We start from the raw sequence: 72,089 nt of genomic DNA on the forward strand, positions 1-72,089 counted from the left end.
GCCTGCTTTTCAGTTAGGACGTTTTTATTCATAGGTCACTTAGGGAAAGTCAATGTGTGAGAAATGCCGGTAGCACTTCCCAAGACCAGCCACAGTTAGTACTATGATCATCAAATTCATTTTGAAGAAGAGAAAAATAATATTGATATTTGTACCCGTAGTCAACGATAATAGTTCTATCTCTCTGAAGACAATATATACTAATTTATAAGAACGAACGGAACAGCGTACGAAGACGTAAGAAATGATATTTTCGAATATTTTGAAACCGATATCAGCTTCTTCAGAAAGGTAGCAAAACTATGTGATGGTATAGGTTTGAGTTGGCAGAATAGAGTGTATGGCAACGAAACTTGTTTCCGAAATCGTGGCGATATATATATATATATATAGAGAGAGAGAGAGAGAGAGAGAGAGAGAGAGAGAGAGAGATGGATGATGGACGGAATATATATATAGATAGATACTTAGATAAAGATACTTAGATAAATAGATAAATAAGATAGATAGGTTGGTAAATGGATGGATGGATGGATAGATAGATAGGTAGATAGATAGATAGATAGATAGATAGATAGATAGATGCGTGTGTGTTTGTGCGTGTTATTATCTCTTGCATTTGACTGATGTGTTTGCTATGCACAACATGGTTCATTTGTTTCCTAAAGATGAGTGAAAGCCCAAATATGTGTAAAATGCAACCCTTAGGGTCAGCAAATCATAGCAAAAGAGGACTGATATGAGTCACACACGACTGAAGTAGCTTAACACTGATTTTGTAAAACGAAAATACTAACTGTATGGATGAGAAATGTCTCCTAGTATCTCTAAAACATCCATTGTGAAAATAATGTAATAGTATTTCTTAAATCAAACGTGTCGATAACCATGAGTTGTGTGATTGTACCAACTTCTGCCAGTAAAATATTTGAAACACATTTGTAGGCAGTTGATTGTTGTTCAAGAATTCTGTAAAATAACCGCTTTTTGCAACCGCTCGATAAAGTTAACAACAAATGATGATATAGGAAACGCTTTTATTCTTCGAATATCCATAGTAACGACTAATACATAGTTACATTATCAAAATATTTCAAAATGGAAATAAGGCACTTAACATGTTAAAAGTACAAACATTTCAAAACAAAAGGAACGCACTTAATACAATATAAGATATTTGTTATTATTCTCCATTCCACTATCTCATACTTCGTTATCGTTTTATTATAAGTGGCTGTTACTTTACAAGGAATAGTTGTTAAAACTAGTAAATAATAGTATATTCTAATCTAAACCTGATACAGAATTGTATCATGGATTCTGTATATTGGAGAGGAAACAAATGAAGGAGACAAATGTGTCAATAGTCTCTTAATGAGGGAGAGGGGGAGTGCAATACATATATACACCCATCCAAATATATCAACAAACGTACACATAAATACATACACATGCGTATACGTGGATACACATATAGACATACATATGCAAATAGATAAACTTAAGTACAGATAGCAATACACATTTACGTTTTGCATATATACATGTTATCATTAGATTCAAAATTCACGTTTTATTACTGGTTGTATAAAGTGGCTATTATATTTATATTTACTAATTTGACAATATTTTTGCATTAGTTTATAATTTAAAATTTTAAATGATTATTTTCTTGAATTACCACAGTATCTGAAAAGTACATGTATACATTTGTAGACGAATAGTACTTTAACAATTTTCTCTATTAACACCTTTACAATTACTTTAAAGATGTGAATAAACACTTAATTTTCATATATTATATGCCCAAGACAATCATAAAATAAATGAGGCCGTACAAATATCGATGCAAAAATTTACATACGGACATATCTGAGCTTACGTAAAATTGTAGTTATGATTTGCAAACGCCGTGCGAAACATTGAAACTTATATTTGCAGACTGGCTGTCATCAAACGTGTTTCCATGCGAAATTGATGTATACATAATATTTGTTCTGAAATTCAAGTTTCATAATGGGTTATTTTCAATGTTTCATTGTAAAATCTACATTTGTAGATGTACAATTTCAATTTTAACAAAAGGTGTTTAATCAGTGTATCTTTTTTCTTGTATATTACACCAAAACAAAGTCTCCTTTTGAAACTTGAAAATTGTATACTCACCAATTATGCACCACTACAACTAGTAAGTAATGACGCAGTTTTGGAACAGTTCCTAAAGGTATGAGATAAAGTCTCCTAGGAGTCATAGCATAAGAAGCATATGCTTGCACGATTTGTTCCATTTATTTTTCAAAATTATATCTGCTGGTAAACTTGTATGCATTATTTTTGTTGGAAATCATCTCATTCTAAGACACGTAGTTAAGTTCAAAACAAGATACATTATTCATTCCATTGTTCGAAAAAGACAAGATGACTTTGAGCATGACTTAAAACTCTATAATGTTGACATGCGTGCCAATCTCATAGCAAACATCTCGATTAATCGTTGAACAGCGTTAATTAACTAAATCATATATATATATATATATATATATATATATATATATATATATATATATATATATATATATATAAAATTCCATTTTATGTAGATAACAATAGAATTTCAAAACTTACTATAAACTTTCATATACCAATTTGAAGTTTAATTTACTATGATATTCAATATGTGCTGTGAATGAGTAGGTCAAAGAACGCATTCAACGAATTTCATAGTTTTGTCATAAATTCAGTGCCATAAGTGAAAACCGTGGCTGTATTTAACATGAATGTTGTTGAAATCTCTTTCTACTTAGATTTAAAGGTGACATGTCCTCACACTCAAGTGATTTTCAACAAATGTACTAACTTGTTTATATCTATCACACCTCTTTCAAAATACTTTTTTATAATATTTTCCAGCCTCCCTGGCATATTAATAGAAATGTACTTCTAACTCTTGAAGCCTGGCATGGCTTTAGGTGGGATTTGTAAACTCAGGAACAGGAATGTAATCTTGGATAGGGTCAACTAAAACCGCAATTTTTTCACTGAAGTAAGTGATATTTCCACCACCGTAAAATTGAATATTTATTTTCTCTGTGTTTCAAAATTAGGCATGACCATATAGGCTAACTCTTTTAAGAATGTACTATCTAAATACATAACATAAGCTGTATTCGAATCTAAATGATATTGTCGGCAGTAGCTTGTAAGATTTTAATTTGTACTTCATATATATATATATATATATATATATATATATATATATATATATATATATATATATATATATATATATATATATATATATATAATTCAGAACATTGGTAGATACGGCCTAGAGTTCACTTAAATGACTTCTTAGAGCCATATGCCCGATACTTGGTAATTTAAACAAGCGATGAACTGTGGTTCAATTAAATTGACATTTTCCACTTAGTGAAATGTGAAAACAACCTGTCCTGTCAAAACGTAAAATATACACAACACATATAGCTGAAAACATGCTTTAAATGTGTTTCCGAGCACGATCCAAAAAACGTGTGAAAATGGTGAAAAATGTGGATTGGTAAGTGACTCAAGTTTTGTTGTGACTGGTGTGAGGCGAGAAATCCTTCGCCTGGTAAGAACTGTAGAGTGGAGACCTTTGTTAGAATCTGGCGTCTTCGGTGATAAATGTGTGTTCTTGGTCTTTTGGAACCATCAACCTTTTAAACAGAAATAATTCCTGTATTAAGTTCATACGTGCCTAAATTAGTTGAAGCTTCTATGCGTGTGTCTGTGTGAGTGCTTGTGTACATTTTATCATCTCGTATGATCATATATAAATTGTGTGGAAACTTAATTTCTAAGATAAGATACCATATCATTGATTCATTAATTTATATCTGAGTCTAAATATTTGTTGAAAGTTATGAAATTGAAAACAAAATCTGTATTTAAAGGTTATACAGCTCAAAGGAATTTGCGCATGGTCTGTCTTTTTGCTGCACTCGGTGCGGTCCCATATGTGGAACAGATGAAATTGTCAATTACTGATTTTATATGTAACAGGTATTTGAAAGTAATGGTTACAAATATATTCTAAAAGACTCGAAATGCTAAAAGCAAGCTGTCATTAATATTGATATTACCATCACTATCAGCATTACTGCAAAACACAATACGAACATAATAAATAAATGACAACAACATTATAAACACCACCTTCACAACACTGGTATTAATAATAATAATAATAATAATAATAATAATAATATTATTATTATTATTATTATTATTATTATTATTATTATTATTATTATTATCATTATTATTATTATTATTATTATTTGTATTATTATTATTATCATTATTGTTATTATTATTATTTGTATTATTATTATTATCATTATTGTTATTATTATCATTATCATTATTATCATTATTATTTGTATTATTATTATTATCATTATTATTATTATTATTATTATTATTTGTATTATTATTATTATCATTATTGTTATTATTATTATTATTTGTATTATTATTATTATCATTATTGTTATTATTATTATTATTATTATTATTTGTATTATTATTATTATCATTATTGTTATTATTATTATTATTTGTATTATTATTATTATCATTATTGTTATTATTATTATTATTATTATTATTTGTATTGTTATTATTATCATTATTATTATTATTATTATTATTTGTATTATTATTATTATCATTATTGTTATTATTATTATTATTTGTATTGTTATTATTATACTTTAATAAGAGCTCTGATATTAACTTCTGACTTCCATAAGGAACATATAAATCAATTCACCTATAAGCAAAATCAAAAGCTCTGGTGTGTAAATATATCTCGTATCCTTATATTTGTATGAATATTGTTTATAAAAGATATAGGGAGGAGATTGAGGAACACAAACGAATAAAAAGATAGATGTAGGATTAGGCATTGTGGTAAATTCCTCCCTATCAATTCAACAGCAATTAGGGGTCTGACAATTTACGTGTCAAAAATGGTGCTGGGACTGGAAAAAAGAAAAATCCCTCAAATGCCTTCAAAAAAATTTCTTGCTCTGATTTGGATAGAAAGAAATGTCACTTTCTACAATGAAGGGAAACTTATGTAGGCAAATAAATCGAAACGGAATTATATATAGCAGCAATGAAACTGAGATATAACACTTATTTTCGCTGACTTTTTCCCATGTGTATGTGTGAGAATTATTAATGTTATGTATATTTAATTTGTATTATGTGTTTGTCATGTGTCTGTCATTGAAAGCATGTGTTTGGGTCTACCTAACTAATGCTATGCTATACAAATATGTTTACTTTAATTTGACTTCATTACTTTGTTTATTTTTTTGGAAAATATTTTGTCTACATGATCTTTGTCTTGATGTTTACTTAAATACGTTCATTTGCCGCCCTTGTTTAACAGTGTTCTGTGAGTGGCATTTCTGGTTTACGAATTTGATGGGAAAATGATCCATAGCTTTGGTCTCGCATTGCGTGTTAAGTTTTCATATATGATTCTGATAAACAAAATTATTCATTCTTATTTTCATATCAGTCTAGTCGAATCACTTTTAATTTTGTTCACCTATATTTGAGAGGAAGTATTTCTTTAAATTATTCATTGGAATCTCATAATGATCATTAACACTGATACCTAAACACTGATTTCCGATTTCTGAGGATACACACAAAGACATTTAGGATTATCTCAGTGCGATACATCACATCAACACTATTTGTACAGCACATTCATTTTCTTGGAATTTGGAACATTTTATACTTTTAGGCTTGCGATAAATATATTAAGACTTATTTTGGACTTAATTCACAATATTATACGTTTTTTTTTCTTCAAAGCTTCACTTTGTATCTAAGGAAATAAATTGTTTATTAAAAAACGTTTATCTTCTACTTAGATTATTACAGCAGAGTCGTATCATTCTGAAGTTAAATATCAAAGCTTCAGGAGAACATTTTAGTCATTATGCGTTATAATATGAACCCATTCAAATATTATCTAATATCGTTTTAGAATTCCATGAGATGGAAATTCTGCTTAATTTCAGTTTTATATGTTAATTTTAATGCGTGCTTGAAAGAAAATGGTGTACACATATAGCCAATCCTCCACAAAACAATTATATTATAGTCTACATGTCATTAAGCGTTCTGCACAAACTAATTTGTAACGGTATTACCTGTAGTAGACGGACAATGTGTACCCAAACCAGAATCATGAGATAAGGACCCCACGCCTGAATATAAAAACATATTTGGTGATATTAGCATTATTGTAATTGTATAAATACGAAAGTAGAGAAACATGTAAAAAGGCGTCACTTATCCATTATATCAGTGGTTTTGCATGGGTTTCTTAATTATATAATCGATTTTTGTGCTAATTAAAGAAAATGTGTGTATTTCACATTGTTATTAATGATTTTAAATCTTAATATCAAATTCACAAATACGAAGTGTTTTATTGCCAGTACATATCATACGTTTATTAACATTCCTTATCAAGTGAGTTGGTGGACACGGTAAACGAAGTACCAAAGAAATGCAACCGAGCCATCGACTGGTAAAAACTGTTGAAATGTTATGTAGTGCATGTTATTTTCAATTTCAGGCGACATTATGTCCTTAATAAAGTAAATACGTTCTCGTGAAATAAAGTTAGCGTTGATGAGAATATGGCGTTGATGAATAGGATCAGCTGTCTCGATGCATTCGATTCGTATATATTTTATTTAAATCGTATACATCTGTTTATTGAAAACTTAGTCCTTCCTATGTAAATGTTCCGATTGCTGTTTTTATTCCTGACGTTGTGATATTTTGTTGTATAAATAATGCTATTTTTACAGTTTTAATGCGCTAAATGATGTTTACCAATTCTCTTCTCTTGTTGACATAGTTCTTGATTCATATATTTTCTTTAGTTTTGTTTTGCATCAAACACATGTATTATTTATCGAAGATTAAGTTTTCTTCGGGTACATTAGAACAATAATGTCTTGAACAGGAGAATGGTAGTACCACTTTTTGGCTAAGAATTTTATATGACATCCTCATGATGGTAAACTATTCAGAGGAAGAACTTCAAAACATCACTTTAACTCGACAAATATATTGACTTAAAGTGCATACAACAGCATGTATCGTTTGATATGTAAATGTGATAAAAATATATGATAATACTATATCTGTAAACGTTCTTGTCAAACAAAGTAGTATCCACCAGTATGTGAAACACTCTCCTTGTCAAACCAGGTCATGCAAATACAGCATACCTTATAGCCAAGTCAAAATATACCGACGCATCAGTTCGGACGATTGTTAATATAAAATGTTTTGAACGGACTAAAACATATTTTTGAATTGACATTCTAGTATACATATAATTAACTGTTTGTTCAACAAAGCATGTATTCGTTCTCAAAATGATAACTTAACACAGCATAATGTACGAAGCAGAATTATACAATAGATTTCCTAGAACACTATGAATCATCATTACCACAAAAGACATGCAATTATTATATTTTGGAGTCTCCTCAACGTATCAAATAAAATCAGTGTAAAAACACTTTGCAAGTATATCCCGGTTCTGGAATATAGAATACCAAATGTAATTGACAGTTTTTGTGATCAGGACTAAACCGATTGACTATATAGAAAGATATTGTGTCATCATCTAAATGTAACGAATCTCTGTGAAACTACCAAACTTAACAGCTCCAGTAGAAAATATGTGTTTTCACAACTTTCTAAGAGAACTAATAATAATCGATTATATCTAAATACACGTATGGATTCTCTGTTCTCCTTCAATACACATTGACTCTTTAGGTAATTTTTCGTTCATGACAACCGATATTATGCATGGAGAGGTAAATAGACTGAATAAAGAAAGTTACTGGATTCATAGCCTGGACACTTTTTTCCCAGTGGCGTTTATAATACGATATTACATATAATTGTAGAAAATTTGATGAAAGTAATTGTCTGTATTATTATTTGTCTTTACCTTATGATTTCACAAATCCAGTTTTCAGTTAAGACTGGTGTATATTACTAGCTCCGTTATACATGTCAAATTGTTATGAAACTGGATGTACAAGTTATGACCTTTTGTCAATGACGACATTGTTTTAAAATATGTATAATATGAAGACGCCTTCCGTTTCTATTAAAAGTATTTTTGCCTGAATAAACATAAATGAAATGCGTAACTAGTATCAAAGGCTTATCTGCGTCTGTGTTGTTTTTTAATTCCACACGCACACACTATATATATATATATATATATATATATATATATATATATATATATATATATATATATATATATATATATATATATATTCGTTTTCGATTCGATATAACAAATAGCCTCACTTTACCATTGATGTTATATTTTGGATAGCAAACTTTGAAGTGAGCTAAATAAGCATACATTTTTTTCTAATAACCTGAGCAAGGTAATTCAACCAAGTCGTTGATAAAACGGTTTCGTTAATCTTTAAGACTTCTATAACAAATACTGCTAAATGAGGCACCATAATTTGACCAGTATCAATGTGCATAAAGGACGTGACAAGTTTATAAAGTCGGACTATTATATACAAAGGTGGGTAGGTATTTTCTTCGTATTTTTACATATAGCGTGCAAGCAGTAATACAATGAAATTCATTTGAAATGTTAACGTTAAAAATTTGACACTAAGCATAGTGAGTATATAATACAGAGGGTTATCTCACAACAATTCAAGATATCTTTGACAAGCAAAATCTACTCCCAATGACTTATAGAAGCGCATTCTTTCCATCAGCTTAACTCCATCATGCAGATATTTTCTGGCAATATCTTCACATTGCTGGCTGAACAATCGAATAAGGATACTTTCATCATTTACGCCCTGTGAACACCTAACATTGTCAAATCCAAATATAAATATATGCTATTTAACACTGTTAGCCCAGCAATCACAATTTTTCCCACATATTAACTGAAAGTCATAACATTGTTTAGGATACCTGCCTTTTGGCATGCTTATAATGCTTAGCCAATATTTTAAAATAAGTTTATATCTTATACACTGTATACTAATTCTTTCTAATTCATTATGTACGAATGTATGTGGAGTAGACTTAAAGGTAAAAAGAATATATTTACAATATGACAAATGAGCTTTTTCAATATCATTGACGTCATAATATCCTCAAACCTCAGCTCATTATTAAAGTATGGCAGCTATCTTTGCGTCAAAAACAGAGGAAGCAATCCAGTTACGGGTAATCTGCCAAATTGTGATATATTTTGTTTCAGGATTTGCACAGCCTTCAGGGCCTGCCAATATAGTCTTTTGGTACATATACCAAGAGTTTTCAAGAAGATATACTTCCTACATATTTATACTATTAGTAAATCTATACATAGGTATGCTCATAGAATTATTTTTCGTAACTTCTTGAGAGAACCACCTCTGCGAAATAGAACCACTCTAGCTTATCCCATATTCACCTTAAATTTCACTTAAGGCAATATGATTTTCTTATAATAATAATAATAATGATAATAATTATTATTATTATTATTAGTAGTAGTAGTAGTAGTAGTAGTAGTAGCATAACCATGCCATCCACAATTGAAATGCAACACTTTCAGTCTTAATCTTTTTTAATGTAATGAAAAGAATTTGTAATGTCATTGTTTTGTGTCTCAAAATAAAAAAATAAATAATACTGAGGAGTAACAATAACCGAATAAATACTAAATAAAAGTTGTCACAATTTACTGTGTGATGGGATTCTTTCCTCTGTTGTTAAAGGCATTTCTTCTTCTGAAAACAAGACAAATATAATCACCAGAATTTTCTTTATACTATGTTCGGTAACACTGAAAAAACATTATCTAGACGATGTCGACGAAAATCATAGTTAGGAAACTGTCACAAATTGTACCAAGCAAGAACATTTTAAATGTTCAACCATTCGAAAAGAATATAAACATGAAATACAAATAATATAAACTTTAAAATGTCAAGATTATGTATCTAGATAATATCTATATAGACATAAGTTCCATGAAATGAAACACATGCCCACATTTCTTACATAAGCCGCATAAGTAACACATATTTCCAAATTAAAAATTATACTATGCATATAACTAACCGTTCGTTCAACAGAGCATGTACTCATTCTCAAAAGTATGCCTTAAACACAGAAATGTACGAAGGAGAATTATATAATGCATTTCCTAGAACACTATAAACCACCATTACAACAATAGACATTCATGATTTTTTATGTTGGAGTCTCTTCAAAGTATCAAATAAATTCAGCGTAAAAACACTTTGCAAATATATCCCGGTTCTGGAATATAGAATACCAAATGTAATTAAGAATTTTTGTGATCAGGACTAAACCGACTGAACATAAAGAAAAATATTTTGTCATCATCGAAATGTAATAAATGTCTGTGTAAAGACCTAACTTAACAGCTCCAGTACAAACGACGTGTTTTCACAACTTTCTAAGAGACCTAATAATAATCGATTATATATAAATACACGTATGGATTCTCTGTTCTCCTTAAGTACACTTTAATACAAAATGTTGACTCTTTAGGTAATCTTATGGTCACGACAACCTATATTATGCACGGAGAGGTAAATATACTGAATAAAGAAAGTTAATCGATTCATAGGCTGGACAATTTTTCCCAGTGGCGTTTATAATACAGAACTGCATAAAATTGTTTAAAATTGTATTAAAATAAATATCTGTATGATTATTTTCTTTACGTTATGATTTCACAAATCCAGTTTTCAGTCAAGACTGGTGTAAATTTCTGGCCCAGTTATACATCTAAAATTGTTATGAAACTGGATGCACAAGTTATGATCTTTTGTCAATGACGACATTGTTTTTTTAAAATATAAAGACGCGTTCCATTTCTCTTAAAAGTATCTTTGCCTGAATAAACATTAATAACAAGGGTAACTAGTATTACAGGCTTATCTGCTCAAAATTATCTAGACGATGCCGACGAAAATCATAGTTACGAAATGGTCACAAATTGTACAAAGCAGGAACATTTTAAATGTTCACCGTTTCCAAAAGAACTCAAACATGAAATACAAGTAATATAAACCTTAAAATGTCAAGATTTTTCATCTGTATAAATAGAAATTCCATGAAATGAAACACATGCCCAATTTGTTTACCTAAGCCGCATAATCTAAAACATCTCAATTTATTACTTGGTACATCATATCCATTGTTACACATCCTTACAACGTCTCCATTTAGTTCATGACAAACTACTCTATATGACATGGTAAAAAACAGCACACTCATCACGTATATGTTTCACGGTCAGTGGACACTGGTATGCTATGCACTCTGGTCGAGTTTCACCCCTGTGTAGTTATGCCTGAATGTCGGATAAACAATCGGAATAATATAATCTCATCTCCGCGTTATGTTCTTTACAAAGTGTGCTACTCTCCAAAAAATGTTTGCTGCTCTGAATTTCGTTTTCATTTACCATATTGTGCCAAATTTACCGAACATTGCGGATTTAATCAATGTTTATAATCTGTATATGAAATCTTCCATCGGAAACGTGTCAGCCAGGCTCAGATCTGGCCTCTTACACTAACTTTTTTATCAGAGTGAGTAGTTACCAACAGTTAGTGCTAAATACGAATCCGATATTTTATTAGCACATACTGTTTCTTTAATATCTGCGATGGTAGCCTTTTGTCATTTGTCATGGTTGTTTTCAGCATGGACAGGGAATCAACAAAGATGATGAAAATTATTTTGTATAACTTGCAACTAAATTCAAATCTTTAAGAGTGGGTATATTTTTGGCAGGAGAACATGAGGCTTTATGTGGTAACTTGCTCGAGATGGTAACATGAGATGTTGCGAATTTAGCAATGGTAGCTCCAACTGTTTCTCCATCTCTCAAACAATTGACACTTTTGACATATTTATGCTTAAGTCAGTAACCTGTCATAGACAAAGACATAAATAATGTTGAAGCAATCAACAAACGAAGCCCTTCGTCATTGAACGGTGGCTGCATCTAAAAAAAAAAAACACTTTTTGTTTAGATTTTTGGATATGGATGCAATTCGAATCATATAACGACAATTTCAGCATTATCAACGAATGATCACCTATGGGTATAATATATAGCATACACTACATGTTCACACTGTATACATGTGACAAATTGGTATAAATGCACACTACTCAAACAGTCAATAAAATAAAGAGTTGAAACGTAAATCAAAACAGGAACAGGCACTATTTCGAGCGGAGTAACATAAGCTCATTCAGTTCGTTAACATTTCAACAACACGATTTATATTAGGGCTTTCCTATAAAGTTCAAACGGGTCAGGAAGCGCGCATCTGACTGCAATAGCAGGAACTTGCAAAGACATTGTTGAAAATTGAATTCCCATGAGATTTTAATATGAGTTGAAATGCTAAATATGATCAAATATTTTCAGTATGGTTGTTTCTAAGGTGCTAACAATCAAGGCCAAAAAAATATATGCGTCGATTCTACTATAATGACACACTCACATATATATTCCTGTTATAAGCTTTCTTATAAAGCCTTGTCAAATTCTGATCATAACTACAATCGCTTTAATGGAAACAAGTGAACCGATAAGCTCTCTTAGCATCTCAGTCAATACTATTTCAGAAGTTGTTTTAATCGTAATAGCAGGAATCGTGACCCTATTGGCCTATAAACGGCGCTTGACTAAAGTGTGTATATAAATACAATCGACAAACGTCTAACTATCGGATCCATCACTGTACGAAAATAGTGACCATATAAAAGTTCTCACCAAGTCATCAGAGATGGTAACAAGCATAGTAATGCATGACACAAAATCCACATTCTAAGTGTAATGCGGCGATTTCGTCAGTAGTCAAATATTATTCACATGTGGTTACTTATATTTACCGAGTATGAATTGAGGGCATCAACAATAGCCTCTTTAGCTGTAACACCATAACGCATACCATGTTCTTAGTACGTACACTCTTTCTAATAATCATCCGCCTATTGTTTTGATAATGTTAACCCATTATTCCATACGATTATCATCAAACTGTCCTATGCCAGAGAATCACCCATTATAGAAACCATCCAAGATTATGAAGATACGAGCCTGCTCTCCAAGATTTAAATTTGTCTTGTTTGATCAAAGTTGACAAAGATTAAAACATCCAGAACGGAAGCGTTCAATAGAAAGGCTTCAGAACAACGCGAGATGGATTTCACATATTTCAATTTGTTCGCTCAGCCTTCAGTGAGGTGAGCTAAATGTTTTCCAGTAGAAACAAAAATTATTTTTAAGAAACGAAACAAAATAAAAAATATTACCTGGCTTATGTTTCAGTGTATTCTTCTTCAAACTGTCTGCATGAATAAATGAATAAAATCTTAATTTTCAAACAGTCACTAAATAATACTTTAGGTTTTGTGGCAAACAATTTTAGTAAAACACTCAAACATGGTTTATTTTCTTCTAACTGATAGTAGTAGAAGTGCTTGAGAGGATTTTCAATGCCGCTATCATGCAAATTACTCCTACAGGTCAAATGATGACGAACCTCCTCCACTCACTAAATTCCCTTATCTAGAAAGAAAAGGTAACCCTGGTCAATATAAAGTAAGATGGAGAGACCACGTAAACCTAAGTTATGGAGTAGAAGATGGTCAATGGGATGTCGGCTACATTTTTGGAAGGAATGATTTTTTAATGGGCAAAAAGATGGCATCGGACCTATGTTACAATTTGGAAAGAGAGAAGAAAACGTGAATGGGTAAAATGAGTCTCTTTCTCTCTTTCTCTCTCTCTCTCTCTCAATAAATTATAACAGACACCTTTTAGTGACGAGACTTGAAGAAGCTATAACCTAATTATCCCCAGAACTAATTATTAGTCATGAATGGATTAAATAATTCCCGAATGAACTTTGGTCATCTCTCTTCCCATACCCATTTGAACTAGTTTGCACTTATAAATATTTCTCCTCCACAGTCGTGAGGACAATACATTTTGCCCTGCATCTTTCACATAAATTTAAACTGTTGCTTAAAGGATGTTATCACTATAGTTGTCCTTCTAATGTCTATAATGTAGAGCTCTGTTTACGATAGTGATCTTCAAAGAATTATTTTTAGCCACACCAGCTTCAAAGGAGGTGACAGACCTTTTGATTGAACGTCATTTTTGGAAAAATAAGGCTTACTAAGAAAATGGAAAAATTAAGGTCAATAACGTCAAACCGAAGCCTTGAATTGGGTTAGATTTTTTATAACTTTATTATTGTCGTTAGTGGTTTTCAAAAGTATGCTCCCGTGTTTTCCCACCGTGACGCTTCACTGAGGTACCACCTCCTCTGCTGATATAATTAAATCAGTCTCTCATCCTAAACTTATAGCAGGGCCTATATGATATCCTGATTGAGGATCATGTAAATTTATTGTTATAAATCCGGGATGGGTTGACTGTCCTCGCGAAAAGAAGATTTTTGATGAATACTTCGCAGATAATGTGTATCAACTCATTTAAACACAACTAAAATATTAGATTTATCTCTAATCACTTTTAGACCATCTCATTATCAGATTAAGTAGCAATTGTGTTTTAAACGAACCAGATGGACCTACGATAATTGGTCTGATAGAATTTGGTAGAGCAATTCGATGTTTTACTGGTTCTTGCTTCCGTGTCGCTGATCAGTCAATTACATCCATATACTTATAATATGAATCTATATTGTGTTCGATGCAGAATATCCACCCTTAAAAGTGGATTAACAAAAATAATAACAAGTACTAACTTACGTGCGGTTACAAGCAGATGTTTACATTGTGGTAAAAGTCAGGACATACAATCGGTGGTGATATAGCTACTTCTCTGGGGCAATTACCAGGAGCTCCATGGGCCAAATAACCAGCAGAAAAACATATCCCTGAATATAATTAATGTGGTCCTGGAATCAGACCATATATTCGACTTGATTAGCAAGATCTATCAAACCCCGGTGAATATCCAATAAACGCTATTGATCATGCGTGCCACGTTCATGATGTAGCGTATTAAGATCAAAATCCTAACGAAAAATGGTCTAATGTTGTCAAGTTCGAATCCCGGCCAAGAATCCAAGATGGAAAACCATGATGTATGTTGTAACCTGTAGTTTTGAAGTATACAGGTCCTTCTAGAAACAAGGATTATCACTGCGGCTTCTGATAGCTTAATACTTGTTTATATATAACAACCTGCCCTTGTTCATCACTTTTACATGAGCACACTATTTTCCAGAAAAAATAGCAGAATTAGTGCTTTTGAATCCAAGTAATTTGAAATAATTCCAATCCAAATAAACTGGAATAACTAGAAAAGTCACAACATACATCTTCCCATGTAACAACCCAGCTTCTACTGAGAATAATTCTCCAAAACAGAGCTTATATGGTCTTCTAAAACGTAAACAAGGAGTCACATGGTCATGTTCTCGAAACTCATAGAAATTAAGTACTTGTTAAGGTCACGTTCACCCAGTGTGACCCTGACAAAAACAAATCGTTTAACTCTAAGAAGTAAAAAACTAAAAGAAAAGTTTATATCTTAAACACGAAGTCCCATCATGACCTCGAAAACAACCAATCATTTAAAAAATAGAACTTGTTTACGCGATTGCTACAAATTTTGAAACAAGGTCAGGATTTAAAACAACACCTGGTGTTTATAAATCGAACAGTCAACGTCAACCTATTTTCCGCAAAAGTATCATCTCTAGTGAATACATTTACATACAACATCCTGTAATTAAAAATTAAAACTGACAAACAATAAGTTGAAAGAAATGTATATTAAGTCAGATATAATTAAACTAAGTATACATAACACTTACTCCATAAATAAAAAGAAAGATTTTTATATTAAGCTTTTTTTACCTCAGACTTTTACACAAGAGGCTAAAAATGACTCGTAAAAATTACACGCAGTGTACATGAAATAAAAGGGAAAGTGCGTTTGATATTAAATTATATTTCTGTAATAGCAAACTCCACCTTAGTCGTCTTTGACTTTGGTTTTTCATCTTGCTGATGAATGTAAGGGGATTGTGATAACTATGTACAATACTCGAAGAAGAAGCTGAATTAAGGTAACTTTTTAAATGTAGTGATGCCAATATGTAAGCCTAACATTCCTTCTCGATTGTTAAATAATTTCTTTCGTGCTTTTTTAGTTTCTTAGAATAAAAACTGCTCCAACCTCTAAATCACTTGCGTCAACAGACACTTTAAAGATTTGCTGAAATTTGGAACTGTAAGAACTAGAGCTCTTTTAAGCTTGGCTTTCAACTAGTCAAAAGCTTCATGACATTTTTCAGTCTAAGGGAACGTGTTTTTCTTACTCAATAAATGTGTCAGGGGTTCAGCAAATATAGAAAAATGGGAACAATAGTTTCGGTACTATCCGGCCTTACCCAAAAATCGCATCAGTTGCATTTTATTAACAGGCATGGGAAATTTAGAGATAGCCTTGAACTTATCATATATATGTTTAACGTGTCCATGGCATATGATGTGTCCTAGAATTTTACATGCGCACGGCAGAACTCACTTTTAGACAAATTAATTGTCAAACATGCATCTGGGAGTCTGCTAAAGAATTTTCGAATTGTTGCTAAATGTTCTATCCAGGCTTCGTTGTGGATGATGACATCATCGATATAAGCATCACAATTGTCTAGTCCAGATGTAATCATATTCATGAGACGTTGAAATGTACTTTTGGCGACCCTTTCATCCCAAATGTAATCAATACTTTCTAATTGATCCAAACAAGGAGTGAAAGTGACCTTATCCAATGCCTGACCCTGTCAGTTACGGGAATAGTTTCCTTATCAACATCATTCTCAAGAGCATTTTTGAGATAGCACTGTCAACTGCACAAGCTGGAAATAAATCAGGGAATTATTTTTCAATTGGATCGACATTCGCTTCTTGTGAGGATCAATCAGAAGGTATTGATCAGAGTGATTTTCTTTTAATGACTCTTTCACTTTATTCTAATAAAGGTGATAAACGACAATCACGTTTCGCCGAACAGGAAAAAGATCCTGAGATCTCCTGATTGTTTTAGAAGGCCATTAATGAAACTGACGCTACTGAAGTTCATGCCTGTTATTTCATTAAAAATAGAATTCTAATGAGAAAATGGAGAACTCCCGAGGTACCTGCTGGTGACGAATGGTCAGTGAACTATTGTAGTTCCCAAAATGTACAGACAGGAAATACTTAGTCTGGACCATGAAACTCCATTGGCTGGTCATTTAGGGATCAATACAACTTATCACAAGATCTTAACTAAATTATATTGGCCAAAAGTCAAGAGTGTTGTTGGTAAATACTGTAGATCTTGCAATACCTGTTAAATGGTAGGAAAACAAAATCAGAGAGTTCCTAAGGCTCATCTACAACCTATTCCTGCCTTGGACGAACCATTTAGTAGAATTATGGTAAATTGTGTTGGTCCCTTACCTAAGACCAAGTCAGGTAACCCTTACCTATTGACCATTATGTGTGCGTCAACAAAGTTTGCAGAGGCAATTCCCTTGAGGAATATAAAATCTAAAACAATAGTAAAAGCTTTGATAAAGTTTTTTACTCAGTTTTGGCTTTCGAAGTTCGTACAATCTGATCAAGGCTCAAATTTCATGTCTGAAATTTTACAAAATGTTCTGTATGATTTAAGCATGCAACAATTTAACTCTTCTGCCTATCATCCTGAGAGCCAAGGTTCATTAGAAAGATTCCATCAGACTTTTAAAAAAATATGATTCCATCATACAGTTTTGATACGGGTAAAGATTGGAATGAAGGCGTTCATTTACTATTGTTTGCTGTTAGGAAATCAGTTCAAGAATCGTTAGGTTTCAGTCCCTTTGAAACGGATTTTGGACACACTGTGCGTGGACCACTGACGTTAAAGAAATAAAAACTTCTTTCTGAAATTAATATTCCTGATTAAGTTTCTAATTTTAAATACAACTTGACAAAGTCTTGAGAGGTCGCAAGAGCAAATCTGCACTCAATCCCAAATGAAGTTAAGATATGATAGAAACTCGAAGGAAAGGAGTTTTCGGTTCTGACTCTCTTGCCAATACCATACAATCCACTTCAGGCCAAGTATTATTGACCATACTCCGCTGACATGAAAATAAATATTTAAATTACATCATACGTACTCCTGTGAGGCGTTAACAAAACAACTCTATCACATGAACACGCTAAAACGGGTATACTGAACGAGATAGCCACGTTAAACATTCAATTAATTTAGCTGTACCTGTACCTGTCCCACTCAGTGAAGATTTAAGTGAAGGAATATCATCAGATTATATTGAAATTGGAGTGACAAATTTTCGAAATTCAGAAATTATGAAAGATCTGGACCAGAAACTTTCACATTTGCAAGAGCAAGAAAGAAATTAACTTAAACAATTATTATTTGAATATGAACACTTATTTCCAGCTGTTCCTACAAGGACAAACAAAATTTGCTGTGAGGATGCCATTGTAAATTCCAAACCTGTCAAACAACACCCATACAGGATGAACACTCTCAAACAGGAATATATGAAAAAGGAAGTTCAATATTTGCTTCAGAATGATGTTATAGAGCCCAGTGAAAGTGACTGGATTTCACAATGCATACTTGTTCCAAAACCAGATAAAACTTTCCGTCTGTGTACTGATTATAGGAAGGTGAATAGTGTGACAAAAGCAGATTCATTTTCCCACTACTAATAATTGATGACTGTATTGATAAGATTGCGAATGCTAGGTATGTCACCAAATTTGCCCATCTGGATGGATTTTGGCATATTCCGCTAACGGAAAGAGCAAAGGAAATTTCGGCCCTCGTGACTCCTGATTGGCTTCACCAATATACAGTAATGATGTTTAGGATGAAAGGGTCGCCAAGTACATTTCATCGCCTCGTGAATATGATTACCTCTAGCTTAAACAATTGTGATGCTTAGATTGATGATGTCATAAACTACAACGACACTTGGAAAGAACATTTAGCAACAATTCAGAAATTCTTTGACAGACTCACAGATGCATGTTTGACAATTAATTATCTAAAAGTGAGTTATGTCGCGCTAGTGTAACTTTTCTAGGACATATCCTGAGACATGGAAAAGTTAAACCTATAGATGTAAAGGTCGAGGCTATTTCTGAATTCCCCGTGTATAGAAATGTATCATTTCATGTACACTCTTTATAATTCATAAGAGTACTTCTTATCTTTTTCTTAAAACTCGTGTTTAATTAGTCTGTTGTAAAAAGAAAGCTTGATCATATAAATCTTTCTTTTTATGGGGGAAGGTTTTACGTGTATCTGACTTAATTCATATCAATTTTAATTTGATTGTTTGTCAGTTTTAAATTTTTATTATATTATATGATATTATAATGTAAATGTATTCACCACTAGAGATGATACCTTTTCAGAATATTGTTTGAACTTGACTGTTAGTTTTGTAAACACCATGTTTTGATTTAAATTCTGACCTTGTTTCAGAACATATAGCTACCTTCGTAACAATTTTTTTTATAGAATGATTGGACTGCATGATTTAAGATGTAAACACTTTTATATTTCATGGACTAGAATGATTGGATGTCGTCAGAGTCATTGTTGGTGTACGTGACATAAACATAATCACGTGAATCCCCTTTTCGATTTCGCAATTCCGGTTTTTCCATTACGCGCCTGTGTTAGTTTTAATAGAGATGCTTTGAGATAGATTTCTCAGTTTTGGGCTTTTAACAGCGATGTCAGGTTATTTTGTTGTAGCCAGGTTTATAGTTCTAATTTTATTTAGATCAGTTGGATTTTAAAAGGATTGATTATTTTTCTCTGGAAATATTTTGAGGGGCGCTCACACAGAAATTTTGGAAAGATATTTCTTACAAATTTAATATGGATTTCCAACACCAGGGTGTCATTATTTGTAGTTCTACAAGGAAATGTAGATAAGCACATTACTGACTACAGCATACGTCATCGTCATCCATCGAACTTGAAATTATTAGAACATTTCTTACTAGGACGTTATTCTTAAATTATTTGTTGGATTTGATTCTTGAAACCGTAAGTTCTTCTCCTTTTTACATTTGTACAGAATTTTTCCAGCAAAATAAAGTATGTGTTAAATTTGTTAAAGGTTGTTGTTGTCACTCTTTCTGTGTTACTGTTTATTGGAGCAGGATCTAAAAGTCTAACTCAGCATCATTTATAATTAATATTGTACAATGTCGTTTATGATCATATCAACCTCCTTGGGTAAATTTACCGATTATTTTCTACCAAGATCTTTTGCTTTTTTATTCTCAAAATCAGTCATATCAGGATTTTCATAATCAGAATATTTCTTTAGTGCCGGTTACCAAACTTCTTTCTGGGAACGATATGTTATAATTGCTTCACTTACAATTAACGATATCCGTGTATTTACATCCAGCTTATATCGTAATAAAACTATTTGTACCCAGCTTGTTTCCGAAAAGTGTTTACCAAGTCAAGTCAAGATCTTAAGGTACATTGACCGTGTATACGATGTTATCAATCTGCTTGTATCGAATTTTAATCAAATTAATTGTTTTAACGATATTAGGAATTCTGCTTATAACATCTACTTTTTTCTAATCATTTCAATATCTGATATAGCTGTTTTAATATCACCGAGTTTTGTGTTAAGTACAGGGCGTTTTGCGTCAACCGTCAACGGACTTCCATACATTATCAGCGATTTAATTAAGTTTTTAAGCGTTTCTACGCAGATTTGTAAACATATGAAAATATATATCGTTTCTTCCGGAGCGTCAATAACTCTCATTCTTCCACTAGCACATTCAATTAACATTTCTTTGTCACTGAATATAACAGCGATTGATCTGTAATAAACACCAGCACCTGGATTTACACGATCTCCAAAATGGACATTAACAAAAGACTGTCTACTTTAATCAAGATGTTCCAAAGATAAGTAATAGATCGGATGCCGATTTATAAAATATATCGGTGGTATTTGTAAACCAGTATCAATATTTTCATCACGTCACATAAATGTCATAAAACGATGCTATGCACGCGCTAGAGTATTAATTTTAAACTTTAATCATATATCTTCAGCTGGTTCTTGATGTCGGTTTATTTTTAATAAAATCTAACTAACTCCAAATCGTCGAATATCATATAACTATGATTCTTTGATTTTAATCGCTCAGAATTCATTGTCGGACCAGCTGATCTTGTATAATCATCAGAATATCTTGCTAAACCTAGTATTATTGTAGCATCATTAACGTCTTTCTGAATCGTTTCAATATTTTTCCCATCAATCATACACGTAGCACTTTCAAACATCGCAAAAATACCATTATTGGCAAAACCGATGCTATAATTAGCTTCGTATACAGTAATATATGATTTATACTTTCACCTTCTACCTCAAGAAAACCTCATCGGACAGAAAGAATCTGCTTGTATCGTGAACTTGATATGCAATTTGTCCACGTTGATTAGGTTGCCATACGTTATAAAAATACAATTAATATTCGTCTTTAAGGACTGGTGCGTCCATATCAACCGCTGGATCAGATAAACGATTAAACACCTTTATTATATTTATTATCGTCTAAAACAAAGACGATCTCCCAAAATAAAGCTTGTATTTATTTATTTTACTCTTTCTTTGGTATGGGTATTCACTAGTCATCTCTGCTAGTTTTTGATTTGCGGCTTGAATTCTTTATTTCGCAGCATAAGTTCAGTGCTGGGTAATTTTCCTGGTTGTGGTTTTCGTCGTATTAATCGTGCTAGTCCTTCTTTGATCGGCGAGAACGATTTACCGGCAACATCTCTTATCGCGCTAGGAAATGTTTGACGAACAAAATCAATAGATTTCATTCATAATTGTTTTGCATTCGGTATTGCCTTCTGGGCTATCCTTCTGAATGAACGTTGAACAACATCGCAGAGCCCATTACTGTAAATCGCTTTATCATTCAATCTTGTTTCATTTATTCCTTGGTGTTTACAAAACACCCAATTATTCCACGTTTCACGATATATACCCTTAACATATTCGTTTCTTTAAATATATACGCCTTTGAGAAATCCTAATTCACGTATATCAAGATGTTTATATCTCTTGTATACCGTTCTCAGTAAATTTGCCCCTTAAACCTAACTCGTGTTCTCCCTTTTTAGTGTTCTCTTCGTGTTTTCTTTTCTTCGTCCATACCTTCATTCCCTATAGGTGGTTGAGCAGCAAGTTGAACAGCAGCTATATCAGCAGGAAGATCTATTAAAAGCTACTTTGTTATTTTAGTTCATTTAGCTGTTCTTTTCAGTTGCTTCTGCAACTCTTTGAGTACTTTTTGTTACAGGCTTAAATAATTGTTCTGTGCCTATTGTTAATTCAACTTGAGATTCTTGATGTTCTTGCAGTTTGTGTTGAACAGAATCTTGATTGATTCTAATATCTCTCGAGCTAATCTAGCTGTATAAGACGCCATAGATGGTTGCATTACTGATATGATAATGATTTAATAATAGCAGCGGAAGGTGTGCGACCTCAATGAAGCGTCACGATGGGTAAACACGCGCGCATACTTTTAAAAAGCAATAACGACAACAATAAAATAATAACAACAAAAACTAGCCCAGTTAGAGAAACTATCGGTAGGGTAGAGGCTTCGAATGGACGTTATTGACCTTATTTTTTTCATTTTCGTATAAAGCGTTATGTTCACCTCCTCTGCTGCTACACCTGTTCAAATACGGTAAGACGCTTTAGCTCATGTAATACATTTTACTAAGACATTCAGAAAAGTTAATCTAGTATCTTTAGATAATTAACTTTGATTAAATGTAGAGGATATTCATAATTATGTCGAGTGCTAACACGTGTGAAATAAGTTAGATCGGCACATAACTCAAATACTGAGAAAATTCATTTCACATAGTGGTCATTTAGTTGTTTAATTGACCGATTTACCTGATACCCAGGTGACTAATATTATGAGGCAGGTATGATGTTCTAAATGGAAACCAGATTTTCTGATGGCTACTGAATGGACCTCTTGTATTATGGTAAATCTATTGTATATGTATTTGAATTAATTACTTCCTTATCCTGTAAAGGATTGCACCCACTACTACCATAACGCGATATCCTGATTTGCTCCTCTAGCCACACGTTATCTGGATGAAGTGGTTTAATCATTCGATGAGTTAAATGGAGCATAGAGTTATCAAATGGGATTGAGGATAAAGATGATGTGGTTGTTTTGAAGTCAACTGAAAGGCAAGAATATTTAAAAACGTACGACGTGCTTAAAATCATGATTGCAATATCGCAAGAAAGATAAATCTAACCTAACCTTTAACTCTTTTAAAGCAATTATGTATTCTTCATGCAAAATACGCTTATCATTCATGAATTTTCAGTAATTTATATATTTGTGACTCTCCCTAAATATGCACAGCCATGGAAGGAATTTAAGAAATGAAACACAACACAAAAAGAGGCATTATAGACTTCCCATGCATTATACGATTTACTTACTACATTTCCCTGTCACGGAACTTTCATATTCATTATATTTATGTTTGCCTGTTGGAAATGTTTCAATAAATATCCAACATCGCATTCAAAACTTTGATATTGTGTAGTGTTTGTTTTGGAATGGAACACGTGCTAATTGAATTCTTGCAACAAGGTTTATATTGTGTGCTCTTTCAATTGGAATGTATTTAATTCTAAAGTTGATTAAATAAACTGAAATGCTTCCAGTGAACTAAATCTTAGGTCAATCAGCTAAGATCGCACACATTTTAATTTAAGGCTTTGGATTAACCGATGTATAGACGGACATATATACAAATACATAAATAACTACTGATACGATTTAAGAGTGCACGAAAGCAGTTTAAATCGTAATAACGAATATTCCTAATAATAGACACTGAAGAAACAACTAACCATTTTAAAATAACAATATATTGCACTGATAACTGAATTGTATAAAATCACCACATGTAGACATATGAGTATATATTCCACTGCACATATCAGCGTCTAACAATGTAGGGATTAAAATTCTCGGCATGAGATTTATAGAAGTCTAAACTCGCATGGACAGTATTAAGAAAGACTGCATGTATAACGCACAACAGGTGAAAAACATGACACGACAGTCGAGAACACGATGTGGTACATTCCGTTAATTTTACAGTATTAATTTAACAATATTTCTACTCCTCTACTCCATTTACATGCATACGCTAGTGCTACGCCACAATAACATTATTTACACATATTTGCAAGGAGATATAATTACTACGTACGTACCTGATTGTATATGTATATACCTATGCGACTTCATACAAATATAAATAGATACATATACTTAATTTTCTCAATTAAAATAAACAAATAAAACAAGTAAAACTTACATTTCATGACCTTGAGCCGGATGATGATTATACACAAACCCATAGTAACCAGAAGGATTATAAAAATGTTTATAACTAGTGTAACCGTTGTCATTGTTGATCCTACTGATATATTCGATTGCGTTAAACCTGTAATAAAATAAGAAAGATCAGAGGAATGTATAATTTTGGCCCCTAAATGTGAAATAAATTTAAATGGTTGCAATATCACTTGTTACAGCTATATCACATTGATATAATGTATCCTTATATATATATATATATATATATATATATATATATATATATATATATATATATATATATATATATATATATCTTCGGTGCAGAATATGATTAATAGCCGAAATGGAACAATATATGTCCGTTCTGTCCTGGTCAGACACCATATGAAGACCGGAATAGAGTTATACAAATAATACAAGTTTCGGGTTTATGAAGTTCAAATGTTTTAGTATGAAAATGAATCACCGCATAGAAAAAACAGCGATTGAAGATATAACAAATATGGATAAAATTGAAATTGTTCTTTTCTCCTTCCCTCCAGTTCAGAATAAGGAATCCTCCCTGTCACTTTCTTATGCAAGTCATACTGAAGATATAATGTTAATTGGCAGATAGAGCGACAAACAGAGACACGGACGAATATTATAACTCAATATATCCCGCCCGAAGTGAGGATTTGAAGGTTAACATAAAGACGGCAGTTACTGGTAATGCTCATTGACTATGAGACTTTAGTAGAAAATAAGCGCCATGTTTAATATCGAATATTTATACTTGAGGTTCCAATGTCTTTATTTTCATACCTACATTAACGACATTCGTGTTTATAACGGACTTGCATATCTGCATTAATTTAAAAGCTCATAATTCCCTTTCTCTATCAAAGGTGACGCGTTAAGAAAACTCTACGCACAGTTGTTGTAGGTACTGTAGCTGACGTTGCTTCAAGAATGTGCATATTTGTTAGAAATTATTCAAATTGGTGATACTGCTGGATTAGCGAAATTACCATCTGCCACGATACGGAATACAAAGTGTACAAATGCATAGTAAGTGCCAATGTCGGCACTAATTATAATATCGTGTGCAAGAGAACGCGACAAATTACTTACTATCATCTTCGAAAACGGTACAGTAGTCGGATAACTTTAAGTTTTTTGCACATCTAAATGCAGGACTATCAATACAGGCATATACTGTTCCCGCTCCTTGTCCAGGCAATAACTTTATCACGTTTTGCTGCAAAAGAAAATTATTTTTCATGCATTTTAGTGCTTGTTTCATCCAATATTCCAATTTCTGGAGATATTCGTGTTACGAATTAGTCATTATATGTAAATTAATGTTGAATATTCATAGTTGTGTTAATATCTTTATTTTCTTAAAATCATGGAAAGATCGACGGAAGAATGTACAAGAAAACCCACAAACACATAATGTTATATGTCATTCACATTTTTTACGCCACTCATACAAACACAAAGATGGATGGTGTGTACAATCATCTACAATTTAATATAAGGAAATTTCTTTCTTAGAGTTGGTTGATTCTGTGCAGGTGATCCCTTATCTTCCCAATATACCCACCTAAAAGTATTTCCTTGTTTCTAGGTTTTGTTTCATACTCATTTTGAATTATGCTAACGATCATTGGTTCGCTCTGTACACATGTGCAAGTAAATTGATATGTCGGGGGTAAGCTACAGGAGATTCAAACCTTTTAATCAAATAAACATATCCTTTGTTGATTGTGTCGTTTAGCATAAATAGATTATATCGCATGATAATGTTTCTAGTGAATAATATGGAATTAAAGTACAACATAAGATAAAATATTCGATGCTGAATGGGAACATGGAAGAGGTGATCTTCTGCGTAAAGTAGCCTAAATAATTGTACTAACCTATCCCTTCGCAATGGCTTTTTCAATGTCATCAGAATCAAATTTTACAAAGCAGGGCGTTACTATCGGTCGATACAGAAATATTCGTTTCTCATAAATTCCTTCCATCTATCTTCTGATGAAGCGGGACAAGATATTCATGATCCGGATGTGTACTCCGTTAAAAAAAGCTGTATTGTCACACAAATGTGCAACAGAAATGTTCAATTAATTTTAGAACAACGTATTGGCTGTGCTTGTATCACAATGATTAGTCAATATCAGTCATAATTAGTAGGAAATGTGTATGTAATAGTATTATGTTATCGCAAAAGTTATGATTCTGAGATCAGATACTGTGAGTTAGAAACACGGGGAGCAATGCCATTAATATTAAATAATTAAAACATGAAATGGGATATCTGTTCTTGTCCTTATGATTTTCCTACAATCGTGTTGTTTGATAATATATAGACTACATCGTAAGTAGAAAGGTCTCAAAAAAATAGGCAATTCTACACTATGAGTACATCACATGTGTTGTATCCGTTTGACGTCTATTAAAACCCCCATTAAACAGGTATAATTCTCCTACTCATAATTTCAAGATAATATAATACATGTTCATATTTTTGATAATACATATACATAGATACTATATTGCTTTTATTATTATCATTATTATTATTTTTATTATTAGTAGTAGTAGTATTTTATATCGTGTGTTTAATTTGTATTTAAGATTGTATGTTGTGGCTTAATGATCATTGTTGGCAAAGATCTTGTTTTGGTAGCTAACTATTTTCATGTTTGTAGATTGTACTTTACAATAATGGTAATGTGTCATGATAATTTGACCTTAGAATGTTCCTGAAGCAAATTTAAGTCCCACATTCTGGCCATCTTATTGTTTATTTTTGTCACGAATTGTGTATTCTTATGTTGTTTTTTTTTATTACAACTGAGGTATACTGTGCTGGTGTTTCGTTTCTGCTTATACCATTATCAGGGAGTGGTTTATTTAGTCTTGTAATATTTCAAAACACTTAATTTGGTTCGTCCAATGCTGCTCGAGCAAAGCGTATGCAAGGAGAAACCGATAAAGTTAAGCTTTGTAGCCATGGATTCCACCCGGTCTTTTTTCAAGTAAGCCATTTTATAACCAAACAGATGAATTAAATTCATTTAAATGTTGCATTATTACAATGATGAGAAAATGTTACACTTTTTAAAGTTCAATACGATTCTTCTTATCCGATGGAGACTCACATACGAACATGGTTATTATAATAATGATCTTGTACAGTAGATCCAAAGAAATGATGTATTATGTAATAATGTCCACGTTAGCGCGCGCGTAATGTACATCATTGCATTTGTAAATGACCGGGTCGTATGTACTACTCATATTTAGTCCTTATGTTTTGAAATGTATGTATGTTTGGAGGTGTGACCATCTTTCTTAATTTGAATATGAGATATTGGATGTATGGCTATAGCATGGATGGAGAGACGTATTCGGTGGTTGTTATGAAACCCGTCTGGTGCTCATATTGATGACGTTGGCTCGAAGTAAGATAGTGGTTGTCTCATGTAGAGGGATCAAAGCTTCCGGCCCAATTGGTCTGCTACGAACAATGATTGTTCATGAGGGATCCTAGAGCAGAATTGGAGGGGCAGGGCGTGCGTAATGGCTCCTTGGTCACCCGACAGAATGGACAGGAAACTGTGTTTACGTCTATTTTTTAAACGATTACTACCGCTATTTGAGGGAAATCTTACATGAATTCACTATTACTTTTTGAGTGAGTATGTCGATTGTTTGTACGCAGAGTTTTTAGATTGCTGACCTAGTTTAAACAATTGGAGACATATCGCTACTATATATGTAGTATGTCAGTTTAGTGATGCCTGGCGCTCAGGCATATGGCGCAGACATGCGACATCATGTCCCACCCAGTCACATTATCCTGGCACCTAGCCGATCCATCGTAACACAAACCTCTTAGTGCTGAAAGTAAAAGGAGGCAGATTCAAATACTGTTTAGAAGTCATTTGTCACCAGTTCGGGGTTCAAACCCACCACCTGCTGCAACTGAGGAGGACGCTCTAACCACTAAGGCCACTTTTGTGTGACATCAAATGTATATATATATATATATATATATATATATATATATATATATATATATATATATACATACATACATACATAGAGAGAGATATGTCTGTAAACGTTCAAGCTGTCGATCAAATATTATCCGTTTTTGTACAAATTCCAGACTGTATTTATCCTTTGTGAATAATTATCACATTATATTGCTTGTGTACATTCATGTCTTGGATGCCATTGGTGGTAGGTCCAATTCCGTTCGTTTTGAGTCAGTTCTTATACATGGTGATAGATCCTCAAGTCAATCTTATTTTTGTTTAGAAATTATATTCATTAATTTTCGTATTGCTCAATTTCAGCTTAAATCTCTGTTGCGGTATAAGCTAGACAGTACATCTTCAACATTATAAATGTATAGGGTCCTCAGAATAGATGTATGTTTCTTCCAATAGTACAATTATTTGCCTTAGTGCGCGTGTGTCTCGTTTCTACTATTTTAATGTTACTTTAATGTTTTGGGATTAAGATCATTCCTCTAGTTTAGATTCCCTTTAAACATAGTTTTCTTCCTCCGCAGAAAATAGAGTCAAATCCTGAATGGAAAAAAATACGAGAGCAAATTGCCATATAATCATATATGAACATAACAATCTTGTTTCATGTGGCATCTAGCACTAATATAACTTAGCCAGATGTTTTGATCCTATATAGATATTAAACATTTGCGGCTCCTAATCATAATTTGACTGATGCACGAAAATTGAGTCTTTAACACAAGCAACAGCATGTTGATATATGATAACATAAATGCAACGTGTTATACCTTAATCAAGCCCGTTTGTTAAACTGTGATGATTTCTAATTAAACGAAGTGTTTGATTAATTTTGGGTTTTTTTCTTCATAATTCTGATGCAGTTTTGGTAAATCTATAAAAGCATATCGTTCAATAAAGGTTGTGACGGAATCTATATTTACATGGGGGAAAATATATAAGTCCCGTTAGAGAATGAAGTTTCGGCAAAAACATGATTTGCTCACTTTTACACTCAAAGATAAATATAATGCAGTAAGGAGGCATGTGAAGTTTAATAAGTACAGTGTCCCTCTAAGCACATCGGTGCTTATAAAAATACATTTTTTACATATGTTGGAAGGTTCTGTAAATATAAATTTATCAAAGCATAAGTTTAAATTGAAGATTTGGTTCTAAGTATTCCACGCACTCTAACTCCGTCTATCTCATATATATATATATATATATATATATATATATATATATATATATATATATATAAGAACGAAGCATTTAGAAGCTCAACTTACTTCAGAGATTATTATACTGGTTTTTTGCAGCCAGTACGCTGATGCCGCAGGTTTGCCACAAAGGTCAGGTTCTAGAGACGTTATCAAAGTGTCGACACCTCGTATTATCTTTGGTTTACAACGAGTCTCCGGTGCCACTGAACGATTAAAATATCAACAATCTTAAGTTTAACATTTGTTTTCATTGCATTGAAGTGGATTTATGAATAAAATGTTTGAGGTCGAGTTTCAATTGTTTTTAAAAGAGACAAGTGCAGAAGCAGCAGAGAGGGTAACAGACCACTTTTGGAGCAAGTCTTTTTTGAAAATGAACGAAAATAAAAAATTAAGGCCACAAACGCCAAACCAAAACCTATAACCAACCGAGAGTCTCTCCAAGAGTCCCTCTCCAAGAGTTTCTGTTGGGGGTTATTTTATTGTGTTACTTTATCGGTTATTTTTGTTATGTGTGTTTTATTTACTCGCCGGACTCTCCATCGTGGTCGCGCCCTCTCTGCTGTTATAATTGAACCATTATATTACATCATAATATGGTACATCCAGAATCCAACACAGCTAGATTAGCTCGAGAACGACCAGAAGCAATCAAAACATTTGTTCCTGTCAGAGACGAGTTCAGAAAAAACTTACAGGCGCGGCAGGAAGCACAAGTTAAGTACGCAGAGGGCACGGAACAGTTATTTAAACCAATTGCAAAAGTTAATGAAAAAGCTATATGGGAGATATTAAGGATGAGAAAGAGAAGGAAGGCCTTATTCCAGTATTAAAACAAACCGCTGAACAAACTAAAAAAAATAGCTGCAGCTCAACCTCCACCCGTCGGCGAAGAATTATTTGAAGGTATTGGAAAAATTCGTACTGAAATCGCAGACGTTATAAAAGAACTTGCGGCCAAACCCAAACCGGTAAAAGAAAATATTAAATTGATTGCAAAATTTAAGGAGGATTTTGTCGATGATATTAGAAATACTAAAAGACATGATTTACCTGGAAAAATAATCATTAGTATGTTTAATAAATCTAGTATTTTAAAACCCGGTCATGAAAAAGTGAACGATGATAATCTTATTAAATGGATATATCGTATATATAAAAACAAAAACCAAGCCAGAGATGATGAATTTGAATAAATGGGTCTTTTTGAAGAAGTACAGAGACTTTATAGAGAGCAATGAACCAAATAGAACCACAGCAGGAACCTTCTTATCAACTTCCTCCACCGCAGCAACAGATAGAAAAAGAACGATCTTCTTCACCGCAACAAAAGTTGATGTCAGAACTTAAAAAGGCAAAGGTGGAAAGATCACCATTAAGACTATTTACGAAAAGCAAGGAAACAACAGAAGAAGAATCTGGTGCTTACGGTAGTGGTTTGGGAAATAATTTTGTTTGTCCTGATTATATCCTCAATGATGCACAACGGTTAGAGGTTCTCATAGGAGGGAAACGTGCCGGAAATAACTCATCAGAAATAAAGAATGAAGCAACTGATATTTGTCGGCGATTATTTCAGGGTGGTATTATGGATATTGGCATTTACCGAGGGCTTATTGATGAACTCATTGATGAGTCTCACAGTGACTAGTTGTTAGATAAATAACAAATAAAATAATATGGTCATGTACAATAGGCACTATAGACCCGTACAGGTCAGAGCAGTAAACTCACGATTACCAATCTACAAAACAACTCACGGAGATGGACTTAGTGATGTTGATCAGGGTTTCTTTGCGAGATTATCACCAAAAGCGGGACCTCTTCCAAAACAATTATCGATGAAAGTTATTAATGGTTTGGTGAAAAAGCTCCTGGTACAATCGTCGATGTTGATGGTAAGGCGTTCTCGGCAATCAAAGAAAGCCTAGCACGATTAATAAGACCAAAATCACCACCAGTAAAATTACCAAGGGCTGAAAATATGCCTACAGACATCAGTAAAATAATAAATCAAACTGCAAATAAAAAACTAGCACCCTTGATGGATCAAGGATCTGAACAAATACAAAGAAATATTACTGCAAATTTGATAGCAGGTGGTGGACTTCGTGTCAGACGACGATAATTTAGATCATCATTCGGAAAATAGGCAATGATAATAAAAAGTTCAAACGCATATCCGACACAGCATTTGACATAGATGAAGCGGTCCCCAAAGATAAATCAGTACGTGATTATTAATTTTATTCCTATGGTGCAAACCAACCAAGTCAGCGGAGGTGTATCGAACATCAAGTCATGATACAAGTAAATATTTCTTACCCTTTGAGGCACTTATTGAAGTAGAGGGTGAACCTGTAACAAATGTTGTGGCTAATACGCCATACGATGTCAATTTACGAGTTGGTTTTGTCAACAACGGGATCATGGCATTGTTTTAAAGCGACACATACATGATTGATGGAAGAAATATTGAATCAGTTCAGAAGGATGTCGATGTTGCTACAACAATAATTGGTTTAGCAAGATATTCTGATGATTACACAAGATCAGCTGGTCCATAAATGATGTTTGCTAAAGATATTACCGACAACGCTGATCATATTCAATATACTAAAATACGGGCACACGAAATACTGCATCTGATCCACAACCAGATGGTATTGAACACGCAGCTAGACCAGCTGATGTTAGTGATATTATAGGAAGTGTTAATGCAACTTACAACTTAGCATTTGCAACACGCCGAGCAATGTTGTCAGGAGATAATAAAATTTGTTCATGTGCGATCCGATTGTCTCACATCTTCGGATTTTGCAGAGATGTTAGAAAGGTCATCTTTGGAGCTAGACACACAGTGGTGCTCGTAAGAAAAAGTGATGATAATGGTGCAATCTGGCGAGGTGCTGGTGTTGCTGATGCTGGTAAAGGAAATATAACAAAACTCTCACTGTGGATGGCGGTATTATGAATCAAGGTGGTACATCATTGCTATCATGGTTTACAGTAACCACATACACTATTCAAAGTAGTTTCAGAGATATATTTATTTGGCATATAGCATCACAACAAGGCATTTCTGCGCCACGACATATTTTTATTGCGCTGCAAAAAAACAATCGGTTAAATAGTCAGGAACGTTCACATATGATATTTGACAACCTCGAAGTTACCGAGGTTTCATTGAGAATAAACGGACAACAAGAACTATCCGAATATATATCAAAGTTTCACACATAATCATGTGACACGCGCATATCATCGTTTGACGACATTCCTGGTGCGTAATCTAATATAGATACAGGTTTGCAAATATTACAGTTTGATTTTACAACGCTGTATCCGATTTATTGCTTTCCGCTAGAGCATCTTGATTTATCCAAGCAATCTGTCGTTGATATACATTTTCGAGCTCGTGTTGGTAAACTACCAGTTCTCGTGGCTGGTCCACCAGCTGTTTATTGTCCTTACAGAGTAATCGCAGTTATACTCAGTGACAAAGCAATGTTACTTGAAGGTGGTAGTGGTCGAATGAGAGTCGTTGATGCACCAGTGGAAAACATGTAGACAATTAGATCAATCGCATTAATTATAAAACTGTCATATAGTCACGTTAATGTCGCTCTGACTCCAGGTGAGGTGACAAAATTACAATCGAAAAAAGAAAAACGAATGCGGAGCTAATATATCATTAAAACAAGATCAGATTTATAATGGTGGTTCAAATAAACTATCGTTAACAAAAAAATCAAATTAAACACTTCAATAAAGCACTAAAATCAAAAATCTTTCTCCGATTGTTATCACAGACATGATTAAAACAGGTGGTATATTTCCACTTCTCGCTTCAATATTAGCATTGATCGCTACTGTAGCCCCAGCTGTCGCGAAGGCAGCTGCGTTAGGTGCTGCCGGAACCGTTGCTGGAATGGTGTTCAAGAAAGCAACTGGGAAGGAGCGATTCTAACACTTCTAGGAACTCCACCACCTTGGTACCACAAACTGTTTTAACGCCGATGTCAAATTTTGATTTACTCAATGCTGCTATACAATATAAAATATAAAAAAATTTAGAGGCGTTTTTATGCGAGATCAGTTACCGAGCCAACCGAATATGAAAGAAGCAGGGATTATTAATCTTGACAACAGCGATGGTCCAGGAACTCATTGGGTTGCTTACGCGATTGATCCAAGTGGACTGGATTATTTTGATTCATATGGGTTAGCACCTTCATTTGAATTTCTAGAATATGTCAATAAAGTGCAAAGCACTTCGCGCAAAACACTCCAAGTACTCCAATTTGGTACTCAACGCTACCACCAAAAACATTAAAAGATCCACCCACATGCGGCAGTGAAGTAATTAATGTACTTGACGCGTTATCGAGATCATCCAAACCACCTCACAAAGTCCTGCACGAGCACACCGCAACAATATCAAATCAAGCGCAGCAGGGATATATTCTTTACTCATTTACAAAAAAAGAACCGGATATCTGATTGTACAAGAGCCGATCAATCCGATCCATCTACGATGTCATAATCCACCAATATCAAGAATACATTTCAAACTAAAAGACCAATCCGGGTACGTGCTGGATTTGAGGTATAAGATTATAAATTCTAATTTACTTGTGAAATCTTAAGGATTTCTAATTGTGAAAAAACAGCACACAACAATATAATTCTCCGTTTCCTGATAAAATCAGGTAGAAGTCAACGAGGTGGATTGACAAATACTCTTCAGATTTCACAAATATTATAAGAAATTTTTTTATATACTGAAAATCAGGCTGATTTGTTAATTCTGATGCGGTAATCGGTAATCAAAATGATGTGCATAGGCTGATGTCTCATATTTGAAGGGTATTTAGGTAGTCAAAATCATGTAAATCTAAAATTTCAGTGTAAAACCAAAAAAAATATAATATTTTTGCTGTCCAAAAACGTATTTTTACTGAGATACTATTTTCACGCTGTCAGAGTAAAGAATTCGTGGAAGCCAACACACTTTGAGCTTCTCGAGGATGTACAATCAAATTGTTGTGAATACGGACACGGCGGATTGTGGAATACCAACTATAATTATAATGATATGATATTATTTGATGTGGTTGCGCATTATCCAGGGCGTTTTCTTCGAGTGGGTGAGTGTTCTGGATCATTTAAAAGATTTGGACACCCCACAAACGAAATGACAAGAGTGGCCTTTAATGGACCAATACCCGATTGTAACCTGACCGGATATGCTCGTGTAGTGTCATTCGAATTCGGTCTTCATCCTATTTGTTATGTTTGGTTTGGCAGACACTTTTCAGGAAAACCCTGGGCACCAATAGTTTTATTACGATATATGCTTGATTGTACAATACTGATATCGTTGACGATCAGTGAGGCAGTTATATCATATCGGAGGCAGAATGAAGTTTGGTTACCAACACTCAATTATATCAGTCAAGATGAGGTCATTAAGGAATTTAAGGAAAAATGCCCTAATCCTTCCGAGGATGATGTTATCAAAATTCTCGAGATTAAGCTCAGCAACAGTGGAAAAAAAACGCAAAACATCTCGGCATAAAAATTATTGGTAAATTTACTCAGGACGAAGCATATGATCATAAACGATATAATACACGACTAATTTTAGATTATGCTGAAAACGATTTTATAATTGCAGATGCAACAGCAAGAAATATATTTGTAAGCCGAGAAAATGCCTATTTATCCGACGGAACAAAGTTGGGTACCATTGTTGGTTACATTGATGGAAAGTCACCTCATTATACTCATTTAAGATCTTCAACGCTCGCTTATATTTTTATAAACTAGCTATCGATGATAAGCATATCCCTTAACGCTACAGTCACAGTTGCAACATATTCATTTTATATGGATAAGAAATATGCAACGTTGTTAACTGGTTTTACAAACACTGATGAATCATGGGGTTTGTGGAGAATATAAATAGAAATATAATATAATCATTTCGAGTCCGCAGATGTTACGATTAAAGATATTTATTACAAAAATAATCAGATATCGGAAATGTCGATTGCGGCATCTGTGTATGATCCAGTATCCAGACACAAGACAGTTTATTTGAACGGGCTAGGGCGGTTCTGCTGAGACAACTCGAGCGATCGAATTATTTCGACAGAATTCAGATATGTTTGTTTTAACTCATACACACAGACTCGCAGGAGAAATGAAACAACGAGAAGTGCAATCATGTTCCTATCACAGCTTTTTCAGATACAATGGAGACGCATGGACTCCTGATCGAATGGGAGAGAAATATATTTCAATTATTTTTATTTGGGATGAAATATGCACAGTGTCGCTGGATATATTATAAATGTTTCTTGATTGGCTATTGTTGAAAAACACTGCAGTGATAATGTGCTGCGATCACGGTCAACCACGACCGTTTTTTGGACTATCTCCACATGATTGGCTAAAGAATTTTGTAGATTCCTATGAAGAGATAACTGATGATCATAGATCACGTGATGCAGAATTAAAGGAATTAAAAAAATTAATCTGACAACCACCGAATAAAATTAAGTGCGAAATAGCGCGTAAAATAATTTCAGAAACTTCCATGAACAATTTTCTACAAACGTTTTGATAGTTGCAAGTAGAAAGATAGTCAGGGACACACTTCAACAGCGGTTGTTACAGCTGCATAAAGAAAAATTTCCAAAGTTGCTACTGCCTCTGTGTTAAAGACCAGCTGTCATAATATCGACGTTAATATACCCGGGTCAAGGGAGAAACAGAATCTCGTATTAAATGATATTGTTTTGGTTCTTGTCAGTGTTGTTGAGGATGCGCTACACGCTGATAAATCCCCGTGGACGCTAGGATACGCGATGAAGATTCACTCATCTCGCAGTGTCTCTGGTCAGAAGAATCAGAGGCGGAGAATTGTCATGGACGCGTCAGAAATTGTTGATGATGTCCTCGATAATGATATAATAAGAAAACAATTAGCTAGTTAAAAACAAAGTGACAAAAAATATAAGTGACTTTGATCTCGACGTTGAATTTGTCATAGCGCTAAAGCAACAGCAGAATAATCATTGTGCAAGCTGTAATTGTGTAATGTTGAGGAATTACTCCAGTAATAATCTAAGACAATTTACCGTAGAAAGAAAAGATAGTAGTCGCGGTCATACACGAGAAAATGTGATGCTGACCTGTCTTGAGTGTAATCGACGTCGGGGTGCTGGCACCCTTGGTGCTAGTTAAGTAATTGGGGTGGTAATTGTGTATCCTCAGGAATCACCTGTAATTGTTCACGTGTAAATAAACGCTGAGGAGCAGTTGAATCTAGTATGTAGATTGCGGGTCTACCAGTAGATCTATTTATATTAGATATCGTGTGTGTCGTGATGCTCCAGATAGGACCGGTCGCTCTTTTTTACCACCTTCAAGTTCGCCGGGTTCATATAAATATCTTACAGTCACATTACCAAGTACAGGCTGTGCTGAAAAATCACGATGTTGCACGGGTATAAGTTTTTTTGTAATTGCATTAATGGGTTTCATGTTGGTTGTTAGGGTTATGTCATCATTTAGCGCAGCTATCACACTTGGTAATCTTACGACCCACTCTCGATATCTCTTGTCTTGAATGAATTCCTTCGCGTATTGATATCCAAATAACCGCTCAGCAAGTGTTCGATTAAACCGTTCAACAATTTCCTGATCACGATGAATTGAGGTATGTTCTTGCCTGATGGTGACGTTATGTTGCTTCATTAGCGATGATACTGCGCCCTGAAATTCTTTGCCAGGATCAACCTGTAACAGCTTTGACCATCGTAGAGCACCACGTTGATAAATTCGTTGAAACGCAGAAGCAACTTCAAATGATGTCTTAATCGATAGCGGTTCTGCATCTTTATATCTACTTGCAACGTCAATAACAGTTAGCGCGTATTTATATGTTACTCAACGAATTCTGATGTTAATGGCATCGTGTGGTAGAAACAGAATATCAGCCTGATGAACTTCATTAGGAACACTAACATCAAAATGTGCAAAGTGAATTTGTTTAGGCGGTGGTAGGTAAATTTGCTACATTCCCTGTTTGGATAACCAGGCTTCAGCAGTAGCACGTTTGACTTTTGCTGCTTTACCGAGTTTACTAATCATAGCTTTACCCTTTCAGTATCCTCTTGGGGAATAATAAATCGACTCCATTATAACAATAATCGGTTGATTATTTACCATTTCCCAATACGAGCTTACCACTCATCGTGGCTTTTATTAACCAACTAGCTAATTTTCCTTGAAAGACTTTTCAGTTATGGAATTTAGCGCATGAATTAATTTTACATCTGCGATATGTATATGCTGTAGGTCCTTACTTTTGTTAGCGACTTCATGAGCATGACAAGCTCGATCAATTTCATTTATGGGATACTCACCTGGTTTTGGTTGATCTTGGCTGTCAACTCTGATATCAAGTCTGGTACCAGGTCCGCAGTAATTATATCCCGGGAGGTGTTTTTCTCCTGGGTATTTAGCCCACGGAGTGCCTGGTAGTTTGGCTAACTGGGCGGAAATATCACTTCCTTGTTTGTTGTTTTATAAATATTATTTGGCTTTGGCTTTGGCTTGGCACCTGACTGTGAGGGAATAAATTTAAATTCTTTTGTACCACATCGTTCACACTTTCCTGTAACTGCTGATCTGTTATTTTTTGTTGTAATACTTGTTAGATCACCTGTTGGGGTACGCGCCCTACATTTTACACAATATAAATCCATGATGTTCTTATATAACATGAAATGTAATTGATTTTTCTGCGACAAGAAAACAAGAGCCGGTCAAGCATCATGCAGCGCTATCAAATTATATCCGAATGCTTATCATAGGTCCATCTGGAAGTGGTAAGACGCAACTTTTACTTAATTTGATCATGAGATGGTTAAAATGGGAAAAGTTGTATTTGGTAGCACGGTTTGTAGATGACCAGCGATGTTATGATGTACTCAAGGTTTATAATGAAAAGGCAAAATTGAAAAATGAAAATGGAGACGATGTTTCTGAATTTATAACCGATATTGATGAAGCACCTACTGTTGATGATTTAGACAGATTTATTAATAATTTGGTTGTTTAAAATGATATAATGCTTGATAAACAATCAAACCCAGCTAGGATATTTTCCAGACGTCGACATAAAAACACGGATGCAATTTATGTAACCCAGCGGTATACACAAATTTCTAAAGTGATCAGGAATAATTGCAATATCCTTGCTGTGTTTAACGGAGTTGATACTCACACGTTACGAAATATTCATCAGACCTGGTGATGCGGTGACATGGATATAAATAAGTTTAATAATTTCTTTTCACGAACGCAAGCTACTCCACTCGATTTATAACAATAAATCTACTAGATTACATGATCGCCCAAGATATCGTGTGGGTCTGTATACAAAATTTAATTCATAGCAGTAGAGAGGGCGCGACCATGATGAAGAGACCGGCGAGTAAATAAAACACACATAACAAAAAAATAAAAAAATAATAAAGTAACAAAATAAACTAACCCCCAAGAGGGACTCTTTGAGAGAGACTCTTGGAGAGACATTCGGTTGGTTAGAGGTTTCGGTTTGGAGTTTGTAACCATATTATTTTATTATCGTATGAGAGTTTATTTTCAAAAAAGACTTGCTCCAAAAGTGGTCTGTTCATCCTCTCTGCTGCTGCAGAAGTTAAAATAAAGACAGTTAATATTGGAAGTGCTATCCGCAAAAGAATTGTTTTATCATAATATAGTTCCTTATACTCGAATAAAATCTCGACTCGTATATTCTGAAATATATTAAGATTACACTGTGGACTAGACCTTTTTGAAAACTTTTTCTCTAAACTTTGGCTATATTATAAGAACTGACATTATTTTATTGTCACTGGTAATTGATTAAGAAAAAAGAAATTACACATTTCGTATGTTAATAAAACATATTTGCACCAAATGGGGGCATATGAAGATCCCTCAATAATCATTTGCATGAGTGACTTTTAAATGAGCTTATATCTTAAGATGTGTCTTATTTCATTGCTTCTCTCAACAAGTGTATTTGTAGCACAATTATTTACCAAAATAAATATCATCCAATATCATGTAAAGTAGTTTCGCACACGGCTTACTGCCTTAAAATCCAAGCGCATAAAAACTAAGCAAATGGTACTTTTATACACACCGGAGCTTTGAATAATACTTGAGAGAACATATAACTCCCTAACCCTTTTCCTGTAGAATTTTACTTTGCTCCATTCATATATATATATATATATATATATATATATATATATATATATATATATATATATATATATATATATATATATATATATATATATATATATATATATATTGTTATTTATAATTGATTTAATTATATCTGATTTAATATATATATTTATTTCAATTTAATTGTTTGTCAGTTTTATTATTTTTGAGTTTTCATTACTTGATATTGTAATGTACATGTGTTCACTAGTGATGATACTTTTTTTCGAAAATAGTTTGAACTTGACTGTTCGTTTCATAAAAAACAGGTGTTGATCTATTTCCTGACCAAGATTCAAAATTGTTAGCAACCACGTAAACAAGTTCTATTTTTATTTTAAAATGATTGGTTGTTGTCGATGGCGTGATGGGATTACGTCGTTAAGATGTAAAGAAAAATATTTTTTTACTTCGTAGAGTTCAATTATTGATTTTCGTCTGGGCCATGCTCTGTGTCCGTGATGTTTAAAAAGTGCATAATTTCTTCGAGCTTCCAGAACATGATCACGTGACCCCAGTTTACGTTTTAGAAGACGATATAACCTTTGTTTGGAAAATTGTTCTCAGTAGACGTTGGTCTGTTACACTGTAAGTTGTATGCTGTGCTGTTTGGCGTTATTTGAAATTACTTGCATTATAGTTATTTCAAAATATTTGGATTCAAAAGGACTCATTATTTTTTCCCGGAAAGACACGTGCTCATGTGATATTCTTAATCAGAGACAGTTATTATAGGAAATGTATTTAGATTTCCAACACCGGAGTAATAAATCTTGTTTCTACAAGGAAATGTAGACTTCAACACCACATGTTACAGCATACGTCATCGTCTTCCATCTTGGATTCTTCGTCGGGATTCGTAATTGAAACCAGTAGAACATTTTGTAATTAGGACTTCAAAAATTGTATTCATGGATTATTCTTGGATTATTTTTGGATTTGATTCTTAAAACGTAAGTTCATATTTGTTTCATTTTTACAGAATTTTTCCAGGAAAATAAAATATTATATTTTATTCAGAACTTGTTGTTTTCGCTCTTTCTTGTGTCACAGCATAAACTAAATTTGGAATACAGATATAAAATAACTACACAGTTTCACAAACAAGACACGAATAAACAATGTTTGTTTAACATCAACATCATTGTGTTATAAATCTTTTTAAAACAATGAATGATAAATCATGTGATAACTAGAATATGATTGAACACTTACCCATTACTATTATTCGCGCTTCCAGTTTTGTTGACAATGTCTCTAGTTCATATATAATAAAATAGTTAGCTTCGTCTGAATGCTGAACGTGTTTCATCCATATAGTTCCATTTTCATCGAGAAATACTTTTCCTTTGTACTGGGGTACGATGGAAGAATTTAGGGTAGAAGCCTGCATAAACCACTTGGCGATTTCCGTGTCTTTGGCACCATTCTTATAAAGTAAAACTGTTCCACGAGATAAACTAACATTTTGAAACATCTGAACGGAATCCTCTAAGCAAACATACATAGGAAAAGTGTCTGTATCTCCTGAAATTAAAAATCATGGATATTGAATCCAATATGAATAATTAGTTTTCAAACCAATATCATCGACAAATCTACTACTACTAGCACCACTACTACTACTTCTCCTAATTATACTTCTTTGTTGTAGGGTTTAAGGCCATTTTTCAGCACTCGATAGGCTATACATGACGGCCAGTATTAATGGTGGAGGAAGAACATGGGAAAACACCGGAAAGAACCACCGACCCTCGAGAAGCTACTGGCAAGCTTTCTCACATACCCACATATATAAACTCTAAGCGCTTCACAACTTTAGACAACAGCTTTAAGATAAGAAACATAATAATATTATTACAAAAACAAACAGCATGAAATTAGAAAAACATTATATATATATATATATATATATAAAAATAAAAAACATGCTAAGAATATTTCAGGTAGGAAACATTATTAGGTCTTTAGGATTGTTCTTGCTGTCTAAATAAGTGAGTTTTAAGAACCCTCTTGAATGTGATCACTGTGTCTTTGTCTCAAAGTTCAGTGGGCAATTCATTCCACGTTGCTGGGCCCTGGTATGCAAAAGAACGCTGTCCATATGCCTTTGTTTTCATACTTGGAATAATGAGTATACGGTTGTCAGAGGAGGAGCGTAAGTATTTTGTTGGTGTGTACACATGAGTAAGGTCAGATATGTATGTTGGACTAGAGCCCGACAGTGAAACGTAGCACAGAGAACAAATTTTGTGTTTGATTCTGGATCGACTGGATAGCCAGTGGAGGGTACAGAACAGCGGGGAGGTGTGCTCTGATCGTGGCACTCTAAGTATGATCCGAGCAGCTGTGTTTTGAACTATTTGAAGATTCTGGAGTATATATTGAGATGAAACAGACAGATCTAAGTTACAATAGTACAGTCTTGAAAGTACTAATGAACACACGAGTGTTTTAGTGGCATCAACTGAAAGATATTTGCGAATTGAGCTGATGCGTCTCAGTTCAAGATATGCAGCCTTGCATATGTTCATGACATGTTGGTCCAATGTGAGAGTACTGTCCAGAGTAACACCTAGGTTTCGTACTGATTGTGTGAATTTAATGTTGGCGTTGCTGATATTTATTGTTTTAGGTAAAGGATGTGAATGAGAAAGTCTTTGTGTTGTGATCAGAATGGACTCAGGTTTATCATCATTCATCTGCAGCTTGTTACATGTCATCCATGATTTCACATCAGAAATGCACCTCTCCACACCTTGGATGGTAGCATAAACTTCAGTTGGGTGGCTAGATTTGTATATATATATATATATATATATATATATATATATATATATATATATATATATATATATATATATATATATATATATATATATACATATATATATATATATATATATATATATATATATATATATATATATATATATATATATATATATATATATATATATATATATACTGATAACTATATATAGGTATTTATATCTATATAGTTATCAGTAGAGATATATGTATCTTTAAGATCCAGTTTTATATATTTTTATGTATTAAGATATATTTAATCTTTGCTGTATATGCACATCTCCATGTATTTTATTCGTTAAAGTATAAGATAATTACGTCAAAAATGTAAGCTATGACGTCATGTTGTTTATGTCATATTGACTGTTTCATTGATCACTTAGAAACAACATAATTAGTGACGTAAGCAATGATATTGAATTCAGTTTGAATTCAGACTGATGAAGCATTAAAGCGAAACCGGTCACACATTCTACCTGTTGGTGTTGTTTATATATATATATATATATATATATATATATATATATATATATATATATATATATATATATATATATATAGATACATACATACATACATACATACATACATATACGTGAACGTCGTTTTGGGGGTTGCAAGTGGGGTGACCTATATACATACATACATATATATATATATATATATATATATATATATATATATATATATATATATATATATATATATATATATATATATATATATATATATATATATATATATATATATATATATATATATATATATATATATATATATATATATATATATATATATATATATATATATATATATATATATATATATATATATATATATATATATATATATATATATATATATATACATACATACATACATACATACATATACGTGAACGTCGTTTTGGGGGTTGCAAGTGGGGTGACCGCCCCAGGCCCCGCTCTTGAGGGTTTTTGTAACTAGTTATGACCAAGATGTAGACGTTCAGCGTGTACTTGCAATTAAGCAAATTGTTGTTCTTAATTCGTGTCGTCATGTTATTTGAAAAATGACAATAATAATCAGTTTATTAGGCCCAAGACATTGTCTCATGTTATTATTTCGATTAAAAATCCCGTTGTCCACAAATAGGATTTTTTCATGAATAATGAAAAATCTAAATTCGTTCATCAAATCGCGAAAGTTGATCTAGTCTAGACATAATCAGTGCTTACAGTATCATACCAATCGAGATACCGATACTCTGGTATTGATATGGTAAATCATACACAATATAATGTATATTTGTCTAAATATTAGAGATCGTATGTCTATTATACCTACCAGAAGACAATGGTGCGAATAATAGCAGTAAAATCGACGAGCAGGAAGATAATAACATCTCAATTTTCTGAAAAAAATATCAGAAGATGGTAATACAAGTAGTGGGAAATTTGCAATGTTGCTAAAAGGAATTATACTTTAAATTAATATGTGTCATGTGGAAAATATATTTTTCTTGAATAATAAAAATAGGTTCAAATATTGTTTCTGAATGAGTATTAATTGCACCACGATATTTCAAAGTAATTGGACAGTAGTCTGCATTCACCGTCGATTATTTGATAACAACAAATGTGACATATATTTTCCTTGTCAAAACTAAGCTTATATTCGATTCGTAGTAGCTAGATCTTTTAAAATCACAATTAAATTTTCAAAGTAATTCAGATATTTTGTTAAACCAAAACATTCATAGGATGTATATTTATTTCTTAATTATAACATTTTATTTTCATGTATTTCTATACCTGGAATGTAATTCTCCATACTAAGAATTACATATTTCAAAAAAAATTATGTCAGACTTTGAGGATGAGAGTTCGTTTTCCTTTATGGTTCGAACCTAGTACCAATCTCTGCGTCCCCAACCGTGTGAAATAGCACGGTCTTCGCAAAGAGTGTTACCCCCGTAAAGGAGGCTAGAACTCTCAACCATCTTTCTATCTCTGAAACAGAAGCCTATTAATCATCATAATGTTTTTAAATTGCCAGTCAGATAACTTCAAAACAAGAGCTGGACAAAATCCTTTTAATGACACATTATGAGAAATATATTTTCATAGCATAGTATATTGGCAAACGTACAATCTCTAACAAATCATGTCAATGATTTCGAATTTCTAATAACATCCAGAACGCTATTCCCTTGTTTTGGAAAAGCCTTTCTTTTTTACCCCCGAGTTAGAAATTACATTACTTAAACTTTCAATACATTCTTCAAACAATCCTATTCAAAAACCGTAGGATTGATCTTTCTTCAAATATAGTTGCAAAAGAATCAACAGACTGCCTTGTCAGATGTGTACTTTTTTATCAGAGTAGCATTTTAATTGTTCTAAGTGCCATTACGTCGATGAATTCAATGCTGGCATATATACTGATTATTTGATATCATCTTCAAAATATATACGTAGGTAACAATTGGATGATCAGTGAAAACATAATCTTTTGCAATTGCCGGATTTTCTTGAACATATGATCATATTCTGACTCATATCTACCTTAAAACTGCCATTCAAAATATAAGTCCATTAATTCTGAACCAATTAAGTCCTTTATTGTAATGATTTATCTCCCTTCGGTCTTCTTGACCAGGTTATCTACCGCCTTAGATGCATATAGTTAAATCACGATGTGGGTTCATTGTGCAGTCATACCAAATAAAATCCTGTTCTGCATTCAAAGTCTCATTCCAATCACCAGCTAGGAGTTATTAACGATAGGTATATTCCTCTTTTAATTTAGATATATAGAATTCTATAATTTCAAATCCCTTTCTCTTCAGAATAAATAGATCAATATTTTGACCAAATATCCACGTATCCGAATAATGTTAAACATTATATTAAAGTTACAAATGACGACTATCCAAAGAATGTTTTTAGAAATAATTCAAACATTGTTCCAGTGTATATAAAGCGACGCACATGTATATTCAGATATTACACGAGTTGTTTCAAAACATTTTGAAACTTAACAAACATTATTCAATAATAATAATAATCATACTACTACTACTACTACTACTACTAATAATAATAATAATAATAATAATTATTATTATTATTATTATTATTATTATTATTATTATTATTATTATTATTAATTTAAACTTTGGTTTTGCCTTGTCTAAATGTTTGAGTATTAATTTTATTGTATTAGTGATCAATATATTTTGTATTTCTTTTATTTAATGTTTGACCCCTTTTCAGAGAGCAAATAGTATCAGTACTATGAGAAGTTAGAGTAGCATTCCTTGGCAATCATTTTAAGAGTACTTGGTTGTGACAAATGAAGCCTGTTTAAAAGATGTGCTAACTAAATTTAGAGTAGTACTGACAAACTCAAATATAAAAAAGGGTTGTTAAGGAGCAACGGCCAAGGAACGGGTACAAGGTAAGAATTCTTAGAATGAATATCATTATTTGCTTCTTTTCCATGTTCTAGGTGAAAGAAGAAGGAAATAGTAGACACGATATTATCGTTCATAACCAACTACATAAATACATTAAGCTCTTATATCTGCAAAAACGAAAACAAATATTTTTAAACATTATATTGCATTCTAAGAGAAAGACAATATATTATAGTTTGATCTATACATTTTATGTAAATTGAAATGTATTTCGCACGGTATGAAATCCATATTATATTTAATAGTCAATATAGTTGTGTTACTTATCATCTGCAATAAGACATGCTTGCATATTGAGATACGTATCAATAAAATACTTTTGCAACTTACGGTAAGGTCATTTCGAACGTTTGATTACGTCAACTAACATTCATTCGTTATCAATGCTGACATAAATCCATATGTTTTTCAAAACATCGCAGTCTATGTTTGGCAACTGCTATACCATTATAGGTCGACAACGCATTTAACAGCAATATTGAATCTAGCTTTTCTAACATAATGACTAGAAGCTGTTTTAATTATCATTATGATGACTGGCTTCATTGCATGCCTTTTCATCACTGTAGGACATGTCGTTTGATGGACAATTCCACTTTTTGCAATGGTCTCCTTCCTAATACTAGAAGGATCCGCAAAAGAAAAAGGCACGCTGCTCTTAAATACCAAAATTTCAAACAAACTGATTATTATCAGTACACAGGTAATCTAAACTTCAAGTTCTAGTTGATATATGTTTACGCACACATATATGGTTGTCTAGTCCAAATTGTTTATACTGAACCTTGAACACATAAAAGCACATTCCAGGGAAGATAACAGAAAAGATTATAACTGGGAAGAAAACGTTTGTGTTTATTTGCTGTTCTCACATGCCACAACATATTATTAGAACGATATCAGTACTAAATCAATAAAACCTGTTTACAAGATATTTGACGGAAGTGAACTGTCTGGGGAAATGTATTTAAACCATATACACCATTATCAAAAAGATATTTTAAATATTAGGTTCTCTAGATACTTCATGCTTTCAGATGCTTCACTACAAGTCTGGAAACCCTGTTAGTATGATTTAATTAAATAACTTTGAAACTTCTTGCGAAGCGGCCTTGAATTGTACAGCTTACAATACATGTGCAAGTGTATGATAATAGTGTCAATAATCATATTTCACCAGCTTGGACCAGCGGCTTTAAAGAATTTTGTAGTCAAGAAATAAATAAAAAATGGTTAAATCTTTCAGAAAAGGTACGATGGGCCTTACAATCAAATATGTTGGTTTAGAACTTTGTTAAGAATTGGGGTTTGGCAAGATCGGCTACTTCCAATGTCAAATGATCGACACACCTCCATGTCTTAAATGACCCAAAAAGGGTGTAATTTTGTCAAGAGTATTACAATCCAAATTACTGCAATGTTATTTTTTATCGATATAACGGTGAAGGTCTTAGCCAGTTTCTGTGCAATTCATGTCCCCCATTCTGTCATCTGCCCGATGTTATCATATCATTGAATGAAGAAATCGGATAGCAGTTGGATATTGCATGAAACTGTATTGTGTGAGAAACCAAACCAAGACTGTGACAAGGACGGATACAGAGAACGGTAAGACCTTGGATGCTCATTTTTTTTTTTGTTTTGCGTCACCAAGTGTATCTATCGCAAGTAGCAGTATAATAACCTGAAGCCATGTAACATGACGAATACCAATGCTAAGGAGCATGGAATGTATGAGACGGAACTCCTGGACACATCTGATCAAATTTAGGATTAATCAGTTTCTAAGTCAGTTAGTAAATCGCTTGAAAGATATCTAAAAACGAAGCATCAGATAGTTTATACGTGTGATTTATATAACATCCCCATACCGGGAGAAGTTATAATCAACAGCGACGTTGACAAAATGAGATTCGAGAGACTGGGAACCAACGAAGCGTACCACGTGTACGGAAGTTGTTGTTGTTGTTGTTGTTGGGTTTAACGCCATTTTTCAGCACGCGATTGGCTATACATGGCGGCCAGTATTAATGGTGGAGGAAGAACCCGAGAAAACCCGGGAAAGAACCACCGACCCACGAGAAGCTACTGGCAAGCTTTCTCACATACCCACATTAGCCGAATCCGAGACTCGAACCCACGCAGACAGCGGTGAGATGGCAGTGATCCGTAACGGAGAACGCTTTAGACCACTCGGCCATGTACGGAAGATGTTAGAGCCTGGACTAGTACTTTTGTGTATGGTAATAATGCCATATTCGTCACGGTTTTGATCCAACTGATGCATATATACACAAAATCCAAGGATACATGACAATGATCAACACAAAATAAGCCAACGGAGATGAAATGAATGATTGAGGAACTAACGTGTATTATACTGAAAATATCAACCTCCATCCACAAAATAAGGATCTGTCTTATTATACCAAGGAAGTGGAGCAGAACGACTACACGTAGAATGGAAAATATGGCTAGACGTATACCTGGAGATAGAATAGCAATGACTGTCAAGAGACTGATGATTAAAAGTACTTGAACATCGCTATATGACTGGTGCGAAAAAATTTGATAAGAAGAATTTGCAGTATTTGCAGCGTGGTTCAAAAATTGGGAACCCGTTTGGTCGAAGTTCGTACAGTGGTGAAATATCTTTACTACTAAATTACTGTGAAAGCCAAGACGTTTTGACAATACAGGATGGAAATTAGCTAGGCGAGTTAATGAGCTCAGCATCGTTGATCCAGTGATATGCGATAAGTGGATATACCTCGTGGCTGGATACATCGGACGCATATGATTTTATTGTGGAAAATATGACCACCAATCTTGGTTACTTTCGACCGGACCCACAAATCAAGCAAGCAAGCCAGTAGTGTTATGCTTTTACCAGTATGAATATGCAAGGTGCTTAAACAAACATGATGGTCAGTGTGGGAGAGTGCCCAGTGTAAAGAAGTCCCTGATAGCTGGTGAAGCAGGAGAGCTTGCAGCTGTCGTCATTATTGGACCTCATACAGAGACGGATGAGATAAATACGCACACTTATGTGAATGAGGCTGTGTCTTTGCTTAATATTGAGGTCACCACGGTTGCAAGAGCATTGCATCAAGATTGTTTTTTGTAGAATTTGCCTAAGTCATATGCCGACAGTTTGACAGTGACGTTTTCAGAGAACTTTACGTCATGTTAAGAATTTAGATAATCCAGGAAAAAAACACATCATACCCACGCTAAGGTACTGACATGTTTTTCATAGTACTACGTTGGTCAAACTTCAGACTCGAACACACATGGAGAGAAGTGAGACGAGTGAGTAATCTGTAAATGCGTATCACTTAGAATACTCGTCCACCTGGGCCCCTGATGGACACACGGTACTAATTATACGGAAGAACTGTGAACCAGTCTAGAAATGGGTGAAGAAATGATAGAGTATTTACAGGTTTGGTGGTCCATAATTGGTTAATAATGAAAATTAAAATTTTAGGAAAAATATCTTTTGAGAGCTTATCCTATATGTAATGTAAAAAAAATATTGACAAATTTCTACTGATGCAACTTTAGCATTTTTACAGGCTTGACTCAGGAGTACTCAATACTGAAAGTAGCACCTAATTCATTTGGTGCAGAATCAATAACACGTGTTTCATGCACATGTATGTAAACAAATTGCCGCGGGTCATATGGTGTTCTCCACACATAAGCTTGCACCAAGGTTAGATGTGCACGAAAAATTATAGGTGTCATTATCAGCACCCATAAATTTTAAGTTATTGAATTTTGAATATGATAGTGTTTCCATATGTTTACCATTGGAGTGGAATTAGTACCGTGAGTCCTGATGTAACATAGCGTCAAGCAATAATGCATTTCCCAAATACATCCTCTTATACAGCATGTTGGCCTAGTTTTAGCAAGAAGAATCGAGATTGTGCATATATAGATGGACTATTTAATTGGAATTCGTTGCATTGAGTTTTGGGTGGTTACCTTCTCTGGTGATATAAGAACGTGGAATTTATCTTTCTTCATGCTTATCTCCATCATTACAGTTGACTTCAATTTTCTCTCACCACCTTAAATTTGGTTCGCAACACAATTTAGAGGTAGCACACAGGAAAAAGCCACCGTGCGTAATACAGGCGAAAAAGCTAGCTTATAATTATAATTTGGGGATTCATTTAACGTTTTTTTAAACGTATTTTTAGACTAAACTGTGTTCATCATGAACTCATTAAATATCAACTGAAATTGATTTTTGACATAGTTACCTTAATAATCGGGGACAGATACAATTTTGGTAGCACAAATCTATTGAAAATAAATAGTACTAAAATAAATAAAACGGGCATATTTAGATGTGACTAACTTAAAGCTATAAATGAGTTCCACAATACTTTCAAGTATAAACCTTGTGTGAAGGAGTACATCAAAGCCTGGCGTAAACAACTCAATACATATCTAAGCAAACGCATGAGAAAAGTGCCACAATAACGAAATTTTCAAAATGATTTATATGACAATTCTGATACATAATATGTTTTACATTATGGCATATAATGTCAGATACAGCCTTACAAATTAATAATCAATCAAATTTTGTCAAGGATTGTTACATTTTGCTAACTCTGATTGTGTGGGGCGTGCAGGTGTATTCAATGTTATCTCTTGTTTTTGTTTTGCCATTCTAATTCAAAACAACATACAAAAGCTTTCATATATCCAAAACGCTAGTTCTGAATTCCAACAGCAAATAGATATAAAAATATATAAATGTAAACTTTACAAATGTTAATATTACAATCGATGAAATCGTGTTTACTTGATTTGTATTGGATCCATTTCTATGCAACTGAGTGTCAAATGAATATTTACTAGGCAGTTCCTAGTTTGTCTAACCTGTCAGAACGTATTCATTTCCCGATGAAACAACCGGATATTTTACATCGGGTATAAAAGTGATGTTTTAAAGAGAGGCTCTTTCGTTACCAATACATGAACTATTGCATATCCAGTATTTAGGCACAAATGGAAGATTGTTTTAGATACCAAACCTGCCCCAGATTCGAAACTTAGGAGATTGAACTCTCTCTCTCTCTCTCTTTCAATCGATCGATCGAGCTTCCCCATCCACCTCAACTACATTCCTTCCCTTCACATAAATTCACATCACTTGTACATGTTGATGATAAGAATAATCACTAACAGAGCGGTAACAGTTCCCTTAGATCAGTATGAAAGCATAACATGAAGGAAATTTGATACTGATTGATGTGCGTTACACACTAAATTATTTTATATAGTTGAAAGCGCATGACTAGCGGTCCTCTACTTGCGTATGTACAACACAGGTAACTATTATAAACTGTCCTGGCAATAATAAAGTTGCTTACCTAGTATCGTATGATCTTCTACAGGTATGGTATAACCGCTCAGCTATGCAAACATGCAGAACGGTACAATGAAACATCTAGCAAAGATTACAACATTAGTACTAACCGAAAAAGAAACCTATTCGCTGATAAATATATGGACACCTGTTTGACGATATGTTATACACTTCGTCTAACGTGTGGAAAACCATTTCATTACTTTCAAGGGGCCCCGAGTGACCGAGTGGTCTAAAGCGCTCTCCTTTAAGGAGCATTGTTATCTCACCTATGTCTGCGTGGGTTCGAGTGTCCGATTCGGCCAATGTGGGTATATGAGAAAGCCAGCCAGTAGATTCTCATGGGTCGGTAGTTCTTTCCGGGGTTTTCCCGGGTTCTTCCTCAACCATTAATACTGGCCGCCATGTATAGCCTATCGTGTGCTGAAAAATGGCTTTAAACCCTACAACAACAGAACATCATTACTTTCAAAATCACATTTACTGAAAACAAGTCCCTTTAAAAAATCACGAAGAATTGTTCTTTATTGCCTTTCATTTTAATCATAAAATGTAGAAAATGCAATCAAAATAAAAATTACCCGTAAATGTGGAAAGCTGTAAATATGGATACTCAACGTTTTACCAAACCAATTAAAAAGAGCCAATATTTTGTTTGTCTCTATTTCTTAATTTTGATTTTTACAGTCACGGTCAGATGCATAAGCACCTGGACTTTTCCAAAAAGAAAGAAGAAAGACACGAAAGTGGTCGTGCAATGTTTATTGTCAATTTTCATATATATATATATATATATATATATATATATATATATATATATATATATATATATATATATATATATATATAATTGGAACTCAGGGGTTCTCTCTACTTACGTTCTTTTTTTGTTTGTTTTTGCACTGAGAGGCAATATAGATCGGCATTTAAAACTTGAGGTTTGGTGACTTAGTGGTCTGTTTAAGAAAATTCAAAGCTGTTATTCTTTTTCATTTTAAAAGGTGAGGCTAAGTGTCCTGAATAGTGTTTAGTAAAGAGGGTTGATGGATTGGTTTTCATTGACATGCACAAGAATTTAGGTTTATATTCTTTTAAAAATGGTCGATAGGAGAATGGATGACTGAGATCTGTATTAAATGTGGACGAAAGGTAGGTTGGGAGTTTTAAAACCAATTTTTAACTTCGGTGGTCAAATGTTTATTCAGCAATTGCAGTTTATGATCTAGTGTCTGTTTGAAAAGTCCTATTTTACTGTTAGAATTTTAATTAAAATAGAGCAAACTAAGAGTTAGATCTTTTGTATTTCAAGAGATTTTGATCGATTGCTTCTCATTTTTTACAATTCTGACGATTTGCGGATGTATGTTTCATAATTGTTCGAGGATTGATGACATATTGTTTTGTTTCATTGTTTGATAAGGCGATGCGAGATGAGTGACCAGCTTCTTTTAATTCAATAAATATTGCATTTTTTTTATCGTGTAGTGGATAGAGTTTCGTTGTCTGAAAAATAACAAAATGTCATAGACTGTGGTCAGGGTTTAAACAAATGGTGGATATGTGTATCGTTGGCTGTTGAATGATGGTTCTAGAAAAGAGTACAAATATAATTGTCAGTGTTATTAAAGAAAAAATAAAGAAAATATAAATAACCATTACAGCTGCTTGCAGGATGATGTTTTGTGTTTTTGTTATTTGTATTCTTTGCTACACAAATTATTTGATACCTTTTACTGAGATTTTAAAAATATATTAATTCCTTACAAAATCATTGGCAAAATCTGTCCATACTTTACCAAGTCTGAAAAGTCCGTAATCAAAAAACCGGCAACATAGAAAAACAATAAAAACGAAAAACGTTCATGCTAACTGAAATTTACCTTATACATGCGTTATTGCAATTTCATATAATGGTCACAAGAATAAGCGTTGTCAATAATAATAATAATAATAATAAGAAGAAGAAGAAGAAGAAGAAGAAGAAGAATATTACGTGATGCTTGAGTATGTATTAGTTCTCAGCTCCAGTGTGCACTGCTTAACCAAGCTTGTATCGGATATACCACTGTGTTCGTACTAAAAGTACAGGCTACGATTCCGGTCCCAAAATATCAGCCTCGTAGACTTGGATTAGGCTACAATTTCATGCCACACCCACGGACATTCTACGATTCTCGTTAAATCACTTCTTTTGTTACTTCATTTGCATTATAAGTGCATGATAAATTGTACATAAACTAGTCTGTAAGAAAAGTTTACATTGTTGACCTAGACATGCGACCATTTTATTTACTTTCATCAATCCTCAAATATTTACTCGAAAAAAGTTATCCACGTTCTTATAACTAGTAATACTGGTATTAGCAATAATATGAAACCTGTAACAGCGCGCTTTCAATGAAGTTGTAGTACAAAACAATTAATGTTATCATACAAATGACATTTCCTCTTCTTTGGTTGGAAAGAAATCATAAGCGTTCAGCATTCGTACACTCTGATGTTTGTTTGTACCCCATTACTGACTGTAAAAAACAAAACGATTCAACGATACTAAATGCCAGAGGGCCCCAAACACTGCAGACTTATTTGTTTATCGAATCAAATGGATATTGTTTTAGTAACAAGATCGCCATACCTGCATAGGCGATTCTATGCTCTCAAGCAACATATATGATGTAATTCACCATCAGTGACAACTTCAATACCACGGTAGACGTAGGGACTGCATATATTTTGCCATATGTGTATGACACTTCCTTACTTTATTTGTTGGATTGGCTAATAAAACGTAAAACTAGACATTTCAAGTATTTGACGTAGAGGAACCTGGCTATACAACATTTTCTATGACGATGATTCGTCTGTGATATGTTTGTTTTGTTTTATCATGTGTTTGTCTATAATTTCTGAGAGAGGTGCCTTTCACGCACCTGCTTGATTATGCCGAAAGGATTGCTTGGGATTCATTATGGTATATAACTAATTACCAATTGTGAGATTTTTTCGAGACGAATTCCAGATGCCACCAATATATCGTTGAGCCTAGGTGTTTGTCTTCTGGATCCAGTGTGAAAGTTTTCTCGATATTTTCTCTTAACAAGACTAAGTAGGTTCCGGAATCTCTATCTATACAATCCTGTAACCTCAGCGGTATATCTAAGAGAGCTGTTTTCTAACGCCCATGTTGATGATTCAGATGCTACTGGGCATACCATGTTAATGAGCGGAATCGTGTGAATTACACCATCGGCAATATTTTTTATTTTATCGAGTTCAGTGTTTATCGAATTGATTCTTTAGTTGGTGTTGGTGCGCTCATTGTTAAGCATATCGATTGTTGTTTTAACATTGACTAGATCAACAAGTTGTGTGTGAATTTCTAAGAGCTTGGTATTGACAACCGTTTGATTTCTAAAGAAATCATCCAAGTTTCTGTTTATATTTCAACACAAATATGTAAATGGGGTTACATGACTAGCATATTCCAATCTGGTCGTGCCATCTTTGATTGTCATTAACGAGGGCATCATCGGTTCAACAATTTGCTTAAATAACTGCTCTGTACGCTCTGTAAATTCCACATGAGCTTCCTGGCGTTGTTGCAGTTGTTTTGGTTTACAAAATCACAGACTGAAAGATACCTTTTAATTACGTCAAGTCGTTGTCGAGCTAATTTTACCATAGGAGATTACACAGTAAGAGCAGAACCACTCCTTATTATCATTACAACAATGAACTAATTACAGATTACTAAATCTGCATATACACAAGGTTTTACTGTATTACAGATGCAGAATGTATTTTTGCAACTACGATGAATTGCCTGAGCTCAATTATACACAAAATTTAAACATCGTCCTGGTCACGTGTTTGCGTTAAACAATACATATGCGCTAACAATGGCACGCAGGATTTCCCACAACGCTGGCACGTGGTTTAATGCGATATAAGTCGCTGGTATTTACACAGCAAAAACTCGATTATTGTACACTCGTTAGAAAAATATACCTGTTACATTAAATATGAATACTTGATAAATAAATTTTACGATCTGAATGGCTGCTTATGTTTAATAACTGTCTCTTGAGTAAACGCATATGCTGATACAAATTATTTTATGTATATTCTTAAATCAAACAGTGGCCTAAATGGTTAAAGCGTACATACAAACCTTCAATCAATAAGTGGAAACTGCTTTTAAAAAAAATAAAAAAACGAAAACCGCGACAGACATATTGTCAGCGTCTGCGACAGATGATATTATAATGGGGAATATCCGCGACGCAATGAAAAAAGATGAACTATACTTAAATGGGTACTTGTAAACATGTAGTAATTAATCCATGTGCAACTTGCCTAGACTCTCCCCCATCCACCAAAAAGGTTGTTCATTTTAAATCGCCCGGTATCGACTAGGGGTAGAGGCGTGATTGATTAAAAATTAACAAACTAAAATTCAGCCTGGACAGCCCTCTGAATCTCTATAATTTATTTCTGAAGCATTATTTCGCACTTAGCGATTCCGCAGGATGTGTGTTCATGCACAATGGAAAAAGAAAAATGGTTAAAGCAAAATCTTCTGAAACTACAATAGTGGTCCAATAATTAAAACGGAAAATGAGAAATACAACAATTAAAGAACATTTAAGAGATATCTAATTTCGTTAGACGGCCGCCATTGTTTTGGTCGCCCCTGCCCCCAAACAATCGGTAGATTACTCATGTATACAAACCTAGGATTGGCCTTTGGATAGTTTCATGTGTCAACACTACTTGACTAAAACAATGTTTTAGATGCCATTTTGCAAAACGTGTTTTATCTATCTTTTGCACATTCAACGCAATCACACGACACTCTTCCTTTCTCTCTCGCAATATCTCTTAATATGATAACTCATGTTCTATGTTTATACATATTAACCTACCTTCTTAAATACATATCATCATTTCTATCTATCCATTTATCTATTTATCTATCTATATATATGTCTTCTATCTATCTATCTATCTGTATGTCTGTATATCTACCTATCTGTCTATAAATTTAAATTTAAAAAGATTTCCTCACTTTTCGATATTTCGATATAAAGCAATGGGATCCTCTGGGTACAATAAATTGCAGACAAAGTGCAAAGACACAAACGTTTGAAGCTTTAGTGTGGGAATTTTATATATAGCTGCTGATATAGGTCCTCTCCATGTCTCCCCCATCACTCTTGCTCAGATTGATAAAACGCCACATGAATATGAGCAAACCGGAATGTAATCGGTGAATGTGACCAATGTGACACAGAGGACATTCATAGGATACAGCAGGCTACGACATATATCAACCATATGTAAGTAATCAACATAAACCCCACTTGACATTATTAAAGTACACGCCTTTATGACTGTGACGCGACGAAATCTTCTTTTTTCTGTTCTTGTATTTTTATACTTTTTGCAATGAAATTACTCCACGATGGTTTTATGTACGTCTTCTTTTTCCACACGATTCCTTATTTGTGCTTGGCGATGTAATTTCCGCCAATACAGTCTAGTATTCGGCCATGCTAATTATGTTAACCCCAAAAGCCACCGAGGCTAATATGTGCTGGTGCCAGAAGTTCTGTATAGATACGTATTCGTGAATAAATTCATGTCTAAATTATTTAGCTAGCACCACCAGATACTGCTCATGCACTCGACATAACCACAACAATAACTGCGACTGATACACATATGATCGTTATCGCGGTCGTGTTTCCAGCCACAAACCAACAAAGCCACAGTTATTGCCGGAACAACCATGCAGATAACATCACAGACCACACACACACACGCACGCGCGCACGTTTGTATTTCATCTCGTGATTTAATTTTTTTGTTGTTCCGCTAACAATTTATATTGATAATGAGATCCCTTACTATAATTGATCGACAGGCCGAAATTGATAAGTGCAACCTGTGCAGGCTCTTCTTACCAATTATCCATTATTACAGGACAAATGTCATACGATTATATATAAAATATCTACTTGGTGAATATTTAAATTTCCGGCAATTGTGCCATCTTTGGGCCTTAGAGACCTATGAATTTAGAACAATACTACTAACCATTACATAAATGAAATAAAATGACTTCCAAGCCTTTAATTTTTGTGCGTCTTCGCACAAAAATGTTACCCAAGACAAGTACCTAATTGTTAAATAACAGTCGATATGTTTTTTGTCTTGATGGATGGTATGCAATACTCGCTCTAAAATGTAACCTGAGTTGAATCAGCAGTGAATTCCACTTCAACATTTAAGCATTGGTGGTTTAGTCAACGAAGTAATCTTTTCATATGCACTTGCGATGATTCCATGTTGGCTTCGATTTTGTAGTGGATCTGACTGTTGATTTATGTTTAGCCGTTAACATGTACAATAATTTTATTTTCCTAAGCTAAATAAGAGGAAAAGCAAAAATATTGCGTTTCGTCAAATTCAACATATAAATTATTTAATTTATAAAATAAATATTGAATAGGAATTACATTAATGTGAATTAAATCCCAAATAATAATGAATTGTCCCTTACAAATCAAAAAGTGTTGAATATTCAAAATGTCTTCCAAGCCTTCAATATATTGATCTACCTATGTCTTGAAAGGGACTACGTACCTATAATTTAATTCAGAATGTCTCTGAATGTACTCACAATGATACAAAAATAGTACTTTAGTCGAAAATTCAATGAGCACTTTTGTAAATCCTATGGACAAATTTAAATTAATAATTCGTCTCGAGTTATAACTGAACACAACTAAAACTGATCCCCAAAACTGATGTTTGGACCGTACCAAATTATTAGTTATATCATAACCATATATACAAACTATGACGCAATAAGAGGACCATGGTGTTGGTTATTTGCTATCAAATTGGCAAACAAGTTGCATTTTACAAACATTCTCTAAATGCAATGTAAAAATGTTAAAAAATATGACCTAAAATTAGTAATTTACAATCATCGACCAAACGTAGCCATGTTGTTTACAAATGATCCATAATATGATATACAACATTTTAATAAACAATATCATTATATCGTTATCGTTATAGGGTTTAACGCCAATTTTCAGCACAAAATAGGCTATACATGGCAGAAAGTATTAATGGTTGAGAAAGAACCCAAGAATAGCAAGGAAAGAACTACCGACCCATGAGAAGGTACCGGCTAGCTTTCTCACATATCCTCATTTGCTAAGCACGATACTCGAACCCACGCTGACAGAGTTGGGATGGCTGTGATCCATGACGGAGAGCGCTTTAGATCACTTTATATATACATAACATATGATTATATTTGAGTGCATATTATGATCAGGTAACATTAATTCGAGGAATATATACGACAAGTGAAAGGAAGCTGTTATCGACGTTAACAACCGATATATTTGATTCAACACCCTGTTGGTAATTTTCCACAACCTCCATACCCTGGTCAAAATGCTTCACGTATATGTGATAACATCATCTTGAACAAACACGCCAACAACGTAGAAGTACCAGGCTGCAAACTAAATTTCATCTGCGACGACTATTGATACTGACATCGTATATGTAGAATTTCTTTGAAACTTTCTGCATGGTTGGTCAAGACTTATACGGGCACGAAACTGGATATCAATGTTCAGTATTACTAATGAAACATAGCCGCAAGAAAAACCGGATAAGATTAATAAATACGATTCAGATTCGCGCACCTTAATGATGTGATATTCACGTCAGGAAAAAGAAGTCGGCCGTATGTTATGAGGCCAGTTGTTTCCTCATTTCTTTCATTGGTCGAAATTCATGTGTTTGTTGTAAATGTTGTTATTACGCGTGATTGTTACAACTGCGATCTGTTTACCCATGCACTCCCTTATTTCACCATTAGCAGTATCAGCACATCCTTTAGTAAAAAAAACGACACGCACCCCATGTTTAATCCTCTGTTTACGACCGGGTTCTTTGCAAAATCGTCTCTTAGCCTGGTAACAGCATCATGGACGTCTACGTTAGATCTATGTAAATTAAAATATTGATCTTGACAAATAACAAGCTCGCCATGTTCAGAAACAAAAACATTTATGGTAAACTTAATCAAAGCAGATTAGGTGGCAAATTTGCTTAAAGCCGCCTCAGCACTATGTTCGTTTGAGTAACGTCCATAAATATTAAAATACATTTTGTATAATGTTAAGCGTACCTCACTATAAAATCGATACGTGTTTGCAGTGTAGGACTTTCTGCAGGTGGATGCAATGCTTTAACAGCAAGCTGACTATATATAGGCCAGCCCAAGAGAGTTGGCACTGGCAGAGTCGAATAAAATAACAGCAGGCGAAACTGTTCGACTTGGGTTATGTAACTGCCAACTTCAAGTCATGGTGCAAGTTCAAATGAGTCAGAATGTATTAAGGTTGTTGCGCGGATATCACCTCACAGATTTCTTACTGGTTCGATGATTTATTCGTGTATGTAACAATGAGGGTATATCATAGCTATTTTATTAATAGTGTGAACAAATCGCAATTGATGGAAAATATTAGCTTTATCCAGTGCAGCACAGACATGCATTTCTAATTATTCTTTTTAACTGGTAAAAGTGTCGTAAAGTTATATAAAGTCTCTGCTTTGATCTTCTGAACGCTGTTACCCGAAGATGTGCGTTCTTGTTAAATAACAGGTGAGACTTTTCTCGTCTTGACTAAGTTCATATTGGAGAAGCATAATCAATGAGGAATGTAATTGGGTAGGATTTATCTATCTCATCATTGTAGCACCATTTCCTGATATTTTATTTGTCTGAATGTGTATTCCGAGACCGGGTGTTTTCACCTGGACATGCTATGACCCCTAACACTCCTGAGTTGGTAGTTCTCGACATCTTACATGAAAATACAGAACCATATTTCATTATAATGTTACATACGAGTTTTGGATTACCTTTTACAAGCGAAACAGTATTTACAAAGATGACACATAGCTCACTATTATAAAAAATGCAAGGTGAGTAATAAATGACAAAGTGTAATAATATCTGTCAGCGTGCAGCAAGACTACGAGGATGTAAAATCAAATTTAAACTTTCCAATTATTTATTTGTTAAAAACGTGATATCGAGTGTTTATTGAAGCACGATTAAATATAATTATTAAAATACGAGGAGCAACCACATCCAAATTGTATCCCTTTGACATTGAAATCAGTCCCAGCTTGTACAAAGGTATGTCGAACTAAATGCCAAACCCGTTAAAAGAATACCTTGAAAATTACAAGAACGCACATAACCAAGTGATAATGCACAAGGAAAACATTGTGCAAAAACGTGATGAACATCAGATAACTCAAAATAAATGCACCATTGTTTGTCACTTGATTAATATTTGATTGATTTGTCAGTTCTGGCTCAGATTTTCTGGTACTGAAAATTCATTATCACGTTTCACTCTACTATTACAGGGATATACAACTATAATAAAAGAATAAACGTGTGACAACTGCCTAGCGATATTAAATTCAAATGAATTAGGGAAGGGATTAAATCATAATAAAAGTACTGAAAATTATGCGCCGTCACCCATTGATCTATTTTCTGAAAGAATTGTAGATGCGATACCGCAAGAGGGAATGTTTCAGTATCAAAGTAAAATGTTATAACTGTATTACTTTCAATGGTACAGGAAAATCAAAGCACACACAAGTTGGTCAAAAGCTTTCGTCATATTGCATTATCTATTTGTGAAAAGCATATTCATCTGTAGGACAAGGAAACTAAAATCACGTGCTATATTAGGGTTTAGGCACATGAAACTGTTTTGCGTGAAAAGGATATTGTGTTTCCTATATTGTTTTAGTTTTCATTATTTGAAATAAATCTGCATTCGTTGTATTTGTTATATTTCGTAACGAACATATACAAAAGAACGGAAAACATTTGTCCAATATCGTCCCAACTTTTAATAAAATGAATTAAAAGTACAAAAATATCCACCTGCTTCGGTAGAAACAATTTCAAAGTGTATAGCTCAGTATGAAGCGATTTATAAGCAACTTTGTAAACATAATACTCAGCTAATGAAAATTAAAGGGTGAATGAACATTCGCTTCTCGTCCGAATCTGATGTGGATGGTTGCGGGCTCAATACACCTGTCATATCATAGTAAAGACTTTAAAAATACTATCAGCAGTTGCCGCGCTAACCAGTCAGCATTAAAATAGTAGTGATAGGACTGGTCGGTGTTAGGATAATAGGGCTGGGTGGGACATCTTGCTAAATGTCTCTGGCATAATGCCCCAGTGCTAGATATCACTATAAACTGCCACATTGCAGACATCGTAGAGATATCACTAACATTGTTAAAGCTACCTTACAAATACTACACCTACACATATACACACACGCGTGCGCGCACGTGCGCGGTTAAAGACGGTTATGGATCCGCCACTGTAATTAAATTTAATCTTAATACGCATTTGCTCTGGATATGACTGACTGAAATGAATCATTAGTGTGCACCTATCAACAATGGTCGGTCTAGTCAACAAGTTCATTACATTCTGTTAATCCTGTAACTGGTGTTGAAGTGGGAGGGAGAGGTTTACGACATCGTCATACACTGAATTAAAAGTCGTAGGAAATCACAGAAATCGTCAAATACTTGGATCGAGACAGCACCAGCGTCATAACTGATGTATCAAGGATTCCACGTTGATATGTCGGCTCCATGGTGCGAGCGCGATAACATTGGTTTACTTGAAACTAAACATATCAGTTCATGGAGCGCTATAGAACGTGCGTTATCATACGGTAAAGATGATCATCTGGATTGACAATACAAACTGCACCAAACTACGCATACTGAGGGATAAATTCTCTTGATTTTTCTTTGATGGAATTATTTCTACGAAACAAGATGGATTCTTTTGCTAGCATTACAGCCAATAATATATCGCAGGATCGTTCTTCTCGGACCACCGTCAACAAATTACAACCGGAAAACTTTAATAATTTTCTTGAATGAAAGTGCTTCTTTTGCTATAGAATTATTTTCTAAAAGTCTGAGCATTTTAAAAAAGAATAAATTCCATGTTGATGAATGGCATTTTAATTGTTTGTGACTTAATAACCTTAGTGGATACCAAGGAGCAAACATCAGATCCTGTAATTAAACACGTCAAAATGTCTCAGATAATGCCTGAAAATCAAAGGGGCAGACCAAAATTGGGGTATGAAAATCAGGTTCTGAAATGGATATGATGGTGAATACTGTACATACTCACTCGACTTCATAAGAGACTGTCTTTAACACCGCACGCAAATCAAAGTACAGTCCGTGGTGTTCTTGAAATTCCCCTGCCATAAGAGAAATATAAGAGTCCATATGCATAATCCGTTGCCTATGTGGAGAAGGGAAAAGGCGGGGATTATTAACTCAGAATACAGTGATGAGTGGATTTGTGAGCTATGAGATGAAGTTTATCGATGGTGAGGCATGAGCTCATTGAAATGCGGGCTCTAACGAATAGCCTGAAAATACCTCTCCAAGAGTTGCTTAAAAATGATTAGGCAGCAAAAGTAGTGACCTTCGTGAAGAATGGTGAAATAGAAATCATGTCAAATACGGTCCCATAATCCTAGAATATCAATATTATAAAGGTACTAAAATGAATCAGAAGAAGCAGCCTTATCGCTGCGTACAAATATTTCGTACCAGTACTTAACTGTTCATTTTATAGGTATTATAAGTACAGGAAATATATACTAATGATGATGTCTTTCTTACGTCATGACGCCTGTAGTATGACTGATCAATGTGTGCATACACACCAACTATATGTATGCACACATACAAGCAAATAAATGTATATTTAGACATATTTTCCCATTTCTCTAACATGGTACTCATGAAGTCATCATGATTACATTCTTGCTATGCTTCAATGGAATGACAATGTACCTTCGATATGACTGTTTTGCTATGCTTTAATCGAATGACCATGTAACTGGTATTTGTACCTTCCATATAAATGTCTTGCTATGCCTCAATGGAATAACCATGTAATTGGTATTTGTACCTTCCATGACTGTCTTGCTATGCTTCAATCGAATAACCATGTAACTGGTATTTGTACCTTCCATATAAATGTCTTGCTATGCTTCAATTGAATGACCATGTAACTGGTATATGTACCTTCTATATAACTGTCTTGTTATGCTTCATTTGAATGACCATGTAGTTGGTATTCTTTCCTTCGATATGACTGTCTTGATATGCCTCAGTGGAATGACCATGCAACTGGTATTTGTTCTTCGATATGACTCTCTTCCTATGCTTCAATCGAATGACCATGTAGCTGGTATTTGTACCTTCCATATGACTGAAGGTGAACGGAATTCAAATGTATTATGTATGATTTCAATTCACACACACACGCGCGCGCACACATTACGGTTGTTCAAAACATATTGTTTTTCCTCCTTCATTACGAAATAAAGAACTCAACAGATGAAATCTATATCGACATGTGTAGCTAGCACGGTCAGCATTGGATACCCAGTATCACATCGGAAGCTTTTACAAAGTAATCATCAAGTCACTGTACCTTGTGATGTTTTCTTGCAGAGAAAATTACATAAGCATTCATTTTTGCATTTCCGATTATTTAATAAACGTAAAATTTATTTCATATATTTAGTTCCGTGTCCCAGTAAAATATAAAGCAGTCCTTAACCGTGAGAAACATTACGTGATCTTGTCATCACACCATCTATTACTTCATCTCATCTCATCAGGCAATGAAAACGCTGGGCAAATTTTGATGAATTCTCAACCTGGCGTTAGGAGGAAAGGCTTAATATTTTAAACTATATTTGTGTTTTATCTGAGTCACATGAGTCGTTTTGAACGACTACTTTACAGTCACATTTGGAAATAAACTATTCCCTACTGACATAGATAATCATAAACTTCCATGCGCAGATTGCTACAAAATGTTTTGTGCACATATGTGATGAAAACGCATTCTTTCTTCAAAATTATTTTCAACAATGCTTGGAATTATCTAAAATGTTTATATAAGGCTAAGACGTAAATTTTGCACTGATCACGCATTGAAGCCCTGTGGTGGCGAAAACATTTTGCGGTACATGGCACGCTCTATTTTACATGTGTAACTTACTATACTCCTTGATACAGCATAAATTATATTCTTACGACCTTTTGGTCATAAGCTAAGTAGCAGAAAAAAACGGAAAACAACAAGTTTTGTAAAATTCAAAAACTTAGTTATTTTCCATATAATGCAAAGTGAAAATTTGAAAAAGAGCATTGTTAATCCAACCATAAAATGTCCTAAAAGTTCTATCACAAGTCCTAATGTATCAAGTTCCAGTTTAACTAAAGTAATATTCCAAATAGAAATTCCAATATTGAGTGTGTTGATGCATTTATAGTACATAATATACTAATGTGCAAATAGCCTGGAATACGGCTATGCGATAACAATCTCTAGATGTGTCACAGCAAAATAATCCAAATGTCCTTGTTTATAAAAAAAAAATGAATTACTTTGTCCAAGAAGTATCTGTTAGCACTTTTTAATTCCAGTGAATAGTTAAAATAACAAAAACCGATCCAAATTATTCCTCGTAGGTTGTTATGGTATGAATGAGAACTTTTTCAAGTAGACTATGTTGACATAAAACAAAGACACAAAAATGAAACCAGTGTGTAGTTTGGCCTCCTCTCTAAAACATTCATTGCTAGAAACCAGTTTAGGAATTTTTAAGTGCAAACATTATATTCTGCATTCACATGGGACTAAAAATGTTTATCTGCATTAATAACAATGTCAATAATTAGTCTGTAATAGTAGATAAATATTTGGAAACTATAATGTTGCTTACATATAAAAATCCCTGACGAGGTAAACCATTAACTTGATTATGAACTAATATCAGTTACAAAATATAGATATCAATAACATATAATTACCGAGAAAAGATAACAAACAATACAAATTAAATATACGTAACAAAATCATGTGCCTGTGTTACTTACATCACACAGTATATTTTAAAGTGCTTCTGTCATGAGCTGGACCGCGATACTTACCTGTAATATGACAATGATGTTTTACTAGACCTTGAGTCGTAATCGCCTGCTCGCAAATATCACATATTTTTGCTGCAGCAAATTATGTGTCTTGTTTTACAGTCGAAGGACGCATTTGCATCATGATGTCATCTACCTAGTTAATAAGATTTTTCAGTAGTGACAGAGCAGGATTGGAACCACAATACAGTTTAACGGGTTTTGATACAAGTTTATCAACAGCGCATTCACCTTTATATACGACCTCACATGGAAGATGTTCTTGTACTTATCTTGTCGAAAGTTTATCAGGGTTACGTTCTGCTCCCTGCACATGAAGTAAATTTGACTCGAAATCGTAATAAATTAGAAAAGGAAGTTTCAACTAATGTCTGTAGTTTGTAAATTGTAATATATTTTCATCTTTAACTGGCATATATATTCGTCGTACCTGAGAACAATAATCGATATGACGATCTAATACCAGCGGTGACTTGCATCCACGCGAGCGTCTAACGCAAAATAGTTATTTTCTTTACCTTGATATACTGTCCACCGACTAACCCGTTTAAGGTTTTAATCGACACATAGTAGTTTTTACATAACAGCAAGTTCCTTGTTGTTAGCTTAGATCTCGGGAGATCTGATGTGTCTCTGTCGTTGATATATCTTGGATTAATCTTTTGTGTATCATTATATTCTCCAAACATGTGTAAAAGTAAAATGTTTTGTTTCTCAAATTATGGAATTTGATACTCAGAAACGGGAAATACAATTCCGGAAAAGTTTAAATTGTTAGAATGACAAATGTAATTTGATACTGTGTCGGAGTGTTTATATACCGGGAATAACGCTGATAATATAGCCCATTGAAGCCACATGTTGTCGTTGTTCTTAACTTTGATACAACATTTCGAAGTTTTAATTTTAGCTGGCATATCGACATATGAGCTACTTCTCAATGGATTATATTTCATAGTATGAACTAATATTTTCTTTATTTTATCGAATCTCCTATCCGATCTGGATGATGTGTATTCATCAATCTTTCTCTGCATCTAATGAAATATATCATCTGACAATGACATCAAATTTGTTTCAGTCAAAACGCGGCAGAAGAGTGATATAATGTAAGAATTAGCAAGTTCTTCGAATTGATGTTGAGTTGATTACTTCTGATGAGGTTGTCGAGCCGATAATATGCTCATCTTTGATAAACGAACATAAAATTCCACAATGATCTTTAATTCCGCTTATCTTGGCAAGCTCATATTTCATTGTTGGTTGAAGTAGATGAAATAGATTTGTAGATGAGAAATTTGTTTGTAAAAGTTGATTATCAAATACATAGCTGTTGAAAAATCTGGTAAATTCTGTTGCAATATTTTTTGGCTGATCACGAACAAATTTCGTTTTGCGATATCTGTAAGTTTCTACATCATATAATATTGTTTTGTATATTTCTCTAATAGTACGAAAAAAATTGCTATTTTGAGATTTGGTAAAAGTAGAGTATATCATGGGAAATTCATTTCAATGGCCTTTCGTAGTTAATGGTCCTGAAATATTCTGGTCTCATCCAAAATATAACTTGTTTTCCGGCGTTGAACTTCCTGTCATTATGAATCGCAAGACAAAAATGCTATCACATCGGAAGGGTTGCATGATAACAGTAAAACCGGAAGATGATATTGAACGTACAAAAATGTTTCGACATGATTTTATCTAGACTTTGTTCATTGACGATGTTCCAGCTCAAATGCAAGTGTAGAATTTCAATTATCGTGTCACAGACAATAACACTGCCAATTTGTCATTGCAAGAAGAATATAAACAACATCCATTCTACAAACTTTACGAGGCTAATGGAGGAGGAGTTGTCAGGGGCATGAAACAAAACAATTATTGGTTATTGTCACGGAATTGTATAAATCCTTTTATTCATTAAATACATGTACTCTGGTTTTGTTTTGTTTTTGTGTACCACGACACCCGAGGGTGATTTATGTATATTGTACAATAACTAGAAATAGTGAGTTCGGGTCATCCTATGCCGCACGCAGGAAGTGTTTTCAATAGGAAAACCGAATGCTTCCAGCATGCAGACAATGTATGAAGACTTCGTCTGTGTATAAATGCCTCACCGTAAAATTAAATCTTGACATTACTTGACATTACTGGAGTCTTGTCAGTGAGCGGTCTACTTTAAGGACTTGCACTCCTTCAGCTGTATAAGTATGTGAATTATTAACTTATTGTGTATGAATTATAGCTATTGTACTACTACGTATATGTCTGTATGTTTGATACGTAACTTCTGTTTATCTAGTGTAATGCAAATATTTTATAGTCTGGTTTTTGACATAGCGAGGGATTTATATTAACGATACAAAACTGCATTTTTAAGAAACGTTTCGTACCGCAAAATTCGTTTACTTCTCAACTTGTGTTATTTTGTAATTGTGCCGATAATGTAATCTGTAAAGCGTACCGTGTATAACGTCATTACGTTTTATCGCATATGCCCGTGTCATGCATAGTACAGTCTTATACGTATTTTCAGTTGACCCGAGTGACCAGAGCGATCAACTGTAAAGCTGACCAGAGCGATCCGTTATCGGAGCGATCGGAGTCGACCCTAGAAGTTGACCATAGCATCTGTGAACCTGAACCATTTCAGCCGTAGAGCTGAATAAACACTGTTCCTGGTCGAGCAGCAGGTGATCGGGCGTCACTGACCAAGATTGGTGACGCTGGCTGCTTGATTGACCAACCTGCAATACTGACGGATTGATTTGACAGTGTGACTGGTAACATAGTGTGCTGGTGGCGGAGTGTAACTCCATATCTGTAATATTATAGCCGTGCGCTAAATTTTGAGGTTTGTAAAACCCAGTGTGTTTTGGGCACTGGAAAGGTAATTTGTATATCTTTCCGTTTTTTTTTTAGATACTGTCAATATCTGAGTGAATACATTTTACGGAGTAACATACTACATTCCTTTACCATTTGAATACATAACATCATTCATTTGTTGTGAAATCGTTGTGAATTATGCACCCCTTGTGCTTGTACTGTGTAAAGCCATTTATTTGTATTTTCATTATTAAGTCCGTGTGTTTTATGTTAATTGATCCAATATTTGGATCATACACATGCACATCTTAATCATAATTAATTGCTCACTGTATTTGTATCACCATCAAAAGTGGTTTGTTTTAAATCCGAATTCTCACCCGGTTATTTTGTTACAATTGGTGTCAGAAGTACACATCTTTAGCTGTAGGAGAATTCAATTTAAAAAAATTTCGCTAGATATGTTATACAAAACAATTCCACAACAGGAGAAGAATCTGTACTTTTGTCAATGATATCAGCTGCAAAATATTTAAATATTCACTCACGATCAAAGTTGTTGCTGATGGAACCACTTAATCTGTCTTTTCAAAAACGAGCAGTGATAGAATCTTCTTTAGATAATCACTTGTTGTTTATTATAGCAGCAACATCATTGCTTGTGAACAGCAATTTAAATATTTCTTTAAAGATTATGTCTTATCCAGATCTTAATGAGAAAGCTTGCCAGCAGCTTCTCGTGGGTCGGTGGTTCTTTCTGGGGTTTTCCCGGGTTCTTTCTCCACCATTAATACTGGCCGCCGTGTACAGACTATCGTGTGCTGAAAAATGGCGTTAAGCCCCACAACAACTACAAGATTATCAAGATATTATCATATTTCTGCATGTGATCTTGTTCAATGTTGCTGAGCAAAACAAGATTATTTTTTCTCGTTCTACTTCGAAGCGGGCCATCGCATTAACATCACCTCAAAACATGTTTCTTATGGCCTCTTCATGTTCATATGGGTTAACAATGTTAGCGTGGGTAAGAAACTTTCCGATGTTATTTAACTATTTCACACAAAATTAGAGTGCTTTGTACTCCATAGATCATATATGAACCTTTAGAATATCCTTAAGATTTTTTCTACTTAAACAACAATTAGCCTATTTCAAAAAAGTGTCCCTGTCCTATCTGACAAAGATGTCTTTATTCTTTCTCGAGTATTGATACCGCGAAATATGTTAACAGTACCTCAAACGCCGAATAAGGACCGTATCAAACGATAAATTTGACGTGCTTGAGATCCGTTTTTGTTCCTCACAAAAGCTTTAGCACAGGTTCATATATCATATTTTAGCTCTGACAATAATTATTTCGTCTGGCATTTATTACTCTTTTCGGACAAACGTTTTATGTATAATGTCGCTGATAAAATATTTTATGTTTCAAAACATTGCTGATCTTTGTGTTTTTGAGTTGATATTGCTCGTGAGCCAAATGTGAAACGAAATATCATTCAGACCGTTAGTGGTCTACTAATAATGACGCTTTACACAAGACTGTAGAACAATCAGAATTTAATCATAAATCATATATATTTCCTGTACATGATGATCAACTTGTTAATGAACCAGGTATCATACCTCGACAAGAACACGTTTTTGTTGCAGCGTAATCACAATATAATGTCAAATATCATTTTGACAAAAAAGAGACAATAAATTGATTTTACTGTCAAAGAGCATTATATCTTTTGGGAGATATTTGAGCCATTTAGACAACTTGGAGGTTATGGTCGTCAAAAATATAAAATTTGATTACATTTTTGTAAAGATTTTAAACTTGATGAGAGATTTAACAGAAGATCAGAGACAATATTTGATATCAGTGTGCCTACCCGTTAAACGCAAGTCTGTTCTGCTAAAATCGGAAAGATTTACGGCCATCTGATCGGATCGCTAGCGAACTTGAATAATGTCTTTAATTTCACTAGTTGGAATCCCACTGTTAAAACTATCACCCTAACCGCGCGATTTAAGCAAACTTTGTGTTTACCACGTTTTTATTACTTGCTCGATAAACAATATATATTATCGTGTTAGTTGAAGTTCTTTCTAATAAAAACTTCCTAAGAAATCTTCGTTTGCAAGATATTTTAGCCTATATCGTACCGGTATTATTGTTAAAATCTTGTCGAAGGCAAACACTTTTTCAGACCAGTTCGGAGTAAAACCTTATTCAAATGATTCTTCGTTAATGAAATTTGGCACGATCACTAAAGTTAAATTTATGCCTGCGATACACTTTCGCGTTTGCAAGAACGATTTTTTATAGCGTCATGAGGTGATATTCCAGCTGTTCCTTGTTTACATTTTTGCTAAACTGATATTATTGTTGACAGATCATCAATATATCTGTCGGTGCTATTTGCTGTAAGTAGTTAAGTGGGCCACCATAGGGACAATGGGACTTAGCATTAAAAACACCCCTGGGCAACTCTAGACAATGGAAATTTAACATGGAGAAAAACGCTGGGCCACTTTAGGGACAATGGGAATTTAACATAGAGTTTGGGTCTGTCTAGGGACAAGGGAAATTAACATGGGAATAGAGTTTGGGTTTGTCTAGGGACAAGGGGAATTGAATATGGGATTTTTTTGATTTTTTTTTTTAAAAGTTTTTTTAAATTTAAATTTAAATTTAAATTTAGAAAAGGGGTAGGCAATGGAAAGGCTATCTCTTTTCGAGAAATATGGCTGGCCCTGAAAAGGGCCTTTGGGTTTATGTTAATGTATTCATTAACATAAATGGTACCGCATTGGTCTTCTTCTTGTCCTTAGGCTACGTCTCACTGTTGGTCCGTAAATCAGCACTCTTTTCAGGCATCCTTGTCTTTCTACGTAGATCCTACGTATCCACAGGTTGGTGTTTGTCCTGTGGACAACGGTCCACTTGGATCGGACATACATGGGTATGTCCGTCCGGAACATCATGGAAGACACAAGAGTAGAAGATTGCACATCGGTCCACATCTTGAAGCGACGAGAACAGGTGAATCAATGCACTGAACTGCGCTTATTTATAGGTAGAGGCAGGATTGAAACGGATTGAGTTCATTCACCAATCCAAACACGCGTTACAAAATTCAGTCAGCCCGCATCCAATCCGAAGAGAGTAGTCTGTGACGTCAGTTGGTCTATATAGATTCCCTAGCGCTTGTGTGCAGTCAATCTATGCGACAGTGATTCAACATGACGGAAACTCAGAAAACGATCCA

At 33.9% G+C, this 72,089-nt stretch overlaps 1 protein-coding gene across 6 annotated transcripts; it reads right to left on the minus strand.

Annotated features, from left to right (window-relative positions):
* Nucleotides 1-1,023: 1,023 nt before the first annotated feature.
* On the minus strand, nt 1,024-52,552 carry LOC149792951 (uncharacterized). 6 transcript variants are annotated; one of them, XR_016422677.1, is made up of 10 exons: nt 51,863-52,552; nt 44,333-44,399; nt 41,411-41,722; nt 29,945-30,081; nt 25,738-25,864; nt 24,620-24,748; nt 13,447-13,482; nt 9,822-12,124; nt 6,219-6,275; nt 1,024-3,698 (listed from the first exon to the last, which is right to left on the minus strand). XR_016422677.1 is itself a non-coding variant. In XM_089966806.1 (10 exons), the coding sequence occupies exons 2-10, from the start codon at nt 44,388-44,390 to the stop codon at nt 3,694-3,696; spliced, it is 906 nt and encodes a 301-aa protein (XP_089822932.1). In that variant the 5' UTR covers nt 44,391-44,399; nt 51,863-52,549; the 3' UTR covers nt 1,024-3,693. The 6 variants fall into 6 exon arrangements, 4 of the variants coding, with proteins under 4 accessions (XP_089822932.1, XP_089822933.1, XP_089822934.1 ...); XM_089966806.1 differs by having other exon boundaries at nt 9,822-9,866; nt 51,863-52,549; XM_089966807.1 differs by lacking the exon at nt 51,863-52,552 and adding an exon at nt 46,797-46,941 and having other exon boundaries at nt 9,822-9,866.
* Nucleotides 52,553-72,089: the final 19,537 nt, after the last annotated feature.

Source organism: Sinohyriopsis cumingii, chromosome 8 (assembly GCF_028554795.1).
Source record: "Sinohyriopsis cumingii isolate HCF-2022 chromosome 8, ASM2855479v2, whole genome shotgun sequence".
Classification (NCBI taxonomy): Eukaryota; Metazoa; Mollusca; class Bivalvia; order Unionida; family Unionidae; genus Sinohyriopsis; species Sinohyriopsis cumingii.

Excerpts from the sequence above, each read along its gene's own strand:
- LOC149792951 (XM_089966806.1), bottom strand. The coding sequence starts at position 44,390 with ATGTTATTATCTTCCTGCTCGTCGATTTTACTGCTATTATTCGCACCA. Across the intron at positions 9,867-13,446 it reads TACACTGAAACATAAGCCAG|AAGAAGAAATGCCTTTAACA; the intron begins GTAATATTTTTT and ends TCTTGTTTTCAG. Across the intron at positions 6,276-9,821 it reads GGAAAGAATCCCATCACACA|GCGTGGGGTCCTTATCTCAT; the intron begins GTAAATTGTGAC and ends TTTTATATTCAG.